The sequence below is a fragment of the Carya illinoinensis genome, chromosome 6 (genome assembly GCF_018687715.1).
Source record: "Carya illinoinensis cultivar Pawnee chromosome 6, C.illinoinensisPawnee_v1, whole genome shotgun sequence".
In the NCBI taxonomy this organism is placed as follows: Eukaryota; Viridiplantae; Streptophyta; class Magnoliopsida; order Fagales; family Juglandaceae; genus Carya; species Carya illinoinensis.
The window spans coordinates 25,168,891-25,240,979 of NC_056757.1; the positions used below are offsets into that span (position 1 = coordinate 25,168,891).

Here is a 72,089-nt window from a genome sequence, read left to right on the forward strand (position 1 = left end):
TTCCGGTTTGGGTATACCCGGGTTCCCGGGTCGGAACTCGGATAAACAGCCCTAACTAATCGTTACCTAATCATTAGAACTTTTCCAAAATTTCAAAAAATATAAAAAAACAATACAATTTTTTCAAATTTTAAAACAAAAATAATATTATAAATTTATATTATAAAATATTTTAATTTATAATATTTTTATTCAATTTTGTTCTCTCTTTTTTCAAAACCCAATAAAGTATTTTAACTTGAACAGTTTTACTACTATTTACAAAGTTCTCATCTCATCTTATTTCCGTAACAAGTTTTGAATTTCTTATAATATCTGTAAATAGTAGTAAAATGATTTGGAAATAATCAAGAAAAGATCATGGAGTTCGAAAAGCACAAACAAAAAGAGAGAAACAAAGGAAGACTAGGGTACTAAGAAGAGCCAATGTGGTGAGAAAGAATATAAGAAAAACTTGGTGGTTTGATATTCACGTACAATTCAAAGATCAAGCCAAATCGTTTTCAATATCATGTAATAGGTGTTACAACAAGTAAAAAAGATGTTGTGATGATTGATGAGTATCAAACCCGGGATTAAACTTGTTCTCTATGATTTTTATTTGAAGCTTCTTTATGGGATTTATAAGGTGGCCTCTTCTGGTGGCATGAAACTTGAACCAAGAGCTTATGGTGGGGCATTTCCTGTTCAAGTCAGATTTTCTTTGAGCTTGAGATTTATATCTAATTATTGTAATTTTATTCATCTATCTTGGCATATTTGGATACTGACGAGTTATCAATTTTCAAGAGTGGTTTACTATTGAGAAAGATTGTTTTCATTACCCAAGGGTATTTTAAAGAAGGCAATCAAGGAAAATTCTAATGAAAATCATAAATTCTAAACAGAACTTAATGTTAAGCAAGTAAGATTCACTTGTTTTCTCTAGTAGTTTGGGTCCACTATTTCTTTTAAAATATTAGCATTCATAATTTTTCCCTTCAGGTTACAACTCTCACGGAATTGGAATCCCTCAAGATAATTGATTTTGGGGTTGAGGTCATTGTTGAGAAGAAAGAAGCAAAAGAGAGGCTTGTGTTTGTAATAGGAGAAAAATAATCTCGTTTTGAATGTCAAACCAATTTGTGTATTAAGTTCTATATATAGTGCATTTACGGAGCAGTCCACATATCGTAGAATTTGAATTACAAATGTTTAAATCTAAGAAATAAGGATTAAAATAATGTGAATTTGAATAAATGATCAAACTTGAATTGTAGATAATGTCATATGTTAGTGTTTGATTATTTCAAATGTTGTTGGAGACTTGTGTTAGTTAAAACTGCTGGATTGTTATAATATTATTTAACACCCCTTGCAAGCTCATGGGGGATGGAAGAACTCTGAGCCTGGACCAAAGTGAAATCTAAAAGAGGAGATGCATTTAGTGAATAGATCAGCCAGCTGGTCTTTGGTGGAGATATGCATGGTATGAGATCTTTGTTGACCACATTTTCACAAACAAAATGGTAGTCTATATCTATATGCTTGGATCTAGCATGGAAGGCTGGATTGGAGGCAAGTGCCAAAGCACTGATGTTGTCAGCCCATAACACTAGAAGGGAAGCAAGCAGAACTTGCAAGTCTTTGAAAAGCATCTGTAACCAATAAGTCTTCACAGTTGCTGCTGCAATGGATCTATATTCAACCTCGGTGCTTGACTTGGAGAAACCGGGTTGTTTCTTAGCAATCCAAGAGATGACAATTGAACCAATAACAATATCATATCTTGTTGTAAACCTCCGATCATTTGGGTAACCAGCACAGTCAGATTAACAATATCCATTTAATTGTAGCTGACTCTTGGTAAAGGAGCATCCATAATCCATTGTGGCTTTTAAATAGCGCAATACATGTTTGGTAGCAGTGAAGTGAAGTGAGGTATGTGAGTGAAGAATTGACAAAGCTGGTTTTATAAGCAATGTTAGGCCTTGGTGATGGTGCAATATTGAAGAGGACAAAAAATGTGGTGATATGGTGTATGGTGTGGAAGAGGTTCTCCATCAAATTTGGACGTTTTGCTGCTAGTTATAGATGGTGAGTTGTAGGGCTTGGTACCAACCATATTTGAACGATGGACTATGAAGAAGGTTTGAGATATATATTGCTAAAGCTGAAGTCCATTTTGGTTCTGAAATGCATGAATGCCCAAAATCTAAGAGAGAAAACTTAAGTCCTTCATTGCAAACTGCAGCTTTAATTTGTTAATGAGTTCAAAGATGGCAGTGGACTACTTGCATGTAACTAAAATGTAATCAATGTATATTAGTATAAACATGTGTATATTATTTTGATGGAGCACGATTAGAGATGAGTCAACATTAGAGCCAGTAAAGCCTACCTCCAATAGTGATTGAGAGAGCCTTTTAAACTATGCCAATGGTACTTGCTTGAGGTTGTAAATGGCTTTGTGTAGGCAACAGACAAGATTAGGTTTGCTGGGATCAACAAAATTCTATGATTGTTCCATGAAAACTTCTTCCTTGAGGTGCCCATGTAGGAACGCATTAGACACGTTGTGGCACCCCCGACTCCCACGTACGAAAAGGTGGGAATTGTGATACCAGAATGATAACAACAAGGGTCACACACCCCAAATGCCAAGTACTTAATGTGAACATGCAAAAGTGCACAATAATAATCATAGCAGATAAATAAAAATATTCAACTAAGTACTAGAATTTTTAAAACATAACCACTAAAATAAAAGCCCTTCAAAGAGGTAATACAGTTATCCATCATAATAAAGTAAAAAGCAAAAATACATAGCCAAAAGGGGAAAACAAATCCCATGATCAAAAAGCGATCACAAGTCACTCCTCCGGCGGAGTCGATCCTTCAGACTCAACGTCATCCTCTACATCAAAATTTACAATTCCATAAAACGAAACCGTAGGGTAGGAATACCAGGGCGAGATTATGAATCTCAGTAAGTAATCAACCAAACAATCCAAAAAATAAAAACATATTAAAACAACTAATATGTATGCATGCACATAATGAAACATGCATGAGAGCAAAACCATCATTTTCTCCGAAAAGCCCATTTGGCCCAAAATACGTCCATTAAATACCATTTGCCATTTTTCTAGAAAATGGCCCAAATAGAAATTCACAATTTTCCTAGAAAATGGTCCATATATATATTTATAAAAAAATCCTCAATTTTCCTAGAAAATTGTCTAATGTATCCATTTATCCCGCATGTGTCATGATCTTCCCTAGGAACCATCTGCACAACCTAATTCATTTCGTCACACCACGGGTAACGACCATCCGTGTGACTTTGTAACAAGTAATGTCCAGCTCCGTGTTTAGCGCGTTCGTGGCATCCTCTAGCCTCTGTCAGCACAGGGGCCACGGAGTCTGCACGAGTGTTACCATCTTGTCTGATCCCATTGTCACCAAGCGACAACGTAGGGGACTTCACTTAGTTTTATTCGCTTCGGAGTGACTAAAGGAGCTCCACCAAGATAATGTCTCATCTCGATTTGGGGTTGTGAAACGCACGCACACACACAAATCCTTTCTCAACACGAAAACCAAGTTTTCAATCACGAGACATGAAAATGCTTGCAACAATATAACAGATGCCATGGCACATTACTCATCAGATGCCATGGCACATTACTCAAAAAGTATAGATTTCGCCGCAAATAGCCATTTCCGGCTAAAATAAGTTGTCTGAAATTCGCCATCAATTTTGAGCCAAGAAATAGTTTTCCCAGCTATTGGAGTGAGGGAGAGAAATATTTCAAAATTTTCGACGACATTTAGTCGCCGCAAAAAGTCTTTTTCACCACAAATATTTTTGTCCAGCACTTTTTTTTCCCCCTCTTCCTTCTTCTTCTCCTCCTCCTCCTTCTCCTCTTAATTATATTGATTCTTATCCACTCAAATCAAATGAGCTTCTTTTCCTTTTTTTTTCTTCTTCTTCTCTCCTCCTAATTATATTGATTTTTATCCACTCAAATCAAATTAACTTCTTTTCCTTCTTCATAGCAAATAAATTATTTTTTTTCTCACAAATACTCTAGAATTAATTGAAATTTTATAAATTGCATTTCTAGTAAGTAAAATTTATTTGGTCCAACAATAAATTTCTCAAAAAAATAAAGTCCGAAAATTACTCATCTAAAATCTATATGCATGTCATTTTTTTAAGTTTCTCCCTAAGTCTGCCTCTCTGACTCATATCTCTCTATAAACTTGTCGTATTTGGCTTGTAGTAACTTGACATTCCCTCGTAAGTCATCAAGTTGTCCCTTATAATCTGTAGCCTCTTTCTCATACCTTTTTGCACGTTCAGTTAATTCTGCTATTTGTGCATCCGTTGCTTGTCTAGATTATTCAAGAATAACCATCTCGCCAAGCCCCCTTACATACCCTGACCTTTGACCCAAAACTTCCTTGAAAATTGTTATTGCAGCCTCCTTAGTCCATTTCTCAGGCTCCCACTTAGACATATTTGCAGCCATCTTATCTTATCAACCATTAGAAAATCACACATGTTAGTGCTCACAATATGTACTTATAAAATTAAAAGTTCTTTGACGATTTTTTCTAAAAATCACTAGATTTTATTTAATACTCACATATTGCTCTTCCATCATGGGAGTTACAAATTTGTCCTTCTTTTTTGACCACCTCACTTCTTTAAAAAACTCGATCACAGTTTCATCATTCCCAGACTTCAAATACAAGCAAATTACATTTAACTTAGACTGAATATATATAGGAAATCTTAAGGTATCTTTTAACCAAAATGGAGACTTACCCTCATCTCCATTAAACGCACAAATGACCTTCGTCCAGCTATATGATTGTTTTGTTGCTTTTCCCTATTAAATTTATTTCGTTCAGACATTCGCTGCACTCACACAAGACATGATATAAATGAGAAAAATAAAGGTGTCAAGAGGATTATATGACTATTTTAACAAAAAAAATACCACAAAATGTTAATTAAGTATTGACCGATAAATTACCTTAAAGTTTTCGCTTGAATATCGAGCGCATAACTTCACCCAAGTGGTTGGTGTCACCCACGATGGCACATTCACAAATGCTTCTTCATTACTATCATATTGCTTATAGGTTCTATGTAAATCATAGCGAATATGATTAAACCACTTGCGTAGTGTCTTTGTAACCGCATCACAATGATTCTTCTTGGTTCAATCAAGGATGAAGTCATTCTGGAGACAAACATCAAGCAAATTAATTCGATACTCTATTTGAATATGTATGAAATTCAATAGTTTTACCTGAACTCTTGAAATCAATTTTTCCTTTTCATTAATTGGTACGTCATGCCAGCTTGCATGACACAAGTCCATATAATACTTAACCAACCATGTAATTCTTGTAGTAAAAATGAGTGCATTTTCACAACAAGGTGCAGCCTCACCATCCTTTATCTTCAATGGCATCTTTCCCTGTTTTCACACCTTTTCAAATTCTGTGCCTTTTGCTTCTCCTTGCCCATGCTTCCGGCAATGTGGTACTAAGTTCAAAAATCAAAATAACTAACATGTTAAGCATATAATGTAAAACAATATGTAACACTAATACCAATAAAAACTAGATTAATACCATACACGTTTGTGCTTAGTGGCACATCGACTGCTGGCATATCATTCGGGACGACATTGGGTTGCTCAGTTGAGTCATCTGAGCTTGAGAATGCATCATCTCTAAGCGCAGCAATAGGTACTCTATTTCAAACTTCATTTCTTTGAGATCTACCTCCACTATAGCTCACACCAGCCTCTACTTCTACCTCTGCCTGTTTCAATTGTCGACATATTCCTGCAATCACACAGTTAGTATACCAATAAACTTCGCTAAATTTTTTAAAAAATAACAAACTTAATAATTTCAAGCAACTTACACAAAATGATACTAAACTGAAAATAATACTTATATTCAAGAGAAATAAGTGGCTAGTTCATCTCATCCTCCATTGAGAGACTATCTTCTTCGATGGTACCCTCCAATTCGACACTATCATTAGAACTATCTTCACTAGTATCGTTCTTGATAAAACTTTGTTCAAATTGATTCCAATTTGACCTTTGCATTACTGATGTGTCAACATCAACCTGCTCTGGCTCTACATTAGGCCTGTGCATATCTGTTTGCAGTGGAATGTCATCAGCATGGATACTCACATAAGCATCGCTAGAATTATCCTCTTGGTATGCATCATTGCTAAAATCAGATGTGTCATCTTCAATAAGGGGTTCTTGTGGAAGGTCATAAACATTTCTATGTATGACCTTTTGCACTACATACCAATCACACGGATGCTGCGATTGTTTAGGTAAAACACTTGTGAAGCTTGGCATGCCAAAACAAAAGGGTCATCCTTATAAGCTGTACGAGACATATTCACACTAGTAAGATGTTGTTTCACATGTATCCCTCGTTTGGAATCAGAGATGTCAAACCATTCACATTTGAATAAGTAAACACGACGCTAACCCATGTAGCGGACTTCCAAAATGTCTATTAGTCTACCAAAGAACTCGAGCTTCTCGGATCCTAGTTGTTCACTAATGACCATGACACCTGAATTTTGGGTGCAACGATGTTCTTCACGATTTGAGGTATGAAATCTTATACCATTGCTTATTTAACCAGAATAGGACGCACCCCAAGGGTTAGGACCACATACTAGGGCATATAAATCCTCTGAAACTTTTCTAGGATTATCAGCACGCAGACTTTGAATCTATCACAAGTTCAAACAAGGAACCGCATAAAGTAAACACAATACAAGTTTTGGCATAAAACAAACATACAAAGAATGAGTTTGCATACATGTGACTTGAACCAGCTTGGGAATTTTGCAGCATGCATATTATCGGCATTATTGAGATACTCTTCACTCACCTGCAAGTATGTTAATAATGTTTCATACTATAACATTAATAACACTCACTCTATGAATATTTGTATGAATACGATTTTTGCTATGTTATTTTCTTTGATTCCTTTTCTGAAAAGTACAGTAATGATGGATGACATGATTGACACAGTTGTTGGGTCTTTATGCTCTTACTTGTCTCTATTGGTTAGAAAATAGTCTAATGTAAATTTAGGTAAACAATTACATGTAGCAGTCTTTAATGTTTTTCTCACTTGTATTGCAAATGGAAGCGGAAAATGATTTTGTTTCCATTTTTAAATAAAGGGTTAAAAAGGAAACATGATTTATGATGAAGGTCATTTAAGGTATATTATGATGCTTTTTATTTTTATTTTTAGCATGGCTTTTGCAAATTATTGGGGGGCTTTTGTAAGGCTTGTTGTATCAGGTAATTTTGTGGCTATAAGGCTTTTGGGTATGATCAACTTGAATTGTGCTTAAGACAACACGTGGTTGGCATTTGAATATCTTGCAATTCATAGCCAAATTAGTATGTTCATTGTTACTAGGGCACTACTGATTTTTATCTTTTTAACTGATTAGCGGCCTGTTATAGAGTTAATGCTATTATTATAAGTTTGTACTGATCTCATGTACATACTTTCGTGAGTATGGGTTTCCTTGCCATTTTTTATTACTATTTTTTATAAAAAAGAAACATGGTTGGTCATTATTACAACATAACAACATAACTTCCCACAAAGCACATACAAAATACAAGAGTTTGATAGTAGCACTCCATAGACATCATAACAAATTAACCCAAATAACAAGAAGGCAAAAAGGTTGACGTACAACAAAACTAAAATTAATAACACACCATTTGGAGAATAGATACTGAGATGGATAGGAATAGAAGAAATCTACTTCGTCTTCCCAATTATTCTATCAGTCTCATCATACAAACCAGGGTTGTACAAAAACATAGAAACCTAAAATATCAGTTACAATATAACTTTTATCTTAGATGTTACATGAATAAAAAATGTCATGAGAGAAATAAAATAAATTATGACAAGCATCATAGGTAATAGAAAGTCAAAAGAGAGAGAAAGAGTAAGAAAGGCCCTACCTATGCTCTTGTGCTATGAAACACAACAGCCTATTTAAATTCACATGACAGAGAGTGGCAGGGTACTCTACTCCACAAAAAAAATTCCAGTACTTGCACACAGAATACAAATACCATTTTTTAATAGTATTTAGATGTTGAGATGTAAAAGATAAGATGGCTTGAGAAACCAAACGGGGCCTAGATTTGTCTATATTTATCTACCACCTTGAAGCTAATCCATAAACTTGTAGTAAGTGCTTCAAACTTTCATTTTGGGAATGAGTAGCCAGGTAAAATAATAAACTATTATCTGTAAAAAAGAAAAAAAAAACAAATAAGTAACAATAGGAGCTCTAAGACAAATCCTAACACTCTCAATCAATTTTCTGTGTTCAGCAATATGAACAACACAAAATAACCCCTTAAGCACAGAGAACAAACAAGTAAGGAGATAATGGATAAAATGTGTGTATATATAAATAATCATTTTTTATTATTTTTATTATGGTCATATTTATTTTATATAATAGTTTTCTATCCTCAGTAATTTTTCTAACAGTAATTTTAATTTATAGAATATTTTTATCTAACAATAGTGCTAATCTTGAAAAAATTATTGAAGGTGAGTGCGAAGTAAACTAGAAGGCTGGTGATCAAAATGCAGATGGTAATGACTGAAACTTCAGTGCTAAATCAAAGGAATGAATATGGCTCAAGTCCCAATATTATTACTGATCAATTCTCATTAGAGACATGTCTATCTCATCCACAATTGATCCGGCGAAAAGCAACCACCATTACAACCAATAAAAATAATACCAATTTTCTGCACATCAAAGATAGGTGCATGGATCCATTTGTTTAACATACAACTCCATATAACATAAAACATCATCTTCAAAATTGCAACACAAACTCATGGTCTCTTGGTACAACACATATTTAACAACTACAAGGTCAACCATAAATAAAACATCAAATATTTCATATTATCTTTACAAATCTTTGTTGCCATAGGTCCATTATAATTGCAAATACTAGCATAAATACAATTCCTAATTATAATCATTTCTAATGTACTATTGGCATTCTACTTATATAAAAAAATGTACTATTGGCATTTATTTGGGTGCACTAGAAGAGATAACTTCCAGTACCTGGATCACAACAGTCAGTCATTAGACAAAAGAAATACCACACACAAGCTGCAGGTTCAGAACCATATGAATATCACTGAAATATAAACAAGCATTGGCCATATGGTGATGAAAAGGCTTTTCTTTTTCTTTTTTTCACATGCAGTTATTCCACTTTCTAGCATGATAATGTGTAAATCCTTCACCCCAATTTTCAAATTTGTATTGATGAAGTAAATAAGCATGATTCCATGAAGAAAACATCATTCATGTTATGATGTTGACGACTGTAAACCCAAAATAATGTTTTAATCAGAAAAGACCACTGAACAAACTTATTGAAATATTAAAAATACTCAGTACATCTAAGACATGTTTTTAGGTCCACTAAATCAGTAGATTGCTAGAGAGACTACAAATCACTTTATTCTAGCATCTCAAAATCAGTATTTGGCAAAAGATCCAATAAGCCAATTTTTTCTTCACTGTAGATTACATGCTAAGGTCTTTGTTCTTTAGCCTAATGCTATTAGCTAGTTATCCCCAAGACATCTCCTACTCACAGATTTTATTTTTTAGCACTAAGTTTGCTATGAATATATGGTAGAAAACATCTTGTTTACAAGTTAAAAAATACCTTCAAGCCTTCCGAAGCTATCTAAGAGTTCATTTCTTGTGACCATTTTATTAGGAATATCAGATTTCAAAGTTGTTGGCAAGCCTATCTCCTTTGGCACTCCAGATTGGCTGGCTGTTTTTATTGCTTTCAGACCAAATCTCTCAGTACTCTCTCAACTCTCTGTCCCTTAGTGTAGTTAAGGACAAAAGATGCTTACTGAGGTGAGGCAAGCATGTTCGAGGTATCCGGCATAGGAGGTATAACTTAGATTATTCAACAGAAAATAATAAGACCACCAAAAAAACAACACTTTAGATGAACTTAAAAATTTCCATCCCAAAATTATTTCAAGATTTGAAGATCATAAACAACAAGTCAAGTTCCATTATAAACAAAATATATATGAACCTTATATCATCATAGTTCATAAAAAATAAATATAAAATGCTTGAAATAGGATATAACATTTGATACAACTTTGCTTAGAGAAGAGGCATTTTTGACTACCACAAATTAAACGTAGGTCCTAAGGTTTTTGTGTTAAATTTAAAAGCAAAAGATGTAAAATGGCAAAGAAATAAGAATTTGGAGGAAAGGGAAAAACATTGTAGGATTACTGAACAAAATAAGTAAAATGTACTACATTAACTTTATCTAAACATGATATTATATGTCATCCAAACAGGACATCTACAAGCATTTTGGACCCAACCAGGACATCTACAAGCATTTTGGATGAAGTAATTTTAGGTTTCAACCATTAATTACTTAGATTCGAGGAAGATAGTAACAGAGTTATTATATATTACAGAACCTTGTGGTCAATCTTGTACCAATCGCCAACAAGCAATGTAAATTGTCCATCAGGTTCAGAAAAGATCACACATACCTTAATGCTCTTGAGTGCAGGTTTATTCAGAAGCTTCAGGTTTATTGAGTGCAGGTTCGTAGCTTCAACTTTCACAAGTTCACAAAAATGACACAAATTAAACTAATCTACCAAAAAATTCTGTGAGATAAATCTACCTCCAGTTTACATATTTTTATCACAAGAACAAGACAAGAATACAGATTTAAGAAAAAATAAACAAATCGAAGGAAAATCGGACTACTCAAAAACAAAGAAAAAGAATAAACATCTAAGAAAAAAAACTACACAAATCTAACACCAGATAAATACAAACATAAATTTGTAAGCTCACATATAGAGAGAGAAAGAGAGAGTAACCTTGGCGACACCAAAGAGAGAGTAACCATTTCTCTCGGAATGCCTCGAATCCGAGCCAGAGTTAGAGAGAGAGAGAGAGAGAGAGAGAGAGAGAGAGAGAGAGAGAGAGAGAGAGAGAGAGAGAGAGAGAGAGAGAGAGAGAGAGAGAGAGAGAGAGAAATTAAGCATGATTGATAAAGTTAGATAAACTTACCGGCGTCGACAAGAAGACGGCGTTGGTGGAAGCGATCAGAAATCTCCGTTAGAATGTGAAATCCCGAGAGAGAGAGAGAGAGAGAGAGAGAGAGAGAGAGAGAGAGAGAGAGAGAGAGAGAGAGAGAGAGAGAGAGAGAGAGAGAGAGAGAGAGAGAGAGAGAGAGAGAGAGAGAGAGAGAGGAGGTGGGAATAGGAAAAGTGACGGAAAATTAGGTGAGGGATGAGATTTAAAAGACTTAAATAAGTCAAGTTTAAGGAGGTAGATATTGTGTCAAACTTAAGTCGCTGTAATAAGTTTCGCTGTAATAAGTTATTAAAGCTACCGTATTTGGCAAGACTATTTCCGACGACTAAAACTCACAGGAAAAAGTTTTTAGTTCCAATTTCCTTTCCAGCTAGTCACAAAGAGCCCGAGTGAAATGAACATATGTGTTATTTCCGGCTATATTAGTGTCGCCGGTAATAAAAAGAGCCCAATCTGCTCTCTTTTTTTGTAGTGCCAAAACCAGTGGATCAATCTCCCGGGCTTATAGAGTTGCAGCTCATTCACTATCTTTGTGTCCCTCTCTCCCACTCTCTAAGTCTCTTCTCTGACCTAAAGGTATGGATGTTCTAGATTCTAAGCTATTAGGGTTCCTGGGTTTATGTCGATTTTGGTTGTTGAAATTTTGGGTATTATAGTTTTTCTATTTTCAATGCTAAATGCTTAGCTGAAAATCTGTGCAAATCTGTATGTTTGTTTGTATCATTGTATGGAGGTTTTGTGCAAATCTGTATATTTGTTTGGTTGGAAGAATGATGTACATTTGAAACAACTGGCTCGGCTTGAATAATTTTCATATTAATTAGTTGCACGTATTCACTTTAATATTTTTTCACATAATTGCAGTGAGCTGCATGATATAAATTCCCGGTCACTCACTGATTTTACCCACTAGGGAAAATTCAAGAACTCCTTGCTGGAATCTACCTAACTGTTTGGAAATTATTTTACAAGTTTCTGTGCAAAATTAATAGATTCTAACAGTTTTGTGCTGGGTGTAATTATTTTAAATCTACATTAACAAATGTTATTACATTTAATAAATCCCATTGGATAATTGAAGATAACAATACAAGCTGTCCTTGGTTGTAAATTGCTAAAGATGTTACACATCGAACATATATGGTCCCACACCATCCTAGCTTTAGAACACATAGAGATAATTATAGGTCGTTGGTTCATTCTTTAAGTATGCCAATGGACCATTAATTTGTATAGTCCCAATGTGCTTGTTTCATAAAAAAAATGAAAAAATTAAAAAAAATGCTAGGATTGAAAAGATATTACATCTTGCTAATGATGTGCGTAAAAAAAAAAAAAAAAAAATGTTATATTTGAAATGAGACATATATAATAATTAATATGCACAACTTTAACTTTTACTAGCTACAAGCCTACTTCATTGGTTGTAAATGCTGCAATCGGCGAATGAGTGGCTAGAAAGAGCAAACTGTCTCCAAGTATTCTTTGACTATTTTTTTTATCTTGTTTCGTTATTCTAGTTGAGCTCACCAGGTGCTGTAATTAATTCATATCTTTTGCTTTTTCTTTTTGGTATTATGAAGAGAGAATCTTAGATCATAAATGTGATATTTCATATTTATGTATATTTTAAATAAATAAATTATTTTATTTATTAAGATTATAGACGTTTTTGTTTTAAATTTTATATTATTTTAATAGTATTATTTTATTATTTTTAACTATGAAATTTAATTCAAAATGTTTTATTGTTATTAATTATTATTCATCATTTAAAATGTTTTTTATTTTAAATTAATTTATTGTTTGATTTTATTATTTTATTTTGTTAAGTCATTGTATTTAAATTATTTTATTCAAATTTTTTGTTTTATTTATTGATTAAAAATGATTATTAGTGTATTTATTTTTTTAAAATGTTTAAAGATATTAAAAAATTATGAATAAAAAATAAATAAATAAAATAAATTTTATCTAATTTTATCTCAGAGTTCACGGAGCAGTACTCTTAATTCTATGTCTACTTGTGAATACTAACTAAATATACGAACTTCACTGTTTGTATTTATATTCAAATCTATTTTCTAATTGAAAAATATTAAATGTACCCATAAAATATTTTTCAAGTTCTTTTTTTCTATTTTTTGTATATATGTACATAAATATTATTATTTATTGGGTTGAAAATGGGATAAAATGTTTTTGAAACAAATTCATTTGTCTGAAAATATCATTGTTGGGCTTAAAAGCATAAACTGACACATTTGGTATTAGGCTGGACCAAAAGGACCGATGACTAACATTGGGGTCTGGTCCATAGAGACATTCAGTCTAGTCTGGAGTGGAAAAGTGGTGGATCGAAACTTTCAGTCTAGTCCAAAAAATCTCCTATCGACCAACCGAATCGAACCAAATTCATCCCATTTTTTTCAATGGATCATACTTTTTTTTAAAGAGTGCAATAAAATTTGCACACTTTAAAATTGTATAAAAAATTACACTTTAAAATATATCATAGTAATAAATATAAATATAAATTATAAAGTAAAAAATAAAAACCAGTGTTTCTTATATCATTGGACATGTATATATGCTGGTATTGGTGGGGTTTTGATTTTTCTTTTTCAACATGTCTATTCAAGATTTCCAAGTGATAAATTGCATTCCTATCCTTTTTTTTTTTTTTTTTTCTCAGCAAGTAGGATATTTATAGATAAACAAAATGATACAAGATACAAGTTTGATGAGATGAGAGTCCCCTACAGTCTTCCCAAAGCCAACACACATTACAACACAAAAAAGAAAAAACAAAACGGGTGATCGGAACCAAACAAATGGCTCCCACCCAATTCCCATAAGTGAAGACTGCTTGGTGACAGTTTTAACATAGTCTGACGAACAAACTATAAAACTGTAGTTGGAAGCTATAGTACAGGGGACTGTGCTGCAATGTGTTGGTCTGGACTGGCTGGAAGGAACTATCACATCCACTTTTCACTCAATCCTGGATTAGGGAAAACTGGAACATAGTGTAGCAACCAAACACTGTGTCGAATTGCTGGTGAAAAACCAACATTGGCGGAGGTGGCGCGTGTAGGCCACGCGCCACAATTGGAGAGAAAAAAACAGCCGGATCTAGAAGACCCAAAGGCGCTAGTCCCGAACCAGCCGCTCGTGGCATTAGAAAACTCCCCGAAGCATGGCGGCCCGTGGATTTCACTCACGGCATAAGACGCGTGTGAGAATAATGCGCCGCACAGACGAGTGGATTTCTTGCATTACTAAGACGATCGGCACCTGGGGAAGAAGGCTGAGGGGCGCGCGTTGGCCTTTGATCACCGGAAGGCAGTAGATCGGCAAGTGATGGTACTACCGGAAAAACATAAAAAAAAAAAAAAAAAACTAACTGAAAAAGGACTTAAACAAACGGAAAGGACACTACTGTGACCGGCGAGGAGGGGAGGTGGGTGGAGCCGAAGCACCAACCCCCCTCCCCCCGATGAACAGTGATAAAAATCGGGTGGAGAGATGGAAAGTCTTTTAAGAGAGAGAGAGAGAGAGAGAGAGAGAGAGAGAGAGAGAGAGAGAGAGAGAGAGAGAGAGAGAGAGAGAGAGAGAGAGAGAGAGAGAGAGAGAGAGAGAGCAGTTTTTTCCTCACTTGATTTTCAATTGCATTCCTATCTGCCATATGGATTCCTCAACATACTTATTTAATTTAACTTTCTTCTTAAGTTTTCTTTGCATTTGATGCTTCTACTTTTCCTGTAATTTTCTAAGAAAGAAAGCAAAAGTACTGAGCAATTAGTAGTAGGCATTTTATACGTATCGAACATAATCATAACAATATCCTACTTACCGAAACATCCAACATGAAAAATACGCAAACGGACGTGTATGCGTAGAAATTGGTAATCATGATTTGCATGACCCCATTTTTACCAAGAATAAGATACAAAGTAGATGAACATGAATTGTATATATAAATATCACCATGCCATAATCATACCGGCAAGCTCAAGCTTTAACCTTTTTGGACCATACATGCATTTTGGTGTATATAATACAGAGAAATGTTTTTGCTACAAATAGATTTCATAAAAATAAAAAAATAAAATGACGTAACTTGATATAATATTTTAAATTGTAAAATTACTTTATTATAAATTAAATTTAACATATGATATATATCATGAAACTATATTAATTTATAATATCTATTTATGGTTGTAACCCTTTTTTATAATATACATAACATCACTAAAAAAAAAGAATTGGAAAACAAGAAAAGTTGTAGAATATCTGGTTGGTTGCCTTGCCTACTCTAACGATTAACGTGTAAACAAATCTCAGTACAATTTATTAGATTATCAATTTAGGACGATAAGGTCTTTATAACTTTAAGATAAAGTCCCCCAAGAAACGTGTAAGTATAAATTCTATCTCATCACTTTCGCATCTTTCGGGAGCATCTGGAAAGTTCTTTTATTTTTTTTCTTTCTTTTTTCTTTTTTCTAGAAGACAAAAAAATATCAAAACTCATTAATTCTTTGAAAGTATTAAATATGTGATGTGAAAAACGTTTAATAGTTTAATAGGTGAAAAACGTGTAAATTGGTAGGGGCATAGAATTTGCGGTAAAATATTAGAGTTTGCAGCTTATGATGCCAAAACTACAATTTTTTTTAAAGAAAAAATTACTTACTAGATTACGATTATCAATATATAAAATGATGAGAAATGATAGATTACAAGAATATAATTATCAATATAGATTACAGCCACCATCCAAAATATAATTAAATATTTTTATTTAATTCGACATTAATTTTGTAGCGTTCAAAAAATGTGATTCACCTAATTACCCCCACCTTCTTTGAAAGTCAAGTCGGTCGTAAAAAATAAATAAATAAATAAATAAAATAATAATAATAATTAAAAATTGGGTCTAAAGCCTAAAAAAAACGCGTTGGATGATGAGCCATATTGGACTCTGACTCGACCAAGTGCTCCAGGTCAAGGCGCAAATTCTGACTTTGAATTTTTTGTTCTTTTTTTAATATATCATCAAAGAGCATTCAGTGGATTAAACAATGTTGCATTATGAGCCTTCAGCAACCTATAGATTGCGATGTTTTGCTTTGTTTTTCTTCATTGATAAACAATTCCACTCTAAATAATGCATTAAATTAGATAGATAAGACCGACCACTGCTGACTCAACTAGATCGTAGAAAAAGTCAGTCATTCTCCTTTGTTCTCCCACCACACAAACAGTAATACAATTTCCAATCGATAAGATTTGGTCTGCAATCTTGATATTAACAGAAAAAATGCTTTTTGTGGTTTTCTTACAAATTTGAATGCTCAGCACACGCCGTGACTTTGTTCTTCCTGGAGGTGTATTGGTAGTTTGGTACTTCATTGATCTTGTGGAATGAAACCCACGCCCTCCTTAGGCTGATGGAGAGTCATTTTGCCTCTGAGGAACTCTCCCTGCAAAAGTCTGAACGTATATTCATCTTGTCTCCATGTTTGCTTTTCTTATCTTTCCTTTGGTGGACTCCAACTCTGTCTCTATATTCACTCCCTAAGGAAATCCGTTTATTTCCTTCTGTTTCTAGTTCTCTTTTTGTTGGTTTCTAATTTTGTCCACTTGGAAAAATAATCGCAAAAAAAAGAAGTAAAAAAGTGGCAAAAATCCTTTGGAACAAGAATGGAGATCGTTATTTCAATTGCAGCAAAAATAGCAGAGTACACTGTTGCACCAGTTGGACAGTGGCTATGCTATTCATGTCACTACAGCAAAAACATGGAGAGTCTGAAGAACCAGGAAAAGAAGCTGCAAAATGCTAAAGACAGGTGGGAACAGTCCGTTGATGATGCTTTAAGAAAAGGTGAGGAAATTCATTCTGATGTTAACAAGTGGTTGACAGAGGCCAGTAGAATACTTCGTGAATGTGAAGAAAAAGCAGAGGCGAGGAGCTCTCATGCGACATGCGTGAACTTGAAGCAACGACATCGATTAAGCCGAGAAGCAAATAAGATAGCGGGAAATATTGTTAAACATCTTGAAAATGGAAACTTCAACCCAGTTTCGTATCTTCCTGCTGCACAAGATCGTATGGTGACTACAAGACACAAGAATTACGTGACCTTGGAGTCGAGGACATCAGTTGCGAACGAAGTTATGGAGGCATTGGGGGATGCTAATATCAAGAAGATTGGCGTGTGGGGGATGCCTGGAGTTGGAAAGAGTACACTGATGAAAGAAATTGAGAGGCGAGCCAAGGAAGAAAATTTATTCCATGGGGTTGTTCTGGCAGCTGTCACAGAGAGACCAGAGCTGAGTCGAATTCGAGGAGAAATTGCGGTCATGCTAAATCAAGAGCGGCATCGTCAACAAACTGAAATCGGAAGAGCAAATCTACAACAAGAGAGTTCAACAAAAGACGCGAAGTCACTTGTTATCCTGGATGATATATGGCCGAAGCAACTTGAATTGGAGGACATAGGAATTCCTTCTGAAGGATGCAAAGTAGTATTGACATCGAGAAATCGAGATGTATTAGTTCGTGAGATGGGCACCCAAAAGAATTTTGAACTCGAGAGTTTAGTAGAAGAAGAAGCGTGGAACTTATTTGAAAAGATGGCGGGTGATTCCGTCAAGGATCCTGATGTGCGAGAAGTAGCTATTAAGGTAGCTAAAGAGTGTGCAGGTCTTCCGGTTGCACTTACAACAGTTTCTAAGGCATTAAAAGGTAAGAGTTTGAGTATATGGAAGGATGCAGAGTTGCGACTAAAAAGACCCCCTCCTGTAGACGTCCCAGAAATTCTGTCACCCATATATACTTGCATAGAGCTGAGTTATAATCAACTTGCTGATGAAGAGCACAAATCCCTCATTTTGCTTTGCGCTCTACTAGACCAGTACTACGGCATCTACTATCAGGACTTGTTGAAATATTGTTTCGGTTTGGGTTTATTCCAAGGCATTGTTACATTGGAAGAAGCAAGACACAGACTAGATAGTTTAGTTTGTGATCTACGAGACTCTTGTTTGCTAATTGAAGGTTAGAATATCTCTTGGAGATTTTATTTTCGCATGCATGATGTTGTTCGTTATGTCGCTATAATAATTGGATCAAAGGATCGTAATATGTTTACCATGAGAGACAATGGTGGGCTAAAAGCATGGCCAGATGTAGATTCACTCAAAAGATGCCAAGCCTTCTCTATTTTTGGTGGAGATATAGATAAACTTCCCAATGAAATGGAATGTCCCGAATTAAAACTCTTTCATGTCTGTTTAGAAGATTGTTCTTGGCAGATACCGGACACTTTTTTTCAAGGGATAGACAAGCTCGAGGTTTTAGATTTGACGAACATGCAACTTTCATCACTTCCTTTGTCTCTTCTTCTCCTTAGAAACCTACACACATTATGTCTGGATGGTTGTGTGTTGGGAGACATATCTGGGATTGGAGAACTCAAGAATTTAGTAATTCTTAGTTTTCTTAATTCTAAGATTTCAAAATTGCCAAGAGAAATAGGGTCATTGGTTCGTTTGCGGTTGTTAGATTTGAGCAATTGTTCCAAACTCGAAATGATTCCTCCAAATGTCATATCAAGTTTGGTCAAATTAGAAGAGTTGTATATGGAAAATAGCTTTGTTCAATGGGAGTTTGAAGGTGATCTCAATGATGAAAGAAAAAATGCCAACCTTGCTGAGCTCAAGCATTTGTCAAATTTGACGACTTTAGAGATACAAATTCCAGATGCTAACAATCTACCAAAAGATTTAGCATTTGAAAAGTTGGAGAGATACAAAATATACATAGGACATGCCTGGGGCAGGACTGATAGTGCTGATCAATCCTCAAGAACACTAAAACTCAAGCTAAATTCAAGCTTTCAATCAAAATTCTGGATCAAAATGCTATTAAAGAGAATGGAAAATCTTCATTTAGATGAGTTGGATGGTGTTAAGAGTGTTATACCTGAAATAGATGAAGAAGGTTTTCAACAACTTATGCATCTCCGGATCCAAAATAATGGTGAGATCAAGCATATCCTTAACTTGAGGACACCAGTTATTGCGTTTCCTACCTTGGAGACGTTTGTTCTCGAAAATATGATTAGTTTGGAAGAAATATGTCACGGCAAACTTTGCTTAACATCCTTTAAAAACTTGAGAGTTTTAAAGGTAATAAGCTGTGAGAAATTAAGATATGTCTTCTCATCATCTATTGCCAGGGGCATTCCATTACTTGAAGAATTGGAAGTAAAAAGTTGCAACAACATGTGTGCAATAGTCGTGAAAGAAGAAGAACAAGGAATAAAAGATAGAGATAGGATCTGGTTTCGTCGACTGGAAACCTTGGTGCTAGAGGATATTCCAAAGCTTGAGAGCTTCTTGAGTACAGAACATTCATTCATGAGGGATGGTAGAGAAATCAACCATGATCCTGACAGGCCACTTCTACATGATCAGGTACAACATTAGACATTTAACTTCAAACTCACGCAGTACGACACAATAGTTGACTAAGAAGTTAAATAATATGGGTATTCTTCCGAAGAATAATTTTGAAATTATGAAATTAGGCATATTTTTTCAGTTTTTACCATAAAGCTTTTGTACCCAAAAGAAAATAATGAATTGTTCTGGATGCACTCATTCCAACATGGGAAAATAAGAGCATACGAATCGAATTATAAGCCAAAAGCAGTACTTGCACTAGATCCACCTTTGAACATAAGGATTTTTTTCCCTTTCAAATAAGCAATACTCTATAGCGTAACGAAAGGCACCCTCCAACTAAATGTGTCAAAGCATATATACCCTATCAATCATAAACATTCCCAATGCCAACAGCATATTGGCCAATTGGCATTGCTTCCCCCAAAATTATAATTGCATGCATCTACTGAGGTTAATGTGGCTGAAGACACACCTTAGTCTTGGTTCATAAAAGCTAGATTTGAAAAAATAAGATGGGACTTGTCTAGGCTGGCTTTGAAATAAAAAGATAAAAAAGATCATTCCATAAATATGGAGTTAGGCATATTTTTGCATGTTGAGTATTAATATCATGGCAAATTTGGATTTTACTAATGGACTATATTGATTTTTGAAGGGACCAATGTTTCCAAATTTGTGTTAGTTTATACTCTTTCTCCCATTTAGAATTTCATGTTTTTAATGTCGAAGCAGAGAAATATTTGGCATCTTTAATTTTATTGATACTAAGAATTTAATCATACAGGTTGCCTTCCCTAGCTTGAAAAGTCTTATTATTAAGGGTTTACCCAAGATAAAGCACGTATGGAGTCTGAAAAGTTTCTTTCCAACCTCAGTCATTAGCCATATGGAACAATTGAGAATAATCTGTATTGAAGATTGTGGGGTGGAGGAAATTGTTGCAGACGAAGGAGGAAGAGAAGCAATACCAAGGTTTGTGTTCCCTCAAGTAGCTAGATTGGATCTTCGCAATTTACACAGACTTAAGTGGTTTTATAAAGGAGTGGATGTTTCAAAATGGCCGATGCTGAAAGAGATGTGGATAGAAGAATGCGAGAAAGTTAGGATATTTGCTTCCAGAGTTGTGAACTTTCAAGAAACAGTTGAAGAGAGGCAGTCTGGGATGTCCGTTAAACAGCCGCTTTTCTTGGTGGATGAGGTAAAGAGACTTATATTAATTAGCTCTCTTAAGATTTCTACTAGAAAATGTTATCTTTATCAAAACAGAATGAATTTTACATCCCAATATTATAGAATTATTTTGATCTCTGCTTAAGTTGATAAATTTAATTAATTAGTCTTTCTAAATTACAGATTTAGTTGCAATATTAATCAAAGAATACTCAAATCTTGTTATTCAGTATATCAAGTTCATAAAGAAATTATTAAATAACATAAATATCTAAGCATATGAATTAGACGCAATCTCAAAATTCATATGCTTAGATATATTATGCAACAAGAAAAATGCTAATTGTACTTAATAAAAATTTATAAAAAACTTATTTTTCCACATGCTAGCTATAAATTTCAAAAGAAAACTAACAAAAAAAATAAGTTTTGTACGTTAAATTATAAATAAAATTGTTAATACATGTAGGACTACTCATGTAACAAACATATATGTATGTGTATGAAACAAATAAGCATATGAATTCCACCAAGATCGAAATATATATGCATGCATTCATTCAGTTTGAATTCCATGACTTACGAACTTTCATAGAAGTTATTGCTTAGTTGTTCCACATATATATATATAGCTTGAAATGTTAAGCCGCAAAACCAGAAAGATCAATTATTCCTTAATTGGTTAGTTATTTCTTGTAGGTTCTATTATGTTGGATGGGAGGTATGTATTAACCACTCTTCCGATGTATTTTACAGCACTCATTCCCGAGCCTGGAGAGTTTGTACATTTGGAGTATGGATATGTTGGAAATTATATGGCAGGATCAAGTCACCGCAAGTTCCTTTTCCAATATTCAAGAATTGTGGATTGATAGTTGTCAAAAGCTATTGCACGTCTTTCCATCTAATCTACTTACAACAACATTCATTCAAAGTCTAAGTATTCTACGCATAGAAGAATGCAGTTCGTTAGAAACTATATTTGAAAAGCTGGAGGCTGGACAAAATGGTAAAGAATCACAATCTTTAATAGCCCTAAAGTCAAGGACGACGGAAGAAAGTGTCACGAGAGAAGACGGAGGATCAGCCAGACATTTTGTGTTACCTACACTTACTCAAGTTACACTTATTCGATTGCCAAAACTCAAGTGGATTTTGGAAGGGGAGCATACTACTTTGGAATGGCCTTCATTGAAAATATTGAGACTCTGGGATATTTGTGAACAAGTAGTGAACATGATTTTCGTGATTAAGGAGGTTAACAATCCTATCAACTACTCTTCTCTCTATATATATTATTATTATTAGGACATGTGCTCTTTAGTTTCTCTATATATTTGTGTGTCTTGGAGGCTAAAAAATTAATCCCCGCATAAGAACTGTTAAATGTTTAAGTTTCATATATATATATATATATCGAGAATTCTTCCCTTGCAACAAACTTTCACGCAATCTTGGATTTTATTCTACTTTGTTGACCTTACAATAAATTCTAGCAATTAACCAACACATGATCTTTGATCTTGAAGGAATTGAATACTAACTCTTATGATCTCTTTTGTTCAATTTTTTTCCTTTACAGTGTACGTTCCCCAACTTGGAGCTTTTGTCATTAATGGACTTCAATCGAACCATAAGGCCTTCAGATTTTCCTCCATCTTTTCTTACAGGAATGCCAAATCTGTTGGAATTTAAAGTATATGATAGTGGATGGGAGGAAATATTCCCTTATGAACTTCTTGATCCTGAAGTACAAGTTGTGACAGTCCCACGATTAAGAAGACTAGTGCTCGCTCGTCTACCCATGCTTGCGCATTTGTGGAAAGAAGACACCCAGCCATGCCCACTTTTTTATAATTTGGAATTTCTTAAGGTGAGGAAATGCAACAAATTGAGAATTTTAGTGCCATCCTCGGTATTTCTTCAAAATTTGACAGATTTAGATGTATCAAATTGTCATGGATTGATCAATTTAGTTACATCTTCAACGGCCAGAACTCTGCTGCAACTCAAGAAAATGACTATAAGCAAATGCAAAAGGATTACAAAAATTGTAGCAATGGAGGATGGTAAAGCAAATGTGGTGATTACTTTCAACAAGTTAACATACTTAGAAGTTGATGGCTTACCAAACCTCACAAACTTTTGCTCTGGAGCTTATTTCTTTGGGTTCCCATCTTTAGAGAAATTAATTGTGAGTTGTTGTCCCGAGATGAAGACTTTCTGTCAGGGAATCTTAAGCACACCAAAGCTGAAAGGAGTACAAGCAACAAAAGATGATTCACATTGGGAGCATGACCTTAATACCACCACACTCAGGCTTTGGGAGTCAAATCATGATGATACTCAATGATTATTAAGAGAAATGGTAAGTATATTCTAAAGTACTTACAAAACCATGAATTTTTGTCTTTGAATGCAATGATATGTAGCTACAAGTAATCAATATACTCTCCAAATTAACACTCTAAATAGTTGAAATATATAAGTATTCCAAACTTTGGTATTTTTAGTTACGAAATCACCACTTGTCCCAAAAATTTAAGTTGATAAGAAGAGGTAGATAGTTATGTATATCATTTCACACTCCCCATCACAGAGTCACAGCTGGCTTAGACTCCTCCCAATAACTAGGACAATCACATTGAATATTTAATTAATGGGATGAAGTATAGAGTCAAGATTCGAATTAAATTAGAACGTCATCTACTCTGATACCATATAAAATTACTAATTGTTCTAAAAGTTTAAACTGATTGGAAGAGGTAGATCGTTGTGTATACCCTTTCACATTAGCAACACTTAATGCTCATGAATCACACAAACGTTTCTCTTCTTATACATACTATTATACAGGCCAAAAAAAAAAAAAAAGAACCATAGAGAGCCAAGTGAGCGGGATGGTTTGTAGTCTAGAAAGATAGAAATTCAATTTATTTATTTCTTCTTCTTCTTTTTTTTTTATGAAAAGCTTCCTTGATGATACTAATTTGATATTTGAAACTTTAATTGTCTTTATAAATATATTGTTTTTTTGTCAACATGGAAGGTTGAGAATTCTAAAGAAGATGAAGATCATCCTTAATATGCATGCAGCAGCTAAAATTTCGCTTCTCTATGCAAAATTTGTGAATCTGATGATGATGTTTCTTTCTTTAGAAGTCAGTTGGGCAAGGGGTCGGTATTTTTTGTAAGACTAGGCAAATTTAGAAGCTTGAATGATGGAGGAGGAATTGAAAGAAGAGGGGGAGAGACTAGAAATAGTAATTTGGATGCAAGAAGATGTTACTCTTTGGGATCATATCAATATGCGATTATTGATTCGAAGCTGCAAGTTGCCCTATGCCCCAATAGAATGGCTGATAGTACGAGGATTGTGAAATGGAGAGGCATACAACACAGAAAATGCAATGAACCAAGGAGTAAATTCACAAGTTCATCAGGAAACCATATGGGTGGTACATCTGTTACCGTGGGTTTACCATGGTCTGCTAGATCTTAGGGTGCATGAAGTGTTATTCAATGTGTATTCCATTCTTTTTATGTTATTTCAATGAATCCATTTATCACAACGTTGAAGGGCAATTCCTTACCTCTGCTGACTGCTATCTCATTGAAAGCAAGCGGCTTTTACCTTATCTCGTCAGTAAAATTCCTTATACTTTTGCAATTTTATGAAATGCCTTCTCTTTCCGAACAGTTATAACTTTGAGCAAGACAATCAATCTTTATGATTTTCAGGTAAAGCTATTTCCCTCCATGGGTGAGACTGGATCGGATCGTCCTCACCCATTCTTGCAATATTTATTGCAAGTTGTAACTAGAGTTGGCCAATTTCTCAAACAAATGAACATAATTTATTTCATCATTTAAACTTCCCAGGTGGTGAATTCTAATTCAATAGACATAGGATGATTCTACATGCAAAACTTGTGCGAGTAAAGGATTGACATTGAAGTCAGATCACATGTTGCTTTTCGGATGCTTAGAGATTCTCTAGAAGTCTGATTTTGTCTGCAGGAAAATAAAAAATAATCTTTTATTTTTCTTTTCATCTTCCTAATGGAGATGGTGAGGTTAAGCATACAGTGGGCCGTGGGGGTGGAAGTAATTTGCTTATTCCCCCACGTTATGATGTTGTCTCTCCTAGAGTCACATTTTGAGAACCTGAATCCAATGCTAAGAGTACACGTCCCAAATAACATGGAGAATAATCTCCCCAAGTTAAAAAGGTGATGGAGAGAGCATGAGAGGAGAAATCTAGAGGTAAATAAATATACCAATTAGACAAGAGACGGACAGGCTAATAAATAGATGATTCTTTTTCCGAATAAAACTTTGATGAGTGATCACATCATTTTGACACAACTTTTTCCCACTGGAACAATCCCACAGAGAGAGAGAGAGAGAGAGCGAGAGAGAGGTGACAATTAACCACGCCAAGCTTAAGTTAATTGTCACTTTACCATTCCAATATATAACTAATCAGAAGAATACATAATAAAAAAGTTAATCTCCTAACCGCTACTTGCACTCAGAATTTACAATAAACTAAGAAAAGTAGATATAAACACAAGTAAAATTTGCTGCTATTCACTGACATTGATGAAATATTACACAAAATCGCATTCGGAGTATGCTTATTGGTGTTTAAAGTCAAGAGACTTCGATACCAAAGAATAACGCTCGCGAGTAAATTCATACTACAAGACAACACCACAAGTACTCAATATGTCTCCATGAGCTCCCTCTCCTCTCTCTGCCTCTAATGGCAAAATCAATTTTAAGAATTCCTTACTGGAATATCATGAAATAATGTACATAAAACACCTACAAAAGGAAGTAAAATGTAAAAGGAAAAGAAGTGTGAAGCCATGATTCAAAACTAATGCAGAATCAGCTTCAATAGAAACATGAAATTGCACCAATACCACAAGCAGCAAGAAAGTTATGTGCTTGTGCATCACAATCTTTAACACACCACCATCCAACCTCACAAACCACGAGGGAAATTGTTGATCTGCCCTTCCTCCAAAATATCTTCATTGTTGAACTTATAAGCTATCCTCATTCGCATCACAAGAGATTTCTGAAACTAGAATCAGCTTTGTAATTTTGATTATCTAGCATCTCATACACAAAAAAGGGTGAAAATTCCTTATGATATGGGTTCAGTACAACAATACAAGTCATAGGATCCCTAATCACATGGGGAAAAAAAAAAGTCATTATACCCAACACCAAGTAGTATGACAAAGTCTTTGTTGAGTAGAGCTTACTGGATTCCACAAACAAGTAATAAACACCACGAAACCAGTCAGAAGCAATAATAACCTTAATTCATCTCATAAATTCCATTGAGTTGACAGGGTATTTCCAATAAAATATAAGGATAAAAAGATGCCGACTTTCACCAACATTAGTGTCGGTTGTTTGTCTTCTTTGCTAAACATCAACCATAACATGGACTGTTGAAAGACGTTCCATGCAGCTACAAAGTGTCACCACCTAGATTTTTTTAGAGAATTTCCTAACCTTCTAGAAGCCTCCAAGTCCTTTGTAATCTTGTGGAATTGTGTAGAGTCATCTAGAAGGGGCGTTATAGACAATTCTAGAGTAGTGTTCTAGAAAGGGCTTTATGGACAATTCTAGAGTAGTGATCTAGAAAGTTCTTTACCCTTGTATTGGTGACAAGTGTCGCAATCCTAACCATTCTTTGTACCAAGAGTTCCCTATAAATAGAGGGGCTCTCATTTGTATAAATCACCAAGCAATAAGAGAAACAAGTTCTCTAGAGCATCTCTCTCTATCTTCTTTCTCTAGTTTGTTCTCTATTGTCTTGAGTCCTTTAGAAGGCTTACTTAGGAGCTTTATGGGAGAGAAAGCCTCCTAAGGCCGCACGGGTCGAGTGAAGAAATTCTAAGTCCGTGACAGTTGGTATCAGAGCCAACCAAGTTAGGATGGCGGATCCAAGTGAGATCACCATGGAGGTCCAGGAGACAAGAAAGAGCAAGAGGTCGAAGGACTCAAGCTCATCTATGGAGTCTCGTCTCGATGGGATCGAGAGGGCCATGGCCAAGATATTGGCCAAGATCGAAGAATGGGATCAGTCTCACAGGGAGGTGAGCACCCTCGACAACACGGTGATCAGGATGGAGGTGGCGGTAGCGGATGTCAGGGACCGACTTGACATCGTGGAGCAAGGTATGGAGGAGCTAGGATTGGAGGGACAATCCAAATCGCTCAAGGAGTCCATTCTGAGCACCATCCACCCTACCATCGAAGCACAACGTGTTGAGAACGTTGCCTTCCAAGACCGGGTCTTGGGGGAGCTAACAAAACTCCAAGGACAAATGGAGGAATACCGCGTCGGTCTAGAGGAGACCAAGGCGGATTGGGCTATATGCAAGTGGGCAGTGGCCAATGGGGGCGCCGTCGGAGCTGGAATGATGGCGACACCAAGGGTGGATACCCCCAAACCGAAAGAATTCGATGGCAAGCGAGATGCTAAAGAACTAGATAATTATATGTGGCACATGGAGCGCTACTTCGAAGCTTTGAACATGCAAGACGAGAATGTCAAGGTACGTACTGCCTCTCTTTATCTTACTAATCTTGCTGGTACTTGGTGGCGTCGTAAGCATAGTGAGATAGAGAAGGGTACTTGCACCATTGATTCTTGGGAAGAGTTCAAGCGTGAACTCAAGAGGCAATTCTATCCCGAGAATGTGGCTATTCATGCGCGGAAGAGAATGAAGGAGTTGAAGCACACTTCTTCTATCCGCAACTATGTTGAGGATTTTCTGCCCTCATGCTTCAAATTACAAATATGAGTGAAGAAGATCTCCTCTTCAACTTCACCGATGGTCTCAAGTCTTGGGTGGCTCAAGAACTCAAGCGTTGTGGAGTCAACGACATCTCTACCGCCCTGACCGTGGCAGAAACCTTAGAAGAATTTGAGTATCATAAGAGTGACAACTCTTCAAAACCCAAGTCTTCGAAGGATAATCACACTAAGGGTGGGGGAGCGAAGGGGTTCAAGCCTCCACAGTATAAAGACCGAGGTGACAAGCCTTCAACATCAAAGGAGGGCAAGAAGGACTACTCTAAGGACAAGAAGCCAAAGGATGCTTGTTTCCTTTGTAACGGACCACACTGGGCTAGAGATTGTCCCAAGAGGAAGGCCCTCAATGCCATGTTGGAGGAGAAGGAAGTTCAAGAGAAGTCGCACCTGGGGTGTTTACAACTTCTCAACTCCCTAAAGGCAAGCACAAAGCCAACCACTAAGGATGAGTCTTTGATGTTTGTAGAGGTGCTCGTTAATGGGAAGAAGAGTCACGCCATGGTCGACTCAGGAGCTTCTCATAACTTCATTAAGAAGGAAGAGGCCACACGGCTAGGAATTCCTCTTAAGAAGGTCAAGGATGGCTGAAGACCGTGAATTCTGAGGCCAAACCCCTTGATGGCGTAGCTCATGGGGTAGAGCTACAACTTGGCACTTGGAGAGGCACGGTGGATTTCTCCGTCGCTCCTATGGATGATTTCGACATCGTGTTGGGGATGGAATTCTTGAGACAATTCAATGTAGTGTCTCTTCCCCACTATAACTCGGTGTGCATCTTGGAAGGGGGTCCATGCATGATACCCACCGTGTCCAAGCCAAACACCACCTAGCTTCTATCTGCCATGCAATTCAAGAAAGGATGGAAGAAGGGCGATGTGTCATACTTGGCTTCTATGGAGGAAGGTGAAGTGAAGATTTCCTCCCCTCCACCCAAGGAGATCCAAAAGGTCCTCAGGGACTATGAGGATGGCATGCCGCCAGAGTTGCCCAAGCAACTACCACCTAGGAGAGAGGTGGATCATCAGATCGAAATGGAACCCGGCGCCAAACCACCCGCCAAAGCACCTTATCGCATGTCACCTCCAGAGCTTGAAGAACTAAGGAGGCAACTTAAGGAGCTACTCGATGCCGGATTCATCCAACCCTCAAAGGCACCATACGGGGCACCCGTGTTGTTTCAAAGGAAGCATGATGGGTCTTTGCGGCTGTGCATTGACTACTGAGCTCTAAACAAGGTAACCATCAAAAACAAATACCCAATTCCTTTGATTGCTGATTTATTTGATCAACTAGGCCATGCAAAGTACTTCTCCAAGCTTGATCTAAGATCGGGATATTATCAAGTAAGGATTGCGGAAGGCGATGAAGCAAAAACAACTTGTGTAACTCGCTATGGAGCATACGAATTCCTAGTGATGCCCTTTGGCCTCACAAATGCTCCAGCCACCTTCTGCACACTCATGAACAAGATCTTCCATCCCTATCTTGATCAGTTTGTGGTAGTCTATCTAGATGATATTGTCATCTATAGTTCTACCCTTGAAGAACATGTGGAGCATTTAAGGGTTGTTTTCCGTGTCTTAAGGGAAAACCAACTATATGTTAAGAAGGAGAAGTGCTCATTTGTACTAAACGAAGTCCATTTCCTTGGCCACAAAATCCAAAGGGGAAAACTCAGCATGGAAGAGGGGAAAATAGAGGCAATCAAGAAGTGGGAGTCTCCCACTAAGGTTATCGAGTTCCGATCCTTCCTTGGGCTTGTCAACTATTACAGGAGATTTATAAATGGATACTCCACAAGAGCATCCCCCCTCACCGACTTGCTCAAGAAGAACAAGGCCTGGGAGTAGTCATCAAGGTGTCAGGAAGCCTTTGACGATCTGAAGACAGCCATCACGGAGGAACCGGTCATGGCCTTACCAGATTGTACCAAGCCTTTTGAGGTACAATCAGATGCATCAGATTTTGCCATAGGGGGAGTTCTCATGCAAGAGGGACATCCCATTGCATATGAGAGTCGCAAACTCAATGAGACTGAAAGGAGATACACCGTGCAAGAGAAGGAGATGACGGCCATCATCCATTGCCTCAGAGTTTGGCGACACTATCTGCTTGGCTCTCATTTTGTAGTCAAGACAGATAACATTGCCACTAGTTACTTCCAGAGTCAGAAGAAACTAAGTCCAAAACAAGCTAGGTGGCAAGACTTCTTGGCAGAATTTGACTTTGTCTTGGAGTACAAACCGGGCAAGGCCAACCTCGTTGCTGATGCACTAAGTAGGAAGGGTGAACTTGCTGCTATTACTCAAGCTCAAGGGGAGCTACTCGATGTGATCCGTGAAGGCATGGAGCATGATCCCTTAGCCAAGAACTTGGTGAACATGGCCAAGGAAGGGAAAACCAAGAGATTCTGGGTAGAAGACGGTCTTCTCTACGCCATCAGGCGGTGAATCTATGTTCCAAAGTGGGGAAACCTACGAAGGAACCTTATCAAGGAATGCCATGATTCCTTGTGGGCTGGACATCCGGGCCAACGACGTATTCGAGCTTTACTGGAAGCTTCCTACTATTGGCCTCAATTGAGAGATGAGGTGGAACTCTACGTGAAGACTTGTCTTGTGTGTCAACAAGACAAAGTGGAGAATCAAAGTCTTGCAGGATTGCTAGAACCACTACCCATTCCTTCTCACCCATGGGAAAGTGTGAGCATGGATTTTATAGTGGCTCTACCTAAATCCGAGGGTTGTGGTACCCTCATTGTGGTGGTAGATCGATTCTCCAAGTATGCCACCTTCATCGCGGCTCCTAAGGATTACTCAGTTGAAGAAACTGTAAAGTTATTCTTCAAGCATGTGGTGAAGTATTGGGGCTTACCACGGAGCATCATTAGTGATCGAGACCCTCGCTTCACAGGAAAGTTCTGGTCAGGACTATTCAAGCTTATGGGGTCTGCCCTACATTTCTCTACCAGCTTTCACCCACAGACAGACGGGCAAACTGAGAGGGTGAATGCCTTGTTAGAGTTATACTTGAGGCACTTTGTAAGTGCCAACTAATCCGATTGGGCTAAGTTATTGGATGTCGCTCAATTCTCCTATAATTTACAAAGGAGCGAGTCCACAAACAAAAGCCCCTTTGAGATTGTAATGGGACAGCAGCCACTTACTCCCCAGTCATTGGAGACAAGCTATGTGGGAAATTGTCCGACAGCCTTCAAGGTTGCTAAGTCTTGGATTGGATGTGACCCGTTCCTACTTAGACAAAGCAACCAAGAAGATGAAGAAGTGGGCTGATCAGAAGAGGAGGCACGCGGAATATCGTATAGGCGACTTGGTGTTAGTAAAGATCTTGTCGAGCCAACACAAGTTCACAAGAAAGCTACACAAGGGGCTTGTACGACGTTATGAGGGACCATTCCCAATCATCAAGAAAATAGGAAAGGTCTCCTACAAGCTGGACTTACCCTCCAAGTTCAAACTTCATCCAGTCTTCCATGTCAGCTGTTTGAAGCCTTACCACGGTGATGAAGAGGAGCCAACACGAGGAGAGTCCAAGCGTGCACCATTGGGCATAACTACCACTTTCGACAAAGAAGTAGAAGAAATCTTGGCGGACCGTGTCATCAGGCGAAAGAGTCATATGCCACGCCAAGAATACTTGATCAAGTGGAAGGGATTGCCCGAAAGTGAGACAACTTGGGAACCGAAGGAGTCATTGTGGAAGTTTGAAGATCACATCCGAAGGTTCCATGAAGACACCGCGTCGAGGACGTCGCGAAGCTTGGTGGGGGAGAATGTCACCACCTAGATTTTTCTAGAGAATTTCCTAACCTTCTAGAAGCCTCCAAGTCCTTTGTAATCTTGTGGAATTGTGTAGAGTCATCTAGAAGGGGCGTTATAGACAATTCTAGAGTAGTGTTTTAGAAAGGGCTTTATGGACAATTCTAGAGTAGTGATCTAGAAAGTTCTTTACCCTTGGATTGGTGACAAGTGTCACAATCCTAACCATTCTTTGTACCAAGAGTTCCCTATAAATAGAGGGGTTCTCATTTGTATAAATCACCAAGCAATAAGAGAAACAAGTTCTCTAGAGCATCTCTCTCTATCTTCTCTCTCTAGTTTGTTCTCTATTGTCTTGAGTCCTTTAGAAGGCTTACTTAGGAGCTTTGTGGGAGAGAAAGCCTCCTAAGGCCTCACGGGTCGAGTGAAGAAATTCTAAGTCCGTGACAAAAGGCTCCACTAAAAGAAAAGGACCAAAATTATCACAATTTTCACAGATTATTGTTGGTTGTTTGTGTTCTTTGTAATATAATACTGATTCTACAATTCTGTCGATTTTAAGAATGCATTCTGTCAGCAATATTAGAAATAGTGAAGTCTGAAGCAAAAATAAACCACAGTCCACTAATCTATTATGATGGTTTCCACATCCCAGCAGCACTTTAATGGGGAATAATATAAACCTGAGTCTTAAAGTTTCAGTGAATTGTTAATCTAGATGATAATGGATTAAAATTTCCACTTCATTTATTAAGAAAACCACATTTTGAAATGAACAACTCTACGAACTCCATACATGTCTGCCTCTGGTACGTTGACTTAGCTCCTAACATCTCTATATCTGGTACCACAGATCTAGGGGAAGTCAATGTGCAGTCCCACTTTCCAAGACCCCCATTACATCTTGCAAGTAGCTATATTTCAAGCTTTAGTCTCAGGGTAGGATTGATTCAAAGGCTCCCACACTCCCGGTAGTGTCCCTCAGAGCATGTTTTTACCCTACTCCCTTGAGCCTTACTACTTCTGATTGAGAAATCTGCGTCCTCATTCGATTGTAACCTCTCACTAGGTGTTCCTCATGTATACTATCTGTGTACCTGGGCTTTGCCTATTTCTATGAATACAATATCTCGATTACGTATCAAAAAAATCTGCATCCTCATCCCTCCAGCTACATCTCCTATCTTCTTAACAATCCACAAACAAGCCCCAGCATATGCTCCTCAACAATCAGAAAATAAACAAAACACATAGCAAACTGCAACGGACTCCATCACCTCCACTGCAGCACACCGAACCACTGAACAATGGTACTCCTCACAACCATCACCAAATCACAGTTAATTTTCTAAGCCCCCTCATTTTTTATTTTTTATCATGGACACAACTCCAGCCAACAGAAACATACTCATCAACCGAGTAAACTCTATAAACTGGCTGGAGGATCTGATATCTCAAGAACCAGAGCCCCAGCTCGCCCATAAAATTTTCGATCTCAGCCTTGTGGGGAACATTATAGCAGGCTTCTGTCTTGAAGAATATGACAATTCCATCTACATTTCCACCCTCACAAATTCAGATGATAGAAATAGAGCTCTATGACACGGCCCATGGAACATTCGGGGCATTCTCCTGTTTCTTAAGGAGTGGTGAGCTAAACTACCCATTCACCAAATCAACTTCTCCCACCAGATTGCCTACGCCAACGTGACCCTCATTGATGAACCTCTCCCACCTAATATACTCCTTCAATTCTCCAATACCAGCAAAAATGTATCGGACCATTGCCACAAGTGTGGAAGGATAGGACATCTAGACTACTACTGTACCTTCAATCCAACCCACTCTCCAATCGAGTACCGATTCTACCGGCCACAAATGAAACTTGATTAGAGGATGCCCAAAAAACCATCCGTCTACCCAGGCGACAGTGAACAGCCACCAAATGCCAAAACCTCCAAACTAGTATCCCCCTGAAAGGAAAAGGAACTCCCCCAGCCAGTTCAACCCAGCCTTGATCTGATTGAACTAAACCCATTATCTATGAAAACCCACCCTCCACAAAGATTCTTCCCATTTCTACCTCTGCCATCTCGATGCAACACGAAAATATGAACCCTCAAAACCTTCAACAATGGCAACAGGAAATAGTGACGAATATTCTGAACCTTATTAAGGAAGATTGAAATATATCCATAATCAAGCATTGATTGAATCTTCTATCTGAAATCGGAAACTGACCAGAAAATGGAAGGAGAAAATCGACCCATGCATAAAGGAGAAGCCATTGCTGAATATAAAGTAGAGGTTAGGCTGGATTCCGTTCACGTCTTTGATATATCATAGGGAATACGCTCAAGAATGCCTTCGGAGAAGAGTTGATTTCTGCTCCAATTCTCATCCAAGGTGAATGTTAGAAAATGATAAATATAAGATAAATTTAAATTTTAGTTATTTTATTCATATAAATTTCTATATTGAAATAATTATTGTTTTTATTATATAATAATAAAATAATATGAAATGAATTTGATTTTGATTATTCGTATAAAATCTTCACATTGAATTATCAATTTATTCATTATATAGTAATGAGTAATTAATAATTATAAAAATATTTAATATTTTTAATTATTAATTTATTTTATTTTATCATATTTTATTATTCTACCTATTATATATTAATTAGAAATTATATTCTAATTAAATTATCTAAATATTTGTGTATGTAGATTGAGATAAGAGAGTCTTATAAAAAATAATAAAATATAGATTTGGTCTTTAAAAAGTAGCAATTAAATTTGGATTTTGGTTTACATATACTGTAGTTTAAAATCAAATTATTTAAGTTTACATAATTTATTGTGAATCCTTCTTCATTCTTAATAGTTAAAAAGTACAATAATTTTATATATAAATAATTAAATGAGAGTGTTCTTAGAAAAGGGAAATGGACAAAAACACCTGAACTGGGGAGCTAAGCCCACTCAATTTGTCTGGGAGCACTAGATGGCCCAAAAGCGGACCTTGAATATGGATGCAAACCAAATGAAAAAAGAACCGATGGGTCAGAAAATTAACAAATGCTCTCAGCTCACCCACCATCTCAAACCAAGAAAAGAAGTTATTTGCAAGACCAAAACCTCTCACTTGGGTGGGCCAAAAAAACTTAAAAGATCTCAACTCACGATTGCTGAGGAGGTGATCCTAATCAAGCCCCAAATGTCGTCAAGATTGCATGGAATTGTCAATGGCTTGCCCATCCATTGAAATTCAAACCCCAAGTAAAGATTTTTCCTTTACACGAGAGATGTGGTTTTGGTATGAAATGGCATACATGGATCTATCATTGTATCTCTACGGCTTTTTTATACATATTGGTGAATGGCACACCAAAAGGCTTATTTAGAAGCTCACAATGATTGAGACAAGGTGACCCTCTATCTCTAACTCTTTGTTTTTGTGATGGAAGCTTTTAGTAAGATGATTTCAGGTGTCATAGAGGGTGGATTCATATCTGGATTCTTAGTGGGGGTGGCAATTACTGGCTCGCTCAACATATCTCATCTAATATTCACTGATGATACCTTAATCTTTTGCGGGGCCAACCATGATCAAAATTGAGCCTTGAGGGCTCTCCTATTATGCTTTGAAGATGTATCAAGGTTGAAGGTGAAACTTGGCCAAATCAAAAGCAATGTCAGCAGGGGATGTTCCTAATGTGGTGGAGAGTATGGTTTCCATTTTGGGGTGCAAGATATCTCAGCTGCCCATGAAATATCTTGGCCTCTTGTTGGGTGGTACATTCAAATCAAAATGGTGAGTAGGCCTTATTGAAGATTCTCAACTTTCTAACCCCCAAACCACCACAAGATAAATGGGTACAGATCTTATCTCACTTTATCAAATGGTATTTTTTCTCATCCTCTAAAGATAAGCTTGAGGAATTAGATGAGATGAGAATTTTGTGAATAGTAGTAAGATAGTTTGAACCCCTAGGGGTGGGCTCAAGAGGTAAAGGTCTTGGACTTGGGGGTATGCTCCCCCTAGGTCTAAGGTTCAAATCCCCTTGATGCAAACAATCTTTAGAGGCCATCGGATTGAGGGATTTTCTCCTTGAATTACTAGAGGTGTACTTGCGGGAAACTCTTTGCCGAGAGCCTGTGCACTCTAGAGATTAGTCAGGAAGCTGTTCTTGGACATTCGGTGCCAATAAAAAAAAAGTAAGATAGTTTGTTAATAGTAGTGAGATAGTTTGAGTTAATGTTTTATGGAGGTTTTTGAAAGGAGAGAGAAAAAGTTGAATAAAAAATATTATAAAGTTAAAATATTGTTAGAATATACTTTTTTTAATATTATTTTTGTTTGTAGATTTAAAAAAGTTGAATTATCTTTTATTTTTTGTTTGAAAATTTGGAAAAGTTGTAATGATTAGTTTGAAAGTATTTCTATTTGAGTAATGTTTGGGAATGAGGTGAGATGAGAATTTTGGGATGAAAACTTTTTCCAAACAAGGCCTAAATCTCCCCACAAGAAATCGTGAAAAATCTTCTCCAATCTATTCACCAATCCTGCGGGCAAAGGAAATAGAGATAAAAAGTATGTTGGGAGGTTAGATAACGTGCTCTTGATTAGGGTGATTCTGCTGCTTTTAGACAAATAAATCCTCTTCCAACCCGCCAACCTACATTCAATCTTTTCAACAACTACATCCCACATTACCTTGGATTTATGAGGAGCCTCAAAGGGAAGACCTAGATACTTCATAGGCAAGGATGACACATTGCAGCCCAAGATAGCAGCCAATTCGCCTAGGTTATGAACCGGGTCAACAAGAACCATTTCAGATTTTGATAAATTCACCCTAAGATAGGAGACAACTTCGAAACAAAGCAATAGAGCTCTCAAGGAACAAATTTGGTCAGGATCCGGCTCACAAAGAATCAGTGTATCGTCACCAAAAAGAAGGTGAGAGACATTTAAACCACCATTTGATGAGCTACACACCGAAATGCCCGAAATAGAGCCCCTATCCACCACCGCCTTCAACATTCTATTCAACACATCCATTACTAAGACAAACAAGACAAGGGACAAAGGGTTCCCTTGTCTCAAACCCCAAGAACTATTAAAGAGACCTTCGAGAGTGCCTTTAACCAGAATTGAGAATCTGACAATTGTGATGCAATGTTTCATCCACTAACACCATCTCTCCCCAAAACCAGATCTACCAAGAATATGCACCAGAAAATCCTAATTAACGTGATTAAAAGCTTTCTCCATTTCCAATTTACAAAGAATACCTAGGGTGCCAGCTCTAATCCTACTATTCAAGCATTCATTAGCAATGAGAACCAAGTTAAGGATTTGTCTTCCCGTGACAAAGGCATTTTGTGACTTCGAGATGAATGGACCAGAACCAATAATATTATTGGAAACATTTCCGCTTGGACCATCCCTCACATTCACAACCAAACCTTTAATTTTGACCCCCACCCCTTTTATTTATATAGCTTTATGTTTTGGTTATAGCAGCACAAGCTCATATTAATGTCAATCTCCCACATGGGAGAGACCCAAAGGAAAATTCAAAACATTCTAAAAAAAAAAAAAAAAACCAGCTGGATGTGGATAAGTAAATATTACCGACATAACTAAATTAAATATTACAAAATAATATAATATGTAGTAGATTGCATGCATTTTAGTTTTTCATTTTTATATATTTTTATTATTATGGAAAATGTTAGCATTATGCTTTTTAATGATGACTCAGAAAAGGTTTTCATAAAATATTGGCTTTAATAAAAAATATGATTTTCAACACTTTTTTTATATATTTTTTTAATAAATATAGAAGAATTATGGTGTTCAACATTTTAAATGCAATATAGGCTTTTATCAAAAAAATTATGCTCCTAAGCCCGTACTTAAAAATAAAAAAACCCGGATTCATTCATGTTCCAGCCCGTGTCTTGCCCAGGTTAACCCGGTCCGAGTTTTAGCCCGTATTTGAAACCCGGGTTCCAATCCGACGAACAGTCCTATTCATTTCACTTTTGGATAAGAACTTCATTGTGTTGGTAACTCACACGTTGTAATTGATTTCTTTTGATGTGGTAACACGCTATAGACAACAGAGAATCAGATAGCTAACTAGGCAGGTAATTTGGACTTTGGTGTTGGAAAATGGTCATGTTTGTTGGTTGAAAAATTCTCCTTAAAAATGGGAATTGATGCTCATTTATCTTGCACAATGCACTTGACTTCTTTTTAAAATGAATGTGCAGGCTTGTACATCCTAACATTACTTCTATAAATATATATCTCCCGCAAATGAAAATCTCTTATAAGAATGTAATCGATCCCTCGTTCATTATGATTATTATTATTGTTGTTGTTGTTGGCATAATAATACATAGCTTGTTAAAGGTTTGCGTATTCTAATATTCTATCTAGCATTGTCCTGTTTTATTTTTTTTATATAGCGTATTAATTTAATAATTTCTTATAGTTCTTTTTTCAAAGCCTATAATGAATTTTGAAGAGATATATGTGCAAAATAATTATTATTAAGATCAACTACTTTTTTAACTTTACATTAAAAAAAAAATTAATTCATGTTTATTTATTTACTAGTAGAATAAAAACGTCCAAGGGACGTTTGCCTAGTGAAGGCAAAATATAAATGTAAAACTTTTCTATGAAAACAAATAATAGTATAAAAGAAAGATACATCAATTGTATTAAAACAAGTGTATATCTGAGAAATTAGAACATAACAAGTTGTCTCCTACAACAATAATAGATTATGGCACCCAAAGACATGGACTATGGTCGAAAGCCTGATGTACAACCTTCATTGCTAAATCAACACAAAATGATAAAAAAAAATATATTCATTACAATACCACATAAAGGTTTTGGTATTAAAGTTGTAATAACTTAAAACATAGGAAATTACTTTATTTTAAGCAGATCTCCATGCATACTATGCAAACAGTATCAATCATAGTCAATTATGTTTTTACTTATTACTTTAAAAATACAATCATGAGAAGTTCTATTTTGTTGGTGATTTTGTGCCTGGATACATGGAAGATCTGCAAAACCTAGTTACAACTGTGGGAGGTACTATTTTGAAAAGTAAAGAAGAGCTATCTAAATTGATCCAAGAGGTTAGTGCAACGTACAAAGCATGTTTGTCTAATTGGGTGAGACAAGATTTTTAATAAAAATAATATGATTTTTTACAAAAAATTAATTAATACACCAAGTTTAATCACCTCTTTGTGAAGTCTGTGTTATAATATTTTTCAAATATGGCAAATGCTCATACATGATATGAATTTAATGCTTGTCTATGATCAATAGAAAAGTAAATAATATAAATGTAAAAAATTCAAAATATGGTAAATTAATACAAATTATGAACAGTGTGGGATTTATTTCTCTTACTTACCAGACAATTTCAATTATTCCAAGTTAATATATTTTTAAGAGATCACAACTGTACACCACATTAAAGACATAAAAAATGTGATTAATTCTTTAATAAGTTTTTTACTCAAATTAATTCTTTAATTAGTGGAAGTGTTTGCTTAATTATGAGATAACTTGTTTTAAATTTGTCGGATTTCTTGTTGAATTTATTTTATGATTTTTAAGTTTTGAAATTTATTTTGATGTGTTTTCTTGGTATTAATTATTGTTTTGCATTTAAATTACTTTTTACTTTAAATTAGTTTAATTTTGGACTTTAATTATTTTATTTATTAATATTGAGTTGTAGTGTTTTTATTTGGCTCTTATTTATTTATTTTATTGTATATTTTTTTTTGTTGAACTCTTCTATTTTTAGACTGGGTCTGTTTGAATTTATTTTATTTTTCTTTTGGGCCCAGCCCAACCCGTGAGCCTTCAACCCAGCCCACTAAATCCTCCCAAACGGCGTCGTTTGGTCCAGCCCTTAGGGCTTCTTCATCTCTTCTTTTCTTCTCATTCTTTCTCCTGCACGCCATTGTTCCCCTTCTTTAATCCATGCATTGCTGCTTCTCTTCTTCTCCTTCTTCATTTTATTTCGTTTCTTTCCTATGTTTTTCATTAGGTTGCCGTTTGCTGCATTCCTCCTTCCTCTCCATTTTATTTTCAATTCCTCCCCTCTACAAGTCAGCAACAATTGCTGGGAGTTCAAACTCAGTTCTTCCCAGCACTCTCGCATCAAGGGCTTCACGCCATGCATGACAACCTCCACCCAGCCGCAAAGCCATGATGGAACCACCGTGAGTCTCCATCCCATAGCCACCTCAACGCATGGCTTCAACTTTGTTTTCTCATTTAAAAACAGAGCAAAAGTTTTACTTTCGCACATTGGATCTCCATCGAGCCAGAAACGGAATGAGAATTTACTGTTCATTACTATAGTAATGGGATAGACACTTATTATTATAGAATTTTTTTTTTTTTTTTTTTTTTTTTTTTTTTTTTTTTTTTTTTCTTGAAATGAAACTGTAATTTCATTAACTCATCAAGAAACAATGCATTCTTTATCCTTCAAAATAGCAGCCATAACCTCACATGGTCCCTCTTCTATCCACACAGATTCGGAAATTAGGCCCTTAGCATATTGTGCAGTAGTATTTGCTGCCTTATTGCCCCCTCTTTTGGTAAACACTACCTTCCCACTATCCTGTCTTTTTCTCAAGAATTAGATGTCTTCAGCCAGCTGATTCTTCCAAGAGCAATCCACACATTGAGTGAATTTTATATTTTTATTTTATAAATTTAAAAACATTTTAATAAAATTTATAAAATATTACAAATCACGTGTCAATCTCCAAATTCTCAATTATCTAAACGCACGCTTAACTTTTACACTTGATCACTGGCTCATTTTTCGGCTACTTTTTATGAGTGGGCTTAGGTGCTTTTTCCTCCGTGATGCTCAATTCCCGCTATTTACGGACACCATTATTATCATCTTTGATTAGTTTTGATGGCCTACACTTTGATTAGTTTTAATTATTTAAATCTCAAATTTGATATTATATGAAATTACATCTTGTGTAAAATAACTCAAGTTAGTAAGAAGATATATATTTAATTATTTATACATACTTTAACAATAAATCCTAAGAATACTAACTACTCAGACTTTGAGATTTTGATACGAGTTTTGTTTTGTATAAGCAAAATCGTATACTAATTTACGTACCAATACTGATTCATTCATATTTAAAATTTAAATTAGTATTTTTTTAATAAAATCTACTTTTTGACCAATCACATTAAATTAATATACATATTAGTGTATAATTGTACTTACAACTATATTTTTTCTTTTGATATTAAACTTTAGACTAAGCACTGCAAGGCCCAAAATGTGACATCCCCAACTCTCATATATGAAAATACAAGAATTGTGACATTAAGATGATGACAATACAGGTCACACACATCAACTTACAAGTGTTAAGTATAATTTTTCTAAAAAATAGCTCAATTATGAACTATAATTTTCTCAAAAAATAGTCCACATATATATTAATAAAAAACTATTATTATCCCAAAAAATAGTCCATTACTCAAAAGAAAAATTAATTATTATTAAGATGAACTTTTTTTTTTTAATTTTACATGAAAAAATTAATTTATTTTAATTTATTTCATACATTTAAATACATCTTAATAAAATTTATAAAATATTATTATTCACATTTCACCTCAAAATTTCTAATTATCTAAATGCCTGCTTAGCTTTAGACTTTGTCACTGGCTCATTTTTCCACGACTTTTTCTAGTGGGCTATCCTAACATTACTTCAATAAATTTGACTTCTCATTGTTAGTTTGTGGTCTATCTTTTATATGCATGGAAATACATTTTTTTCTTTAATTCTTCGATGGAAATCTAACATCCTTAGTACTCATACATTAATAATCTCTGATGTTGCTTTTATCATCTATATAAAATGTATTTTACTGTGAAGCAAGGTTGAGAATTTTTACAAAGAAAAAAATCATCACCCATGGTATGTAGCAACTGGAATTATGATGTCGCTTTCCAACGTAGAGTACTACAAAAAAAATGACTTTTTACGTCACTTAAATTAGATACAAAAAACACTAAATGGTTGAAAAAAAAAAAATCGCAACCATTTTGTGTTTTTCATATCTAATTTAAGTGATGGAAAAAATTATTTTTCTTATAGTGAGTTTGTGGAACCAATAATCATGTACGTTTCTTTTGACCTTTTGAAGTCAATTGGGGGGCATGGAGCTTTAATTCCCGTTGGAAGTGAAATAAAACATATATAGTTGATTTATGGTACTTACTTCATGATCTATTTTGTGGCTTCTATATATGCATGGAAGAATGTCAATAAAATAAAAACATTATACATTATGTTGACATTGTACGTAATGGTTTGATGCAGTCCTCACGAGTTAGTGTTGTAAACTCTCATATGTGCATGACTATTATTTCTCGATCCTAGGGGTGAGTTCGGTCCGGTCCGGTCCGGTCCGGGGAGGTTTTGTGGACCGGACCGGACCTATTCGGTCCAGGGTTTTTCCACCTTGGACCGGACCGAACTCCATCAAGACCGGTCCGGTCCGGTCCTATTCGGTCCGGTCGGGTCCGGTCGGTCCATTCGGTCCAAGGTTGATTTTTTTTTTTTTTTTTTTTTTTTTTTTTTTTTTTTTTTTTTTTATCTAATGACATTTTTTTAAATATTTATGTAATTATATTGTAATATATTTAATATATATACATATAGTATTATATATATATTAGTAATATGCTAATACTATTAGTCTATTAGTAATAATACTATAACTAATAAATATATGTAATAATAACTATACTATAACTAATAACTATATGTAATAATAGTAATAGTGATAACTATATATCTATATAATATGCTAATATTTAATGACATTTTTTTTAATATTTATGTAATTATATTGTAATATATTTAATATATATACATATAGTATACTATTATATATATTAGTAATATGCTAATACTATTATATAAATAATATATATAAATAATATTTATTTTTTTTTTATTTCTATTCGGTCCGGTCCGGTCCGGTCCGGGGTGAAAAACTCCCGGACCGGGACCGGACCGAATCTTTTCGGTCCCTTAAAAATGGGACCGGACCGGACTGAATCATTCGGTCCGGTCCGGTCCGGTCCAAACAGTGCCGGTCCGGTCGGTTTTGCCGGTCCGGACCGGCCGATGCTCACCCCTACTCGATCCGTATGTTCATTTCGCTTTTGGACAAGAATTTCATTGTGTTGGTAACTTGTGCGCTGTAATTGATTTTCTTTTGATGTGGTAACATGCTATAGACAACAGAGAATTAGATAGCTAGGCAGGTAATTTTGACTCTGGTGATGGAAAATGATCATGTTTGTTGGTTGAAAAGTTCTCATTAAAACTGGGAATTGATGCTCATTTATCTTACACACTTTACTTCTTTTCAAAATGAATACGCAGCTTATACATCCTAACATTACTTCAATAAATATATATCTACCGCAAATGTAAAGCTCTTCTAAGAATGTAATCGGTCATTGGTTTATATTATTATTATTATTATTATTATTGTTGTTATTGGCATAATAATACACTTGTTAAAGGCTTGCATACTCTAATATTCTATCTAGCATTGTTCTTTTATTTTTTAGTAGTGTAATAATTTTAGTAATTTCTTATAGTTCTTTTTTCAAAGTCTATAGTGATTTTTTTAAGAGATGTGCGCAAATCTAGGTCCTACAAGATTCCATAATAGTCATGATCCTTGTGTAAAAATGAACGCACTATGTACATTGGCGAGTCTCATGACACTTAAGGCTGTCTTTGATTGTTGGAGTGGTCTGGTCTATTCATTCCATGAGATATTATGATAAGTGGGCGTAGGTGCTTTCTCCTCCAAGAATCTCACTACCCACTATTTACGGACACCATTATTGCCGCCTTTGATTAATTTTGATGGGCCTGCACTTTGTTTGTCACAACGCTAGCTTTCCAGCTGCGACGAATTGGCCACCTATCTAATTTGGATGAATATAATTTATATTTTGTGGAGAAATAATTTAATATTACTGTTCAACCTGTCAAAATGCTACGTATCCGGTCTTATTAATTATAGATGGCATGGCGAATTATAAAGAATAATATTATTTGTTATTTTAATTCTTATTATTTTTTTTATTTTTTTATGATGTGATATTACATAATTAAAAATTATTTATTATATTTTATTTATGAATCTATTATTTAATATAATATCATGAAATGATGAGAAAAATAATAATAAATAGATTTTTTCAATTACAAATATATAAAAAGTAAAATTGATAGCAAATGAAAAATGAGAGAGTGAGGATAAAATGAGAATTGACCACCTTTATATATTGCCATCTTTATTAGTTTTGATGGGCACTACACTTTTGTTGTCCCTGAATGATTAAGTTTTTTAACCCAATCATTAATTTTACTATATGGAAAAAATGTTAAATCTCTATTTAACTTTGAGCTTGACGTTAAAACTTAATTATTTGATATTATATAAAATCACGACTTGTGTAAAACAATTTAAGCTAATAAGAACATATATATATATATATATTTAATTATTTATATATACTTTAACAATAAATCCTAGGAATAGTACTAACTACTCATCTTCTCTTTAATTTGTTTATTAATGTCTTGATTCTTTTATGGGTTACCTTCCCAGACTTGGAGGTTTTGATATTGAACTTCAGACTCCATGAGGCCCAGAAAGTTTTCAGGTTTTTCACCATCCTTTCTTGTAAGATTACAAAATCTGTTGGAATTTCAAGTACATTATAGTGGATGGGAAGAATTAATCTCTCTAAAGCCCAATCCACCACCCATCTTTGCTGTCCCCATTTTTGCTCAACTGATTTTATTCTCATCTTTCTTGAAACCCCACTAGAATTTTGCCATCTGAGCTGCAATCTCCTTACATAACTTCTTTGGAAGCTTAAAAACTGACATATAGTAGGTTGGTATAGCTTGTATAACAGCCTTCAACAACACCTCCTTACCTGAAGGTGATAAGAATTGATTTTTCCAGTTGTTAATCTTCTTCCACACTCTATCTTTTATCACTCTAAAAGAGTTGTACTTAGATCTACCAACCATAATTGGTAAACCTAAGTCTTTTTCACATTTACTCAGCTGCCTGGCTCCCATATCCTTCATGATTCCTTCCTTAACAGTTTCTTGAGCTCTTTGATTGAAGAAAATTGTGCTTTTGTGCTTGTTCAAGCTTTGCCCATAGGCCTCTTCATACAATTCTAGAATGCTTCTTATCTTCTTCCATTCCTTCCAGCTGGTCTTTCCAAAAATGATGCAGTCATCTGCAAAAAGTAAGTGAGAGACCCTTGTACCTCCTCGTGCCATAGACACACCTTTTAATTATTATCTCCTTTCTGCATTGTTTAGCATTGCACTTAAACCTTCTGAGCAAAAAGGAAAAGATAAGGAGATAATGGATCTCCTTGTCTTAATCCTCTTGTAGGCATAATAATCTCACTTGGTTTTCCATTTATTAATGCAGCATATGATACTGAGGATATACACTGCATAATTAATCCAATCCACCCGCTCCCAAAACCCAGCTTCCTCATGACTGCCTCAAGATAGGACCATTCTACCCTGTCATATGCCTTAGAAATATCCAGTTTTAAAGCCATGCTACCCCCTTGCTCCTTTGCCTTGTTTGCATAGAGTGAAGTACTTCATAAGCTGCTATAGTATTATCTGAGATTAACCTCTCTGGAATGAATGCACTTTGGCTTCTTGAAATGATAGCATCCATTACTTTCTTCAGTCTATTAGCAAGAGTTTTTGCTATAAGTTTATAGACTACATTGCATAAACTTATTGGCCTAAACTCATTTACTGATTTGGGATCACTAACTTTGGGAATCAAGGCTATATAAGTATGATTCAGGCCTGCATTTATCTTTCCACCATTTAGAAATTGAAGCACTGCTCCACACACATCACTTCCTACAATATGCCAAAAAGATTGGAAAAAACAAGCTCCAAATCCATCGGGTCCTTGTGATTTTAAAGGCCCCATCATCTTTAAAGCCTCCTCTACCTCCTCCCTTTTAAAATCCTTTTCCAAGGCTTCATTCATTTCATCTGACACTTTATTCTCCATTTCAACCAAGCATTTATTAATCTTTTCAACACTTGGATTAGCAGTCCTGTATACCTCATCAAAATGTTTCTTGAAAGCCTCTGCAACTCCATCCTGATCAGATCTCAACATCCCCATACCATCAACAATTGAAAGGATTTTACTCCTCTTCTTTCTCTGATTTGCACATTCATGGAAAAATCTTGTGTTTCTGTCACCAAGACCATACCAATTCCTCTTTGCCCTTTGTTTCAACACATTATATCCTCCTGCTCCAACAATTCTCCCACCTGTTTCTGCAACCTTTTTAACTCTTCTACATTATGAGGTCCCAAGTCTTCTTGCACTTCATTTATTTTTTTTCTAATCACATCAATCTCTTTAACTCTTCCTCTATCTTTTCTCTTAAAACATCTACTGAGTATCCCACTACATGATCTCAAACGAGACTGCACCAGTAACACAGAATCATCTGTCAGTATCCCATCATTCCACACTTGCCTTATCTTTAACTCACAATCATCCTCTTTAACCCAACTTGCCTCGAATCTAAATGGAAATTGCCAATTTCTTTGTCTCTCAATAACCCCTCCTATTGACACCATTAAAGGCAGATGATTTGAACTCCTCACTGGCAGCCCTTCCACTCTTACCCCTCTAAACATCTCCTTCCATTCCCTATTGGCCACACATCTATCTAACCTCTCTTTTGTTAAAGATAGGTCAGAATGCATGTTACTCCATGTATAGAATCCATTACAGCATCCCAAATCATAAAGTAAGTTGTCCTCCAACATTTCTCTAAACTGGTTCAATTGATATTCAAATCTCTGCTTGCCCCCCACCTTTTCATTTTGGAAGAGAATCTCATTGAAATCCTCCATCACACACCAAGGTGTCTTCTCTCTTGGCTTCAAACTACGCAATAAATCCCATGACAGCTTCCTATTTCCAGTTTCAGGATGACCATAGAATCTTGTAAAGAGCCAACTCTTCCCCTTTCCTTCTTCCTTAATCTCAACAGTAATATGCTAGCTGGAGTAGTTCTTAATTTCCACTACATCACCACATTTCCAAAACAAAGCTAAACCTCCCTTCTCACCCACAGGATCAATCGCAAGACAACATTCCATTCCCAATCTTCTTTTCATACTTTCTAATCTCCCTCCTTTGATCATAGTTTCAATCAACAAAATAACAGTGACCTTCTTTTCCTTCGCCATTAGGCAAAGGTCCTAAACTGTCCGAGGGTTGCCAAGCCCTCGGCAGTTCCAACTTATAAAATTCTTAATACCAGGTGGGGCTGCTCAGCAGCCACCACCCTTTCATTCTGTACCTCTTCAGTCTCCATCTCAACAATCAAAACCTCCTTCAATCTGGCCTTCTTCTCAACACCTTCATCCCTCTTTTCCCCTTCCATAATTTCAAAACTTCTTTTATTCATAGGTCTAAGGATAGTCAATTTACCTGCATTTGATCTGCCTCTAGCTCTTCTTTTCCAGCTGCCCTTTCTTCCTCTACAAGAGCTCTCTTGTTGAAAACTTACTCCTCCACAGCCACCATTGAATAGACACCTTTCACAGATAGCTCTAAGTTTGAGTCATACATAGCTTTTCCAATAGCCTACAGTCAACTCCAATCGCCCTATTTTCTTCCTCCCTCAACGTCAACCGCTCCCAAATCTTAGTCATCTCTTCCATTCCCTCACCTTTGCCCGCTATAGCGTGCAAAGACACTCACCGTCTTCTTCCACAACAGCAGAAGCAAATGGACTAACAAATTCTCCTCAGTCATTTTCAGAGAAAACGGTTAGAGAGAGAGTGATTGTGGATAATCAAACTTATGACTATTGAAACTTTGTATGCATATTTTCGCATGTTGAGTGTTAATTGCATGGAAAATGAGGATTTTACTGATGGACTATATTGATTTTTGAAGGGATCAATATTTCCAAATTTGTGTTAGTTCATACTCTTTCTCCCGTTCAGAATTTCATATTTTTAACATCGAAGCATAGAAATATTTGGCATCTTTAATTTTATTGATACTAATAACTTAATCATACAGGTTGCCTTCCCTAGCTTGAAAAGTCTTATTATTAAGGGTCTACCAAAGATAAAGCACGTATGGAGTCTGAAAAGTTTCTTTCCAACCTCAGTCATTAGCCATATGGAACAATTGAGAATAATCTATATTGAAAATTGTGGGGTGGAGGAAATTGTTGCAGACGAAGGAGGAAGAGAAGCAGTACCAAGGTTTGTGTTCCCTCAAGTAACTAGATTGGATGTTCACAATTTACATAGACTTAAGTGGTTTTATAAGGGAGTGGATGTTTCAAAATGGCCGATGCTAAAAGAGATGTGGATCGAAGAATGCGAGAAAGTTAAGATATTTGCTTCTGGAGTTGTGAACTTTCAAGAAACAGTTGAAGAGAGGCAGTCTGGGATGTCCGTTAAACAACCCATTTTCTTGGTGGATGAGGTAAAGAGACTTAAATTAATTAGCTCTCTTAAGATTTCTACTAGAAAATGTTATCTTTATCAAAACAGAATGAATTTTACATCCCATTATTATAGAATTATTTTGATCTCTGCTTAAGTTGATAAATTTCATTAATTAGTCTTTCTAAATTACAGATTTAGTTGCAATATTAATCGTTATTAAAGAATACTCAAATCTTGTTATTCAGTATATCAAGTTCAAAAAGAAATTATTAAATAACATAAATATCTAAGTATATGAACTAGACGCAATCACAAAATTCATATGCTTAGATATAATATGCAACAAAAAAAATGCTAATTGTATTTAAGAAAAATTTATAAAAAAGCTTACTTCTCTACAGGTTCAGCTATAAATTTCAAAAGAAAACTAACAAAAAATAAGTTTTGCATGTTAAATTATAAATAAACATATACTACTTTTAAGTAGCACTACTCATATAACAAACATATACGTACGTGTATGTAACAAATGAGCATAATTGTAAAATGATCAAATTTTATGTTACTACTTTTAAGAGGGCAAAAATGGTGTTACTAAGATCGAAATATGCATGCATTCATTCAGTTTGAATTCCATGACGTACTAACTTTCATAGAAGTTATTGCTTAGTTGTTCCACATATATATAGCTTGAAATGTTAAGCCGCAAAACCAGAAAGATCAATTATTCCTTAATTGGTTAGTTATTTCTTGTAGGTTCTATTATGTTGGATGGGAGTTATGTATTAACCACTGTTTCGATGAATTTTACAGCACTCATTCCCGAGCCTGGAGGGATTGCACATTGGGACAAAGGATATGTTGGAAATTATATTGCAGGATCAAGTCGCTGGGAGTTCCTTTTCCAATATTCAAGTTTTGTGGATTGAGAGTTAATTGTCAAAAGCTTGATGCTGAAGTACAAGTTACGACAGTCCCACGATTAAGAAAACTATGGTTCGAATGTCTACCTATGCTTGCACATTTATGGAAAGAAGACACCCAACCAGGCCCACTTTTTTATAATTTGGAATTTCTTCAGGTGTCGGAATGCAACAAATTGAGAATTTTAGTGCCATCCTCAGTATTTCTTCAAAATTTGACAAATTTAGATGTATCAAATTGTCATGGCCTGATCAATTTAGTTACATCTTCAACGGCCAAAACTCTGCTGCAACTCAAGACAATGACTATAAGAGAATGCAAAAGGATTACAAAAATTGTAGCAATGGAGGATGATGAAGCAAGTGTGGTGATTACGTTCAACAAGTTAACATACTTAGAACTTGATGGCTTACCAAACCTCACAAACTTTTGCTGTGGAGCATATTCCTTTGGGTTCCCATCATTAGAGAAAGTAATTGTGAGATGTTGTCCCGAGATGAAGACTTTCTGTCAAGGAATCTTAAGTACACCAAAGCTGAAAGGAGTACAAGAAACAGAATATGAAGATGATTCAAATTGGGAGCATGACCTTAATACCACCACACTTAGGCTTTGGAAGTCAAATCACGATGATACTCAATGGTTATTCAGAGAAAGAGTAAGTATATTCTCAAGTACTTACAAAACCATGAATTTTTATCTTTGAATGCAATGATATGTAACTACAAGTAATCAACATACTCCAAATTAACACTCCAAATAGTTGACATATATAAGTATTTCAAACTTTGGTACCTTTAGCTATGAAATCACAACTTGTCGCAAAAATTTAATTTGATGACAAGAGATAGATAGTTATGTATTTCATTTCACACTCCCCCTCATAGAGTCATAGCTGGCTTAGACTCCTCCCAATAACTAGGACCATCACGTGAAATATTTAATTAATTGGATAAAGTATAGAGTCACGATTCAAACTTAATTAGAACGTTCTCTACTCTGATACTGTATGAAATCACTACTTGTCCCAATGGTTAAACTGATAGGAAGGGGTAGTTCGTTATGTATATCCTTTCACATTAGCAACACTTAATGCTCATGAATCACACAAACATTTCTCTTCTTATACATACTACTAAACACACAAAAACAACTTAAAAAAAAAAAAATAGAAAGCCAAGTGAGCGGGATGGTTTATAGTCTAGAAAGATACAAATTCAATTTATTTATTTCTTCTTTTTTTATGAAAAGCTTCCTTGATGATACTAATTTGATATTTGAAGCTTCAATTATTTTTATAAATATATTGTTTTCCTTAATATGCATGCAGTAGCTAGAATGTCGCTTTTCAATGTAGAATTTGTGAATCTGATAATGATGTTTCTTTCCTTGGAAGTCAGTTGGGCAGGGGGTCGGTATTTTCTGTAAGACTAGGCAAATTTAGAAGCTCGAATGGTGGAGGAGGAATTGAAAGAAGATACGGAGAGACTAGTAGTAGTAATTTGGATGCAAGAAGATGTTACTCTTTGGGATCATATCAATATGTGGTTGCTGATTCGGAGCTGCAAGTTGCCCTATGCCCCAATAGAGTGGGTGATAGTACGAGGATTGTGAAAGGGAGAGGCATACAACACAGGAAATCCACAAATGATGGGGAGGATGAAGGGAAAAAGATTAACATTGGCACTAAAGCTGAAAGCTTCTCTGTTTCTAAGATCTAGCAATGACCCAAGAAGAGTAAATTCACAAGTTCATTAGAAAACCATATAGGTGGTACATCTGTTACCGTGTGTTTACCATCGTCTGCTAGATCTTAGGGTGCATGAAGTGTTATTAAATGTGTATTCCATTTTTTTGTGTTATTTCAATGAATCCATTCATCTCAGCATTAGAGGGTAATTCCTTACCTCTGCTATCTCATTGAAAGCAAGCAGCTTTTACCTTATCTTGTCAGTAAAATTCCTTTTACTTTTGCAATTTTGAGAAATGCCTTCTCTTTCCGAACAGTTATAACTTTGAGCAAGACAATCAATCTTTATGATTTTCAGGTTAAGCTATTTCCCTCCATGGGTGAGACTGGATCGGATCGTCCTCACCCATTCTTGCAATATTTATTGCAAGTTGTAACTAGAGTTGGCCAATTTCTCAAACAAATGAACATAATTTATTTCATCGTTTAAACTTCCCAGATGGTGAATTCTAATTCAATAGACATAGGATGATTCTACATGCAAAACTTGTGCGAGTAAAGGATTGACATTGAAGTCATATCACACGTTGCTTTCTGGATGCTTAGAGATTCTCTAGAAGTCTGCTTTTGTCTGCGGGAAAATAAAAAATAATCTTTTATTTTTCTTTTCATCTTCCTAATGGAGATGGAGCCCCAACTCTATGGTGGGTTCCATGTAAGGTAGTGAGGTAAAGTATAGTGGGCCGTAGGGGTGGAAGTAATGTGCTTCTTACACCATGTTATGATGGTGTATCTCCTAGAGTCATGTATTGAGAACCTGAATCCAATGCTAAGAGTAGACGTCCTTGTAGCGTCTTTAGTGCATCGAAATAAACCATAAAAGCTGCACTGTTAAATGGAATTGGGAGAAGTATTTTAGAGAAAAAAGATTGGGCAAAACTATGTTAAGAAGGTGATGGAGAGAGCATGTGAGGAGAAATCTAGAAGCAAATAATACCAATTAGACAGGAGACGCACAAGCTAATAAATAGATGATTCTTTTTCCGAATAAAACTTTGATGAGTGATCACATTATTTTGACACGACTTTTTCCCACTTTGAAATTTCCAACGTACCTCTATAAAACTACAAAATTGTCTACTAATTTCCTTGAACAAATAAGTTAGATCTCAATTATCAAGATTATGAAACGAATCAAATACTTCAAAATAAATAATCAATTTTGCAAGACATAATGATTGGTTACGAAGGGAAACCCTTTAAAGAACTCTTTAAAGGTAAAACCCTACGGGGCAGCCAAACCCAGGAAAGTCAATTTTATTATTTGAAGAACAATTACAAGCAATAATCAATTACAAAACTTTTACAATTTGACTCTCTTACTTGCCTAGACAAATGAACCATTTGTCTTCTACCACAGTAGTAGCCAGAACCTCTGGCAATCTTCAAATGCTGACTTCCCTTCTGGAACTTCCAAAATCTGAAACCCAATCGATGTTGCTTTGCACTCAAAGCACGATTACACTCAAGAAGATATGAAAAATCCCATGAAAATTCTCAAGTGAATTTTCTCTCATAAACACTCAGAATCTCCTCTGTAAAATTTGTGGCTTGAAGTCCTTGAAGAGATACAAAACCGAATCCCTTTAAATAGAAGGTCTGAAAAGAGTTCTAGTTGTAGTAGGACTCTACGACGGTTAGCAACAGATGCGAAAACGCGTCTCGACGGACTGCTAACATTTCGTGATAACTTTTTCTGATATAAACTAAACTCTGTTCAGATTTCTTCTGGATAAGTGCAATGCTATCAGAACTCGATTTTAACTTCAGGGACTTATCTAAACAACTTCTAACATTTCTAGATAGACTCATCATTGTTTAGATACAAATCAATAATTATTTTTACATTCATCCAACAATAATAAATAATATGATAAGATAAGCCTTATCATTTATTCATCTAATCCTAGCCAACTTTTTTGCCTTTACAATCTCCCCATTTGGCGGATTGATGACAAAACCAGTTTAATGAATGTAAATTTCCTGAAAATATGTCAACTATCAAATCACAAAAGATATAGAAGATTATAAAGAGTTGTGATTTAATAAAAACAGAATTGACAGTTAGCCTAATCAAAATACATGCCAAATTATATCTGCATTACAGCCTAAAAAAAAAATAAACTGGAAAACAGAAAAAAAAGTAACATGATAAGTTTTTCAATTTTTTCAGTTGTGTCATTGTACTACCCCTTTGATGCTGCTACTCCCCCTTAAACTTTTCTCCCCCTTTTTGTCAACAATCAGCCATGGAGGTCTATATTTCATCGTCAGAATTAGCTACGCTTGCCATAATGTGTTGGACATCCAAGGAAAGTTGAACTAGTCGATCATTTGCCTGTACACAATCAGAGTGTACTGCAGCCAATTGTTGCTCCAACTTGGACTGACTGGCCTCCCACTTAGCTGTGAAGCTATCAATCTTCTGAGATAACAAAGAAATTTGCTCAAGAACTTGAGAGGTGGGGATGGACGGTTCAGGTGGAGAGGATGCTGACTCAGTAGTGAGGGGGCTCTTCTTGGTGATGACAGCTGCTAATTTAACCACGGTTAAGGTTGAAATAGACCCTGGCAGCTTCATGGTAGGTTCATTTGCTCGAAGTGGCACTTTTGCAATCATGTTCAATTTAGTAATTAGACTTCCAAAGGGAAGATTTAACTCCTTTTCCACATGTGAACGATGAATAATATCAATGACATGCCGTGGAAAATCAATAGACACACCAGTAGCAAGAGCATACATAAAATAAGCTCTCTCTAGAGAAATTTCGGTGTGACGACTAATAGGCCAGAGATTGGTCAATACTATTTTGGCCAGGAGCCGATACTGAGGAAGCATATTGTGAAGAGGCAGTCTGTGTGTCTTGGCAGTCCATTTGGGGCCAGTGAGACCAACAAATAGATTGCGCATCGCAGTCTTGGTTGGGGCTCCCATGCCCTTATATGGGTATAGAGGGGATTCCACCTCAGGAAGAGTAAATAAATTGCGAAGAATAGCAGGAGATACCTCAATTTGAATCCCTTGAACAGTAGAGATGATGCTATGATCATCTAAATTGAAGTGGGCTATATTGGAATAAAATTCCCAGACCACCTCGACACAAGGTGTAGGAAGGGCATGAGTGAGCTTCTCCCATCCTCTTTCAATAAATATATGGCGGATAATTTGGAAGTCATCCGAAAGAAAGTCATGGATGCTTACCTCCCGTTCACCCAAGACTGGTCTCTTGGAAAAGGTATTTCTATAGGCATTCTCGGCTTCAATGGAGGTGAAGCGATCAGGAGGTGCTTCTGTGGGCACAGGCACAGATGGTGCTGGAGATGGAGGAGGGGCGGAAGTGTCGCCTAACTGCATTGGTTCAAGTGAAGGGACATCCTCACTTGAAGAGTGCTCGGATGGTATAAGAGGAGTGATCTTTTTGCGTTTTGCCCGTTCTTTGAATCTCATCTGAATCAGTAAAAGAATCAAGTTTAGAAAAGAAATTTTCAAACTTTTTAGAGGATAAGGATAGATTGAAAAAAAAAACATGATATTAAAGGTTTTTTTTTGTTTTTGTTTTTTGTTTTTTTTATAAGTTTGAATGTCGAGAACAACCCAAAAACGATATGTGCATAAAACCTTACTATGTATAGATAAGAAAGAACCGTCCTAACAATTGCCCAAAACAAAATAGAGATGAGTTAGGAAAAAACACAAACACTTGGTGTGCACCCATGGAGAATAAAAACAGAGAATCCGTGTGCAATTGAGCTTTGTCCTCAATACATGTATATAGTGGGAAAAAACAATACAACCAACCCATTTCCGAGTAGTGCAGCTCAACCAAACAACCAAAAAAAAAAAAAAAAAACCTTCACAGAAACTATAGATATCAACATACCAAAACTTGAGAGAAGAAAAGAAGAGAAAAAAAAAAAAAAAACAGAGGAGCTGAGAATACTTACCTTGAAGATGGAATGAGGAGGAATGAGAGTGAAAAGAGCACCGTGTATGGAGGATTGTGGGAAGGAAGCAAGCTGCCGTGAAAATGGGTAAGGGGATGCTTATGAGGGTCGAGCTGAGTGTAGGAGACAAAGGGCAAGAGGTATGCTAAAAGGTTTTAAAAGAAGACCCCCCTCGTGCACGTGCTGGACCAAAGAGTTCTATTAGGACTTCTACACTTAGACATAAAAGACCCGATATATGTATGCAACACACTGGGAACCTTTTTTTTTTTTTTTAAATTTTAAATAAAAAGGAACAACAGAATAAAAAACCGAAAAAAAAAACTCTATATTTTTAGTAAATGTTTTTTTTGTTTTTGTTTTGTTTAATAGAAAAAAAAAACAAGATAACATGCCTAAAAACACCTTAGTTTAATCAAGTCAGAATATACAAAAAAAATTCAATAATCCTTAGCACACTCACGTTTGCAGTAGTCCCTTTTTAGATGTTCACTCCTCATAGAATCAGTAATGTCAAAGTTCATGTGAGTGTGTGAGTGAGTATACTTATACCATAGCATGTTATGAACTTCCCCTTTCTTTTCTTTTTTTCTTTTTTTTTTTTTTTGTTGCTTTCTTTTGTTTTATATTTTTGATACCTTTGTTCAAAGAAAGATTTTTTTTTTTTTTTTTTTTTTTTTTTTTTTATAAAGATGCTCTCAAGAGAGTTTGTTTCTTGACCTTAAAAGTCAAACTTTATGCTAGGACTTAGATACATAAGCATCTCCTCCAAACACTAGTTTGTACACCCCCTTTGTTCATGTTTGGTTGCTCATCTTTTTCTATAATGATTGGAGCAACGATTTTTTCTGTAAGAACTCAATGATAGATCTGTGTAGGGTGTTTGTCTTTTTCCGCAATGAATAGACACTGACTTTTTCTATATGGATCACTCTTTGTGTTTGGCAAGAAGAGAACTCTTTAAAGATGTACTAGGTTCAACTAGTATTAGTCAATTTAAGGCATGAACTCCCTCTTTGATGAGCATAAAAAAAAATTATAGGATGCTTACATATAGGTTCCTCACAGTGCATTATAAATGAACTTTGCCAAAACGACCTATATGATTAGTATACTTAAAGAGAACTGAACAAAGAGGAGCAGTACATAAGATCAGAAAATTTTTAAGGCAATTCCATACATGCTCAAACTGTGATGTAACAAACATGTACCTTAAAGAAAATACACAACTCAGTTTTGTTTTTATATTTATTTAATTTTTTTTTTAAAAGAAAACTGAAACATTCATGCTTTTAAAGAAAGAAAAAAAACTGGAAGAAAATATTCTAAAACTAGTATGATAGAAAACCTTTCACTTGGGATCACATATACCAATGGCTTTTCGTAAAAACTCAAATCTAAGTCCATCCAAATGTTTAGTAAACAAATCAGCCAGTTGATGTTCAGTAGACACATGTTCCAAAGATATTATTTTAGACTCAACCAAGTCTCTTATAAAATGATGTCTAATATCAATGTGCTTGGTTTGAGAATGCTGGATAGGATTTTTGGAAATACTTATATAGCACTTGAATTATCACAATATATTGTCTTGAGAAAAACCATAATCATCAAGCATTTTTTTCATCCATAATAGCTGAGTACAACAACTCCCTGCAGCTATGTATTCAGCTTCAGCAGTAGATAAAGAAATAGAATTTTGTTTTTTACTCATCCAAGTTACAAGATTTCCAACTATATAAAAACACCCACCCGTAGTACTCTTTCTATCATCAGCATTCCCTGCCCAATCAGCATCCGAATAGCCAACAAGTGTAAGATTAGTGTCTTTTGAGTACTATATCCCATAATCAACAATGGCATTAAGGTATTTTATGATTCTTTTTACTGCAATAAGATGAGATTCTTTAGGATTAGCTTGAAATCTAGCACATACACCAACACTGAAAGGTATATCAGGTCTACTTGCTGTAATATATAATAGACTTCCTATCATGCTTCTATAAAGAGTGGGATCAATATTTTTACCTGTGGAGTCATTGCTGATTTTCACTGAAGTGCTCGTGGGAGTCCGAGCATTACTTTTTCCTTCCATTCCAAATTTTTTTACAAGATCTCTTGCATATTTAGATTGTGAAATAAATATTCCTTCTTTACATTGTTTTACTTGAATACCCAAGAAGAAATTTAACTCACCAATCATACTCATCTCAAATTCAGATTTCATTTCATTTGCAAAGTTATAAGCAAGAGATTCAAGTGTTGCTCCAAAAACAATATCATCAACATATATTTGAGCAATTAAGAATTGTTTACCTGATCTTCTTATGAATAAAGTCCTATCAGCTTGTCCTCTAACAAAGTCATGATCAAGTAAGTAGGTAGTTAACCTTTCATACCAAGCTCGAGGTGCTTGTTTCAGTCCATACAGCGCCTTCTTCAACCTGTAGACATATTCAGGATAGAGATGATTAACAAATCCTTTTGGTTGGTTGACATATACCTCTTCTTGTAACACTCCATTTAGGAAGGCACTCTTGACATCCATTTGATATAATTTGAAGTCTAGATGATAGGCAAGTGCTAGTAGAATGCAAACAGATTCTAGCCGGGCCACAGGAGCAAATGTTTCATCAAAATCAATCCCTTCTACTTGTGTGTAACCTTGTGCAACCAGCCTTACTTTATTTCTCACAATAGTACCATGCTCATCGAATTTGTTCTTAAAGATCCACTTAGTCCCAATGATGTTATAATTTTCTGGTCTAGGAACTAACTCCCATACATCATTTCTAGTAAATTGATGGAGTTCTTCATACATAGCGTTGACCCAACTTTCATAATTTAGTGCTTCCTCGACTTTCTTGGGTTCAACTTGTGACAAATAACACACAAAAGAAACCTGATTTAGTACTCTTCTTCTAAACCTCATACCTTCATCTAGCTCACCGAGAATGTTTTCTTTAGGATGATTTTGAGTGATTCTTGAATAAGGTTCTTTGATTTGTGGATTTTGTGATGTCTCCTCTATATGATCTTCCTCATTTTGCACGTGTGAGTCTTCTCCACTGGTCTGCCCTAGTTCCTTCATATTCTCAAGCTCCTTCATGGTAGTTTCAGCTGAAATGTCATCCACAACTATGTTAATTGATTCCATAATAGATTGTGTACGTAAGTTGTAAACTCTATAAGCCTTACTATTGGAGGAATAGCCAAGAAATAATCCCTCATCACTTTTGCTTTCAAATTTATGATTGTTTTCTCTGTCTTTCAGAATATAACACTTGCTACCAAAAATTCTGAAATACTTTACCGTAGGCCTTTTATTTTTCCACAAACCATAAGGTGTTTGATTGGTGCCGGGTCTTAGAACCACTCGATTCAAGATATGATTTGCTGTATTCACAGCTTCTCCCCAAAAATATAAAGCCATCTTCTTGTTGCTTAACATTGTTCGTGCCATTTCCTGAATTGCTCTATTTTGCCTTTCCACCACTCCATTTTGTTGTGGAGTGAAAAGTGCAGAAAATTCTTGGTGTATTCCCTATTCATCACAAAAAGAAGTAAAATTAGTATTCTCAAATTCTTGACCATGATCACTGCGTATTCTAGAGATAGAAACTTCCTTCTCTATTTGTAGTTTCTTGAATAGTTTTTTGGCAAGATCAAAAGTTTCAGATTTTTCTCTTAAGAGCATTATCCATGTGAACCTTGAAAAGTCATCTACAATCACCATGATATACTTCTTTCCTCCAAGACTCTCAGCTTGTGTTGGACCCATCAAATCCATATGCAATAGCTCAAGAGGCCGAGAGATAAGAATATGAGAAATCTTCTTGTGTTGAGCTCTAGTTTGCTTTCCTTCTTGGCATGCTCCACACACTATTTTCTTCACCTTTATTACCTTGGGCAGTCCATCAATAATTTTTCTTTTTGAGATTTTTGACAAGTTTTTAAAATTAATATGCCCAAGGCGTTGATGCCATAATTCAGCTTCATCAAGTGTGACTCTATGACATTTCTCCAATGGTTTTGGAGAAATTCCATAAAAATTGTCTGAAGTTCTCATACATTTTAAGACCCATTCTCCACCTTTATCATATAGGTTGTATGCATCTTTTGAAAACTGCACAAAAAAATTATTGTCACAAAACTGACTAATGATGAGTAAATTAGCTTTCAAATCATTAACAAATAAAACATCATGCAACACAGGTAGTCCTGGTATTTCAATACTTCCTTTCCCTTCTATGACAGCCTTGCTCCCATCTCCAAAGGTCATGGTGCCTCCATGAGATGTTTCAATTTTCTTGAATAAGTTTTTGTCTCCAGACATGTGCCTCGAACAATCGCTGTCCAGGTACCACAGACAATCTTCCTTTGATCTCAGTGCTGTGTGAGCAACAAGACATACTGCATCTTTCTTTCTCACCCATTTTGTCTTGAGTATTGACTTGTGTTTTTCTTTGTTTTGAAGGCAAATATCTGCTAGTTCCCTAAGCTTAAGATTTATGAGATTGATTTGTTGACTCATGTCATCAACTTGAGTCTATAGGCTCTTCTCTTTTCTTTTTCCTTCAAATTTCTGCACTCGATTCATGTTAAAACAATGTGGTCTTATATGACCTACTACTCCACACTTATGACATGTAGGGACAAATTTATCATGCAGATTTTTTGAATAAACTGGCTTAAGTTCAGCATGATTTTGAAAACTCTTACCTTGACTTCCTTTAACAAAAACAATACTTTTGGAGGTTGTAGCAGCGGATGATGAGACCAATTTTTCTTTTTCTTTAGAAGTTGTGTACCCTAGACCAGTTCTGTCACTACTCATATTTTGAAAACTCAACATTTCTTCTAATTTTTATGTTGCTGTTTTTTCTTCAACCTTTTCCAATTCCTTTTCTAGTGCAATATTTTGATTTTTTAATCTGGCTATTTCACTCTCAGAAACTTTTAAAGCTTCAGACATGTTGTTTTTCTCACCCTCCATATCAGTGAACTTCTTATACAACTTCTTGTTGAGTTTCTTTAATTTGATCACTTCTTCACACACATCATTGTAAGCCTCCTATAAACTCAATTCTTGATCAGCCTCAACAATTGATACATTTGAATCACTGTACTCACAACTACTTTTAGATTTTGTCAGTGTAATATTAGGAAGATCATTCACAATAGTAGAGAAAGCCATAAAAGATTTTTCATCATCAGAAGATGAGTTTGAATTTTCAGAATCTGAAATATCGCTAAGTGTGACATTCAACGCTTTCCCTTTGTTTTTCTTGAAGTTTGGACATTCAACTCTTATATGACCATACCCAGAACATTCATGACACTGAACTTTATCATTTTTCTCAGTTTTTTCTTTTTTCCAATTTTCAGATTCATTTTTCTTAGCAAAAATATTTTTTCCTCATTTTTTGTTTACCATTCTCTTTATTAAACATGAACTTTCTGAATTTTCTAGCAAGTAAAGCAATCTCTTCATCATTCAGACTTTCTTCATCAGAAACATTTTTATAATTTTCTTCTATAGTCTTTAAAGCAATGGACTTACCTTTTCTTGTTTGAGGAAATGAAGATTCATATGTTTGCAAAGAACCTACTAGTTCTTCTACCTTTATTGCATCCAGATCTTTACTTTCTTCAATTGCAGTAACTTTGGGTCGAAATCTTTCAAGAAAAGACCTTAGAATCTTCCTTACAACTCTTGAATCTTCCAGCTTTTCTCCAAGATTAAACCTGAAATTTACAATATCATTCAGTTTAGAATAAAAATCATCAAAACTTTCCTCTTCCAGCATTTTAATCTCCTCAAATTTAGAAGTTAACAATTGTAATTTTGAGTTCTTCACAATTTTTGTTCCTTCATGTGTAACCTCCAGGATATTCCATGCCTCTTTAGCAATCTCATTCATGGAGATTCTCTTAAATTCTTCTGGAGATACAGCCATGAATATAGCATTCAGCCCCTTGCTATTCCAATTACAGTTGGTGATTTTTTCTTTCGTCCAATCATCAATATTTGTTTCTGGTCTGATCCATCCTCGTACAACCGCGTTCCACACTCGCTCATCCAATGATTTAAGAAAGGCTCGCATGCGTACTTTCCAATATGTATAATTTTCACCATTGAAGTGTGGTGGGGCAGTCAATGATGACATATTGCAGGGGCACGGATCACAATCGAAAGAGTGAACCACGCTCTGATGCCAATTGAAATTCCCAACGTACCCTTATAAAACCACAAAATTGTCTACCAATTTTCTTGAACAAATAAGTTAGATCTCAATTATCAAGATTATGAAACGAATCAAATATTTTAAAATAAATAATCAATTTTGCAAGACACAACGATTGGTTACGAAGGGAAACCCTTTAAAGAACTCTTTAAAGGTAAAACCCTACGGGGCAGCCAAACCCAGGAAAGTCAATTTTATTATTTGAAGAACAATTACAAGCAATAATCAATTACAAAATCTTTGCAATTCGACTCTCTTACTTGCCTAGACAAACGACCAGTTTGTCTTCTACCACAGTAGCAGCCAGAACCTCTGGCGATCTTCAAATATTGACTTCCATTCTGGAACTTCCAAAGGCTGAAACTCAATTGATGTTGCTTCGCACTCAAAGCACGATTACACTCAAGAAGATATGAAAAATCCCATGAAAATTCTCAAGTGAATTTTCTCTCATAAACACTCAGAATCTCCTCTGTAAAATTCGTGGCTTGAAGTCCTTGAAGAGATACAAAACCGAATTCCTTTAAATAGAAGGTCTGAAAAGAGTTCTAGTTGTAGTAGGACTCTGCTGACGGTTAGCAACAAACACGAAAAGGTGTCCCGACGGACTGCTAACATTTCGTGATAACTTTTTCTGATATAGACTAAACTCTATTCGGATTTCTTCTAAATAAGTGCAATGCTATCAGAACTCGATTTTGACTTCAGGGACTTATCTAAACAACTCCTAACATTTCTAGATAGACTCAGCATTGTTTAGATACAAATCAATAATTATTTTTACATTCATCCAACAATAATAAATAATATGATAAGATAAGCCTTATCATTTATTCATCTAATCCTAGCCAATTTTTTTGCCTTTACACACTAGAACAATCCCACAGAGAGAGAGAGAGAGATGACATTGAAGCCACGATCTCATAACCACGCCAAACTTAAGTTAATTGTCACTTTACCATTCAATATATAACTAATCAGAATAATACATTATAAAAAATTTCATCTCCTAACCACTACTTGCACTCAGAATTTACAATAAACTAAGAAAAGTAGAGATAAACACAAAGTAAAATTTGCTGCTATTCACTGATATTTGATGAAATATTACACAAAATCGCATTCGGAGTATGCTTATAAGTGTTTAAAGTCAAGAGACTTCGATACCAAAGAATAAAGCTTGCAAGTAAATTCAAACTACAAGACAACACCTCAAGTACTCAATATGTCTCCATGAGCACCCTCTCCTCTCTCTGCCTCTAAAGGCAAAATCAATTTTAAGAATTCCTAACTTGAATATTATGAAATAATGGAAATAAAACACCTACAAAAGGAAGTAAAATGTAAAAGGAAAATAAGTGTGAAGCCATGATTCAAAACTAATGCAAAATCAGCTTTAGTTGAAACAGGAGATTGCACTAAGACCACAAGCAACAAGAAAGTTATGTGCCTATGCATCACAATCTTTAACACACCGAAAAACCATCCAACCTCACAAACCACGAGGGAAATTGTTGATCTGCCCTTCCTCCAAAATATAATCGTTGTTGAACTTATAAGCTATCCTCATTTGCATGACAAGAGATTTCTAAAAATAGAATCAACTTTGTAATTTTGATTATCTAGCATCTCAGACACAAACAATACAAGTCATAGGATCCCTAACCACATGAAAAAAATAAATAAATAAAAAATAAAAAGTCATGATATTCAACACCAAGTAGTAGGACAAAGTCTTTGTTTAGTTGAGCTTATTGGATTCCACACCACGAAACTAGTCAGAAGCAATAATAACTCAATTCATCTTATAAATTCCATTGAGTTGACAGGGTATTTCCAATAAAATATAACAGATTGTAACCTCTCGCTAGGTGTTTCTCATGTATACTACCTGTGTACCTGAGCTTTGCCTATTTCTATGAATACAATATCTTGATTACCTATCAAACAAAAAAAGAAATGTGCATCCTCATCCCTCCAGCTACGTCTCCTATCTTCTTAACAGTCCACAAACAAGCCCCAGTATATGCTCCTCAACAATTGGAAAATAAAAAAAAACACATAGCAAACTACAATAGACTCCATCACCTCCACTACAGCACACTGAACCACTGAACAATGGTACTCCTCACAACTATCATCAAATCACAGTTAATTTTCTTAGCCCCCTCATTTTTTCTTTTTTATCATGGACACAACTCCAGCCAACAGAAACGTACTCATCAACCGAGTAAACTCTATAAACTGGTTGGAGGATCTGATATCTCAAGAACCAGAGCCCCAGCTCGCCCATAAAATTTCCAATCTCAGCCTTGTGGGGAACATTATAGCAAGCTTCTGCCTTGAAGAATATGAAGAAATTTACTTGGAATTACCACCTGGTTACAACATTCACAGAGAGTAGCTTGATGAGGAGAAATTGGTATGCAAGCTGAATAAATCCATTTACGGCCTTAAATAAGCATCAAAGCAATGGTTTTCAAAATTCTCTAATTCAATCACAGGCATTGGTTTTTAACAATCTAAGTCTGACTACTCTTTATTCACTAAAGAAAGTCAAATAGGAACTTTCACAGCGTTCCTAGTATATGTGGATGACATGATCATAGAAGGCAATTCTCAAGAGGAAATCGATCTACTCAAAGCCTATCTTCATAGCAATTTCAAAATCAAGGAACTTGGATCCCTCAAGTAATTTCTGGGACTAGAAGTTGCAACGTCATCAGCTGGAATAAACATTTGTCAAAGAAAATATACCCTCAAGATCTTGCAAGATTCAGGGCTTCTTGGCACCAAACCTATTTCCACACCCATTGAGCTGAATCATAAACTGGTTCATACCACAAATGAAATCCTACAAGATCCTACAACATACAGAAGACTCATTGGAAAACTTATTTACCTAACCATTATTAGGCCAGACATTACATATGCTGTAAATGTTTTGAGCCAGTTTATGGACAAACCTTCACAAGCTCACCTACACTCAGCTTATAGAATTATTAGGTATCTCAAGGGCTCTATAGGTCAGGGTATCTTCCTATCATCAAAGTCATCTCTACACTTAAAAGCCTACAATGATTCTGATTGGGCTGCTTGTCCCGAGACTAGGAGATCAATTACAGGTTTTTGCATATTTATTAGGGACTCATTAGTAAGCTGGAAATCAAATAAACAAGTGACTGTTTCTAGGTTCTCGGCAGATGCAGAATATAGAGCATTGGCCTCTACAAGCTGCGATATTGTTTGGCTTCTTGGTCTATTAAAAGAATTCAGCATTAACCATGCACAACCTGCTCTCTTGTTCTGTGATAACCAGGCAACCATTCATATCACCAAGAATCCTATCTTCCATGAGAGAACCAAACATATAGAGTTGGATTGCCACTTTGTTAGGGAAAAGGTCTTGGCTAAAATTATAACACCTATCCACATTGCCTCAAAGTTTCAACTGGCAGATATTTTCACTAAGGCTTTGACAGTTTCTGTTTTTCAGTTCTTACTGTCCAAGATGGCCATACTCAACATCTATGCCCATCTTGAGAGGGAGTCACACGAAACAGAAAGTTAAGAGGAACATGGATACTCTGAACAAGCACACCATAACTTGTAGAAAATATCATGCAGCAAACAAGTTATGAAATACAAGATACAACAGCTGAAAAGTATAAAGCACTGACACAGGAAAGTAAAGCAACAGAAAAGCATGTAGAGCATGCATCGACAGCTGAATAGAAGGCACACAATTGTAGATAAAGTCATGTGAAGCAGTGTCTTAGGTTGTCATGAAAAGCAATGTCTTGGATTACTTGTAAATCAGTAGAAAATAAAAAGTTAACTTTAAGACTCTTTCTCGTCTTTCTGTTTCTCTGTAGTCTATATATATTTGTAATAGACCCTTGTATTTAGTTAGTTGAGTGAATGAGAATCAATTTTCTTCACATCAAGGCTTTATTCTGAGTTCTTGTTTTCATTTCTAACACATTCCCCGATTTCTTAAGGAGTGGCGAGCTGAACTACCCATTCACCAAATTAACTTCTCCCACCAAATCGCTTGCGCCAACGTGACCCTCACTGATGAACCTCTCCCACCTAATTTATTCCTTCAATTCTCCAATATCGGCAAAAATATATCGAACCTTTGCCACAAGTGTGGAAGGATAGGATATCTAGACTACTACTATACCTTCAATCTAACCCACTCTCCAATCGAGTACCGATTCTACAGGCCACAAATGAAACTTGATTAGAGGAGACCCAAAAAATCAACTGTCCACCCAAGCCACTATGAGCAGCCACCAAATGCCAAAACCTCCAAACTAGTATCCCCTTGAAAGGGAAAGTAACTCCCCCAGCCAGTTCAACCCAGCCTTGATCGGATTAAACTGAACCCATCATCTACGAAAACCCACCCTCCACAAGGATTTTTCCCATTTCTACCTCTGCCATCTCAATGCAACATGAAAATATGAACCCTCAAAACCTTCAACAATGGCAACAGGAAATAGTGACGAATATTCTGAACCTTATTGAGGAAGATTTAAATATATCCATAATCAAGCATTGATTGAATCTTCTATATGAAATCGGAAACTGACCAGAAAATGGAAGGAGAAAATCGACCCATGCATAAAGGAAAAGCCATTGCTGAATATAAAGTGGAGGTTAGGCTGGATTCTGTTCAAATCTTTGATATATCATAGGGAATACGCTTAGGAATGCCTTCGGAGAAGAGGAGATTTCCACTCAAATTCTCATCCAAGGCAAATGTTAGAAAAGGGAAATGGACAAAAACACTTGAACTGGGGAGCTAATCCCACTCAATTTGTCTGTTTTGTAGGAACACCAGATGGCCCAAAAGCGGACGTAGAAGATGGATGCAAACCAAAGGAAAAAGGAGCCGATGGGTCAGAAAATTAACAAATGCTCCCAGCTCACCCACCATCTCAAACCAAGAAAAGAAGTTATTTGCAAGACCAAAACCTCTCACTCGGGTTGGGCGAAAAAAACTTAAAATATCTCAACTCATGATTGCTAAGGAGGTGATCCTAATCAAGCCCCAAATGTCGCCAAGATTTCATGGAATTGTCAATGGCTTGCCCATCCATTGAAATTCAAACTCCACATGCACTTATCGAAAGTCAAAAGCCCGACTAATACCCCAAGTTTAACAATCGAAAGTCAAAAGCCCGACTAATACCCCAAGTTTAACACGTGGGGTGGTGAATGGATCCACAATGCTTAAGAAAGAGAAGGTTCTACCCTTTATAATAATTTTAAGAAGCTCTAATCATAACTTTGATTAATCCTTTAGAGTATAGGCCCAGAAATGTCTTGGGCCTTCCTTGTTCATTACAGATGATATCAAAGTCAATCCCAACCAAGTCTAAGACTTGAGCCATGCTATCCATGGTGGAATAGTAAAAAATACTACCCCAAGTAAAGATTTGTACTTTACACGATAAATGTGGCTTTGGTATGAAATGACATAAATGGATCCATCACTGTATCTCTATGGCTTCTTTCTCAATACTGGTTAATGGCATACCAAAAGGCTTACTTAAAAGCTTACGAGGATTGAGACAAGGTGACCCTCTATCTCCAACTCTTTATTTTTGTGATAGAAGCTTTTAGTAAGATGATTTCAGGTGTCATGGAGGGTGGGTTCATATCTGGATTCTTAGTGGGGGAGGCAATTACTGGTTTGCTCAACATATCTCATCTATTACTTGCCGATGATATCTTAATCTTTTGGGGGGCCAACCATGATCAAACTTGAGCCTTGAGGGCCCTCCTATTATGCTTTGAAGATGCATCAAGGTTAAAGGTGAAACTTGGCCAAATCAAAAGCAATGTCAGCAGGGGATGTTCCCAATGCGATGGAGAGTATGGCTTCCATTTTGGGGTGCAAGATATCTCAGCTACCCATGAAATATCTTGGCCTCCCGTTGGGTTCTACGTTCAAATCGAAATGGTGAGTGGGCCTTATTGAAGATTCTCAACTTTCTATCCCCCAAACCACCACAAGATAAATGGGTACAGATCGTATCCCACTTTATCAAATGGTATTTTTTTCTCATCCTCTAAAGACAATATTGATGAGTGAGATGAGATGTAAATTTTGTGAATAGTAGTAAGATAGTTTGAACCCCTAGGAGTTGGCTCAAGTGGTAAAGGCCTTGGGCTTGGGGGTATGCTCCCCCCAGGTCTAAAGTTCAAATCCCCTTGGGTGCAAACAATTTCTAGAGGTTGTTGGACTGAGAGATTTTCCCCTTGAATTACCTGAGTTACACTTGTGGGAAACTCCTTGCTGAGGGCCCATGCACTCTAGGGATTATTCGAAACGCTGTTCCTGGACACCTGGTGCCAATAAAAAAAAGGTAAGATAGTTTGTTAAAAGTAGAGAGATAGTTTGAATTAATGTTTTATGGGGTTTTGAAAAATGAGAGAGAAAAAGTTGAATAAAAAATATTATAAAGTTAAAATATTGTTAGAATATAGTCTTTTAATATTATTTTTGTTTGGAGATTTAAAAAAGTTGAATTATTTTTTACTTTTTAATTGAAAGTTTGGAAAAGTTGTAATGATTAGTTTGAAAGTCTTTATATTTAAGTGATGTTTGGGAAGGAGATGAGATGAGATAAAATGAAAATTTTGAGATGAAAACTTTTTCCAAACAAGCCCTAAACCTCCCCACAAGAAATTGTGAAAAATCTTCTCCAATCGATTCCCCAATCCTACAGGCAAAGGAAATAGAGATAGAAAGTAAGTTGGGAGGTTAGATAACGTGCTCTTGATTAGGGTGATTCTGCCGCTTTTGGACAAATAAATTATCCCACAATCTACCAATCTACATTCAGTCTTTTCAACAGCTACATCCCACATTATCTTGAATTTATGAGGAGCCCCAAAGGGAAGACCAAGATACTTCATAGGCAAGGATGACATCTTACAGTCCAAGATAGCAACCAATTCGCCTAGGTTATGAACTGGGTCAACAGGAACCATTTCAGATTTAGATAAATTCAACCTATGACCGGAGACAACAAAAAAAAGCAATAGAGCCCTCAAGGATCAAATCTGGTTAGGATCTAGCTCACAAAGAATTAGTGTATCGTCACCAAAAAAAAAGATGAGAGACATTTAAACCACCATCCGATGACCTGCACACCAAAAAGCCTGAAATAGAGCCCCTATCCACCATCGCCTTCAACATTCTACTCAACACATCCACTACTAAGACAGACAAGAAAAGGACAAAGGGTCACCTTGTCTCAAACCTCGAGAACTATTAAAGAAACCTTTGAGAGTGCCATTAACCAAAATCGAGAATCTGACAGTTGTGAGGCAATGTTTCATTCACTAACACCATCTCTTCCCAAAACCAGATCTAACAAGAATATACACCAGAAATCCCAATTAACGTGATCAAAAGCTTTTTCCATATCCAATTTACAAAGATTACATGGGGTGTTGGCTCTAATCCTACTATCCCAACATTCATTAGCAATGAGAACCAAGTCAAAGATTTGTCTTCCCTTGACAAAGGCATTTTGTGACTTCAAGGTGAATGGACCAGAACCAATAATATTATTGGAAACATTCCCGCTCAGACGATCCCTCACATTCACAAGCAAACCTTTAATTTCGGCCCCCACCCCCTTTATTTCTATAGTTTTATGTTTTGGCTATAGCAGCACAAGCTCAAATTAACATCAATCTCCCACATGAGAGAGAGAGAGAGAGAACCAGTTGGATGTGGGTAAGTAAATATTACCGACATAACTAAATTAAATCAAGGCTAAGAAAAAATAGGGCTATTTGGATAACAAAGTGAAGCATGCTAAGCAGTGTCATAAAATTCAGGTTCATGACCGTGCATATATATAAAAAATATGCAAGTTACCTTTCCATGATGGTTGTTGGTAACCCTCAAGTTTTGTGTTATGGATCCATTACCATTTGCAGGGAGAGTATTTCTGCTACCTGGATCTAAGTGCAATTGAAGAAATCGTGGATTCAAAATCACAAGAAATTTCAAAACTACAATCTTGAAGGAAAGAAAATAAACATCTTTTTATATAAGTAATAAAGAATAGGCAAAGCCATGTGTTACAAAGAATGCCCTAAACTACGTAGGAGTAATAGATACAAGGAAGTCATGAAAGGCTTGACCATTAAAATTAACGGCAATGGCCCAAGTACAAAGAGTTCTAAAAAAGAAAGCTTTTAGTTCCTCCATTGATCTCTCTTTGTCCTCAAAAGTCCATTCATTACGCTCTTGCCATACACACCACATGATGCAAATAGGAATCATCTTCCATACAGCCTTGATCTGTTGAATGCCTCTTAAATCTGCCCAACTAGCTAGTGCCGCCACAACTATCTCGGGCATAACCCAACCCAAATCTAGTCCACTAAATACTTCATGCCATAACCCACGTGCTACATCACAGTGTAGTAAGAGATGGTCTACCAATTCCCCCCCATTCTTGCACATGCAACACTAATCTATGATGATCACCATTCATTTCCTCAAATTATCCGTTGTGAGGATCTTACCCAGAGAGGTGGTTCACAAAAAAAAAAAAACCGCTTTGAGAGGCGACTTTTGTCTCCAAAGTTATTTCCATGGGAACTGAATAGGAGGTTCTTGTGACAGAGACTTATAGAACAAGCGAACCGAGAACATGCCTTTACATGTAGGTAACCACCACAATAAGTCATCCTGTTGATTGCTATTTTGGAGGGAATACAAGAGGCTGAAAAGAGCTGCAATACTATCCATTTCCCAATCATTTGCCCAGCTAAAATTGATATTCCACTGGATTTGTCTCCCTGCTATCTCCCTAACGTCCACCATTGAAATATCTTTTGCAATAGCAATCTTGAAGAGTGCAGGAAATTGATCCTTTAAAGCATCATTACCACACCAAGTGTCATGCTAGAATTTAATTCTGGCTCCATCTCCTAGGCATAGTCTTGAATGGTGAGAGAAAACCCCCCATCCTCTCTTATGTGTTTCTACAAGCCCACTCCATAAGCCCCTCTCACTTCGTTGGAACACCAACCTCCCCATAAACCACCGTATTTACTCTCAATCACCAATTTTAATAGGGCTTTTGGTTATTTATGGTATCTCCACAATCATTTTTCAAGTAACGTCCGATTAAAAATTGTCAAGTTTTTAATCTCCAAACCTCCATTAGATATAGGACTACATACCTTCTCTCACCTGACTAGATAGAAGTTAAATTCCTCGATCACCTATTCCATCCCTTAAAAAGTCTCGTTGTAGTTTCTTAATGCAAAGTGTCACACTTGCTAGAATAGAAAACAAGGACAAGAAATAGGTTGGTAGGTTAGATAGTGTACTCTTTATCAAAGTAATTCTATCACCTTTTGACAGGTAAATTCTCTTCTAACCTGCTAGGCAATGCTCTACTTTCTCAATCATTGTATCCCAAACAGAAGCTGCTCTTGAGGCAACCCCCAACGGTAGGCCAAGGTATGTCATAGAAAGTGAGACAGTCTTGCACCCCAGAGTGTTGGCCAACTGTCTTAAGTGCTATACACCTCCAATAGGCACCATCTCTACTTTGTCGAATTCACTTTCAACCCCAAAGATGTTTCAAAACAGAGTAGAAGGGCCTTCAATACTCGAACCTGGTTACGGTTTGCCTCACAAAAGATAGTGTCATCTGCTAACAATAAATGGAAAATATTAATAGAACCCCCTGTTGGGGATCCGATCAAGTAACCTGACAAACTCCTGTTGAGGACCAGGGCTGAGGTCATTCTACTCAATCTCCTGGTATTAGGCCTCATGTGCTATCGAAGAAATCTGTTGGACTACCATTTATTAGAACTGAGTATTTCACCGTGGATATACACCAATGGATCCATGATTGCCATTTCTCTCCAAAAACACACCTCCTTAGAAGATCAAGTAAAAAGTCTCAATTAACATGGTCATACGCCTTCTCCATATCTAGTTTGCAAATAATCCATTCCTTGCTAGCTTTCAATCTACTATCCAGACATTCATTTGCAATGAGCACCGTATCTAAAATCTGTCTATCTTTTAGAAAAGCATTTTGGGGTTTTGAGATTATCTTTCCCACAATCTCACTAAGGCAATTAGCAAGTACCTTAGAAAGTATCTTGTACACCCCATTTACTAGACTAATGGGTTGGAACTCCTTAATCTCCTCCGCCCCAAGCTTTTTTGGTATCAAAGCAAGGAAGTGGCGTTAATGCTTTTCTCAAATTTTCCAACTGAATGGAACTCCTGGAATACCTTAATGAGATCATCCTTAAACACATCCCAATAAGTTTGAAAGAAACCCATAGAAAACCCATTAGGGCCAAGAGCCTTGTCTCTAGCCATTTTCCTCAATACATCAAAAACCTCAACCTCCGCGAAAGGCCTCTCCAAAAGGTTACCATCCATGTGCCTAATAGAATCAAAAGCCAACCCTTCAGGCTTACACCTCCAACCCACTTGCTCAGATAGTAGCTATTCATAAAAACCAGTTACATGAGAATTAATCACGTTCTCATACTTACAATAGACCCCACCAATCTTCAGTGTCTCAAAATTATTGGATCTCCTGTGCTAGTTGGCTATTTTGTGAAAAAACTTAGTACTTCGGTCCCCTTCCTTCAACCATAATGCTCTAGACTTTTGCCGCCACAAAGTTTCTTCTAATAGAATGATCCTCTCAAGATTTGCTACCAGCACTAGCTTTTGAGCTAATTCCTGTTGTGATAAAGTCCTAAACTCTTTTAACCTTTCTATCACATGGATCTCTCTAAACTTACTTTCCTTTTGTGCCCTATGTTGCCAAATGACTGTCTATTCCAAAGCTTGAAATCTTGTTTTAAAGCTTTCAATTTACCCGCAAACATGAAGCTAGGGGTACCTTGGATCTGATAAGAGGACCACCAATGTTTGACTTTATCCATGTAACTATCTGATTTCAACCACATATTTTCAAACTTATAATACCTTCATCTTCTTTGAATTCCCCCACAGTCTAGCATGATAGGCCAATGATCAGAACATAGTCGAGACAA

At 36.0% G+C, this 72,089-nt stretch overlaps 4 protein-coding genes and 2 long non-coding RNA genes across 9 annotated transcripts; 3 read left to right on the top strand and 3 right to left on the bottom strand.

Annotated features, from left to right (window-relative positions):
• Positions 1-4,128: 4,128 nt before the first annotated feature.
• On the bottom strand, positions 4,129-5,514 carry LOC122312500. Its single transcript, XR_006243199.1, has 4 exons — positions 5,028-5,514; positions 4,817-4,909; positions 4,635-4,730; positions 4,129-4,522 (listed from the first exon to the last, which is right to left on the bottom strand). It is a non-coding gene; the product is annotated as an uncharacterized LOC122312500 (long non-coding RNA).
• Positions 5,515-16,942: 11,428 nt separating this feature from the next.
• Positions 16,943-18,304, top strand: LOC122312699 (disease resistance protein At4g27190-like). The gene has a single exon (XM_043127361.1). The coding sequence runs from the start codon at positions 16,943-16,945 to the stop codon at positions 18,302-18,304; it is 1,362 nt and encodes a 453-aa protein (XP_042983295.1).
• A 27-nt stretch (positions 18,305-18,331) lies between these two features.
• Positions 18,332-24,556, top strand: LOC122313606. Of its 3 annotated transcripts, none has more exons than XM_043128753.1 (5): positions 18,332-19,720; positions 20,496-20,909; positions 21,638-22,138; positions 22,464-23,249; positions 23,931-24,556. In XM_043128753.1, the coding sequence occupies exons 1-4, from the start codon at positions 18,332-18,334 to the stop codon at positions 23,232-23,234; spliced, it is 3,075 nt and encodes a 1,024-aa protein (XP_042984687.1). In that variant the 3' UTR covers positions 23,235-23,249; positions 23,931-24,556. The 3 variants fall into 3 exon arrangements, with proteins under 3 accessions (XP_042984687.1, XP_042984688.1, XP_042984689.1); XM_043128754.1 differs by having other exon boundaries at positions 24,041-24,556; XM_043128755.1 differs by lacking the exon at positions 23,931-24,556 and having other exon boundaries at positions 22,464-22,754; positions 22,877-23,092.
• Positions 24,557-25,326: 770 nt separating this feature from the next.
• LOC122312907 lies at positions 25,327-33,904 on the bottom strand. 2 transcript variants are annotated; one of them, XR_006243227.1, is made up of 3 exons: positions 33,746-33,904; positions 25,874-25,970; positions 25,327-25,711 (listed from the first exon to the last, which is right to left on the bottom strand). It is a non-coding gene; the product is annotated as an uncharacterized LOC122312907 (long non-coding RNA). The 2 variants fall into 2 exon arrangements; XR_006243228.1 differs by having other exon boundaries at positions 25,813-25,970.
• A 2,162-nt stretch (positions 33,905-36,066) lies between these two features.
• Positions 36,067-36,700, bottom strand: LOC122312700. Its single transcript, XM_043127362.1, has 2 exons — positions 36,227-36,700; positions 36,067-36,075 (listed from the first exon to the last, which is right to left on the bottom strand). The coding sequence occupies exons 1-2, from the start codon at positions 36,698-36,700 to the stop codon at positions 36,067-36,069; spliced, it is 483 nt and encodes a 160-aa protein (XP_042983296.1).
• An 11,168-nt stretch (positions 36,701-47,868) lies between these two features.
• LOC122312701 lies at positions 47,869-50,788 on the top strand. Its single transcript, XM_043127364.1, has 3 exons — positions 47,869-48,180; positions 49,225-49,725; positions 50,468-50,788. Exons 1-3 carry the CDS (start codon positions 47,869-47,871, stop codon positions 50,786-50,788), a joined length of 1,134 nt encoding a protein of 377 aa, XP_042983298.1.
• Positions 50,789-72,089: the final 21,301 nt, after the last annotated feature.

Coding starts and splice junctions, on each gene's coding strand:
- LOC122312701 (XM_043127364.1), top strand. CDS start 47,869: ATGGAACAATTGAGAATAATCTATATTGAAAATTGTGGGGTGGAGGAA. Junction 48,181..49,224: donor CCATTTTCTTGGTGGATGAG/GTAAAGAGACTT, acceptor GAATTTCTTCAG/GTGTCGGAATGCAACAAATT. Junction 49,726..50,467: donor AATGGTTATTCAGAGAAAGA/GTAAGTATATTC, acceptor CTTGGAAGTCAG/TTGGGCAGGGGGTCGGTATT.
- LOC122312699 (XM_043127361.1), top strand. CDS start 16,943: ATGGAGATCGTTATTTCAATTGCAGCAAAAATAGCAGAGTACACTGTT.
- LOC122312700 (XM_043127362.1), bottom strand. CDS start 36,700: ATGAAACATTGCATCACAATTGTCAGATTCTCAATTCTGGTTAAAGGC.
- LOC122313606 (XM_043128753.1), top strand. CDS start 18,332: ATGCATGATGTTGTTCGTTATGTCGCTATAATAATTGGATCAAAGGAT. Junction 20,910..21,637: donor CGCTTTTCTTGGTGGATGAG/GTAAAGAGACTT, acceptor TGTATTTTACAG/CACTCATTCCCGAGCCTGGA. Junction 22,139..22,463: donor TGATTTTCGTGATTAAGGAG/GTTAACAATCCT, acceptor TTTCCTTTACAG/TGTACGTTCCCCAACTTGGA.